Source organism: Podarcis muralis, chromosome 2, assembly GCF_964188315.1.
Source record: "Podarcis muralis chromosome 2, rPodMur119.hap1.1, whole genome shotgun sequence".
In the NCBI taxonomy this organism is placed as follows: domain Eukaryota; kingdom Metazoa; phylum Chordata; class Lepidosauria; order Squamata; family Lacertidae; genus Podarcis; species Podarcis muralis.
In genome coordinates this window covers 6,314,137-6,384,241 of record NC_135656.1, presented here as the reverse complement: position 1 = coordinate 6,384,241, position 70,105 = coordinate 6,314,137, and the positions used below count along the sequence as shown (strand labels likewise).

Below are 70,105 nucleotides of genomic sequence, written 5' to 3'. Positions count from 1 at the left end.
TGCCAGAAAAGGTTATTTGTGTATGCCACTACTGCAGCAGGAAATCGAGTGAGGTCCCAACTAAAGAAGAATGGCAACTTAAGTTGACAGAATATGCACAACTCACAGACTTCGCATATAGAATAAGAGAACAAGAAGAACATACGTTTAAAGAAGATTGGAAAATGTTTATTGAATATACGGGGGGGGGACTGTGTATGGCTGAAAACACTGGAAGCATTAAGATAAATTCAACAGTGTAAGCAAGTTTTGATGGATGCAAAAATGGAATACTGAATGGTGTAGTTTTTGTAAAATATGCAAGGATTTATGAAATGTAAAATGAACCATGGAAAGAGAAGGGAAGTCTTAAGGATGTAGAATGAGTATTTTAAATTGTAAAACAGAAAATGTAATAAAAATTATATATAGAAAAAGAAAACCAAAATCAATTACAAGGAAAATTCTGCTGCCCCCTGCCCTGCTACTATAAACACAACAGGGCTTTGGGTCTGTAGTTCCTCCACCACAGATTCTCCCAGCCCTTTTGATTGCTCTGTGCACCTCAGAAAATAATATTTGACCCTTGTTCTGAGGGCCTATCCACACTTGCGTTTTTCCTGTGTTTTCTTCCGCTTGCAGTACCACCACAAGTTTTGTCCAGGATTTTGGGTCCTCAGGCCATACCTTACTCTGAAAATGTGTGATATCCCATTCCCTGCTGTCCAGCTTTACTTCCTTCTTGCCCACCCCTTTCTCCATCCCCTTGCACATGTCCTCCTTTTCTGTGGATCTTTTTTGGGGGGTTCCCGCGGTCCATTGTGTTCCTGCACATGTGCACAGAAACACACAATAAAATCATGCTGTCGCTTCTCTGGAACCCCCAAGAAGAAGTCCAACAAGCACAAGTCAAAAATAGACTGTAATTTAATAGCCATATTCCTGCATTTCATGGGGTTGGACTAGAATCAGCCTTTCTCAACCTGTGGGTCCCCAGATGTTGTTGAACTACAACTCCCATCACCCCTAGCTAGCAAGGCCAGAGCTCAGGGATGATGGGAGTTGTAGTCCAACAACATCTGGGGACCCACAGGTTGAGAACCGCTGGAGATGATCCTCAAGTTCCCTTCCACCTCTATTATTCTAGGATTCTAAGTGGTACTAAATCAATTTTGTGAACCACCCTGAGATCTTTTGATGAAGGGCAGTACATACATTAAATAAATAAATAAATAAATAAATAAATAAATAAATAAATAAGTGCTAAGATCTTCCTATCATGGTGGCTAAAGCATTGGCCTTAGACCAGAGATGTATGTGGGTGCAAATCCCAGCCCTCAGCTATGAATCTTATTGGGTGACTTTAGACCGGTCATGTCCCCACAGTGGTGCAACGGGTCTGGCTATTAACCAGAAGGTTGGTGGTTCGAGCTCACCCAGGGTTGGCTGTGGGCAGGATTCCTGCACTGCGTGGGGTTGGACTAGATCAGTGGTTTCCAGCCAGTGTGCCGTGGCACCCTGGGGTGCCTTGAATGATGGGCAGGGGTGCCGCGGGCGACACTGGCCTCCGTCCCCCTTTCCTTCCCTCCCTCCTCTGATGCCCTCTTGTGTCTCTGCCTGCCAAAGGCTTGCATGGCTGTTTGTTGCAGCAGCCCTGGCTACAAGCTCCCCAGGCTTGTAGGAGCTGAGGTGGCCTCGGAGTAAGCAAGCAAGCGGGTGAGGGAGCCCAGTCAGCCAATCCACTAGCCCTCGCTGTTGGGAATGGACAGACTAGCCGGAGGCCAGGCAGGCAGGCACAGTGCTGACCTTTCTTTTGCTTGCTGTGTGCAAGGCCTGCCTGGGAGCTGAGTGCTCACTGCTGCCTCCTGAGGTAAGTTGCTGGTCTCCCATTCACCTATGGCCAATCTCTGTTGAGCCACCAAGGCTGGGGGTATCCTCTTCCCAGGCCCCTGTGGGGCAGTGTGAAGAGGCACCTCTTTTTGGAGTGGGAGGCGCAGCTTAAAAACCAGGGGCAGCAGCAGGGCCTGCTTTGAGGACTCCCAAGGAGAGAGGAGAGGAGGCTGAGGAAACACTCCACAAGGGAGGGTGTTCGAAAAACGACGAGAAGCAGCCAGCTCTGCAGGCAAGAGGTGACATAACTGGGCTCCTAAACCCCACAGGAGAGCCTTAGAAAGAATGTAGAAGAAGAAGAAGAAGAAGAAGAAGAAGAAGAAGAAGAAGAAGAAGAAGAAGAAGAAGAGGAGGAGGAGGAGTAGTTTGGATTTGATATCCCGCCTTTCACTCCCCTTCAGGAGTCTCAAAGCGGCTCACATTCTCCTTTCCCTTCCTCCCCCACAACAAACACTCTGTGAGGTGAGTGAGGAGGAGAGACTTCAGAGAGAAGTGTGACTAGCCCAAGGTCACCCAGCAGCTGCATGTGGAGGAGCGGAGACGCGAACCCGGTTCCCCAGATTACGAGACTACCGCTCTTAACCACTACACCACACTGGCTCAGGTAGTTGGTCAAGGGAGCCCTTCCAACTTTACAATTCAATGATTCTAAAATGGGAGGTAAAGGTAAAGGGACCCCTGACCATTAGGTCCAATCGTGACTGACTCTGAGGTTGCGGCGCTCATCTCGCTTTATTGGCCGAGGGAGCCGGCGTACAGCTTCCGGGTCATGTGGCCAGCATGACTGAGCCGCTTCTGGCGAACCAGAGCAGCACACGGAAATGCCATTTACCTTCCCCCTGGAGTGGTACCTATTTATCTACTTGCACTTTGTGCTTTCGAACTGCTAGGTTGGCAGGAGCAGGGACCAAGCAACAGGAGCTCACCCCGTCGCGGGGATTCGAACCGCCGACCTCCTGATCGGCAAGCCCTAGGCTCAGTGGTTTTTTAACCCCTAACACCGTGAGCTTCTTAAAGGAAGAGTGGGGTACAATGAAATGAACATATGGAAACGTTGAAACCAGATAAAAAAAAAATTCCTTCCAGTAGCACCTTAGAGACCAACAAAGTTTGTTATTGGTATGAGCTTTCGTGTGCATGCACACTTCTTCAGAGCACTGATATGGAAATGATGCCAATCCTAGCCATGGAAAGCAATGAGGTTTAACCTGCAAACTTCTGCATGCTACTTACCAGGGAGTTGGCACCACTGGACATACCTCTGAGTAAATATGCAACCAATTCATGGTTAGTCACGTTGCTGGTTTTCTAGGCAGCTTTTATGCTGCATCCTCCTTTCATGAGAGAGAGAATAAAAAAGAGGCAGAACATTTGCCTCTCAGTTACATCTTCCTGAGCACTTTGGTACAGATGAAATTGAAAGTGGTCATTAAAATTTTTTTTTATCATCACTGCTGACGCGTTTCATTGGCCTGGTGGAAAAAGCAAGAGGCTGATTGAAACCCAAATTACCACATTCATCCCACAGGAGAATATCAACCATCTATTTAAGCTAACCTGAGTCATGCTCAGCTTGAGGACTCCATTGCTATGCCTTCCCCTGCAGGTATGTATAATTCCTGTGAGCAAGAGGCTGAGCATTATGCCTGCCAGAGAGATGATGAAAAAGCTCATATGGGGCTGGGCAAGTGTGGGGTAGAGTGTGTCTCTAGGACTTCATGTTTGAGCCCCTCTGTTCATGCTTGGAGAATGATCTGGGCAAGGAATCGTCATGCTCCCTACCAGGTCCTTCCAGACCAGAAGATATAGATTTACTAGACTACTCAAAGACCCAGACACAGGACAGCCGACGTCAACCACACACTGCAGGGGTCAGAGGGAGCATCGGCCACTAGCCTGGATTGCTTTAAGAGAGGGTGAGATAAAGATCATGAGGGAGAAGGCTATCAAGGGCTGCTGGCCAGAATGGCTAGGTTCTGCTGCCATGGGTGATCCTGGGAATCACAGCTGGGGTCTGTTGTGTGTAGGTCCTCCTTGGGGGCTTCCTAAGGGCATCTGGTTGGCCACTGTGAGAACCGGAGGCTGGGATGGATGGGCCTGATCCAGATGGGCTCTTCTTATGCTCTTAAGGGCACCTGCAAGCTCATCAGAGTGGATGCAGCCAACAGCTGGGCTTGGCAATGCTAAGAGTTGGCACACACACCACATGCTCCATTCTACAACACTGCAGTGTGGCACCCGGGGTGACTGCACTGGTCGCCCTGCCCTAAAATCGCCTCTGCACATCATACATATGCCTTCCATAGAAATGCACACATTCTCCTTCCTGGCGCTTTCCTTTGCCTGTTGAAGCTTGTCAACAAGGTCTGCCAGTTATATAGATAAAGGACCCCTGACCATTAGGTCCAGTCGTGGCCGACTCTGGGGTTGCGGCGCTCATCTCGCTTTACTGGCTGAGGGAGCCGGTGTACAGCTTCCGGGTCATGTGGCCAGCATGACTAAGCCACTTCTGGCAAACAAGAGCAGCGCACGGAAACGCCATTTACCTTCCCGCTGCAGTGGTACCTATTTATCTACTTGCACTTTGACATGCTTTTGAACTGCTAGGTTGGCAGGAGCTGGGACCGAACAACAGGAGCTCACTCCGTCGCGGGGATTTGAACCGCCGACCTTCTGATCGGCAAGTCTATGGTTTAACCCACAGTGCCACCCGCGTCCCATACACAGAGTAATTAGGCTGAAATCAGAGATTTCCTTTAAAAAATCTGTTCCTTGCCTGCCACACCGGGGCATTTTTAACCCGGATTTCTCCCTCAGCCCAGCGGATGTAAGCCCAGATATCAATTTAGCTTGGAAATACATAACTGCTGTTAAGAGTGCATAATAACAAATTGTGGAAGAGTCGCCGATTCATTAGCACAGAGTACTTGTGAATTAGGACTTACAAATGAGAACCTGCACATGCATGAGCTGCTGCTGCCCCCTAGTGGGGAAGAGTTAAAACAGCTGGCTTCTCTCTGAGTATTCCTTCCCTGACTGAGGAAGCTTTCCAGATAGCTCAGTCTTTAACAACAAAACAACAACAACATGTGTTTATAAATAGTACAAATAGATTGTTCTTATCAATACTGGCAGGACTGACCATGCCAACCTTAACTGATAAGGATCAGGAATTCATGGACAGTCCTATCACCCCAGAGGAAATAGATATGGTCCTCAAAAACCTGGACCCACACAAAGCCCCAGGCCCAGACGGCTTTACAGCAGAATTCTATAAGAAATTCAAACAACCCCTGATGCCCTCTATGACCTGCCTATTCAATGACATCATAAAAAGGGACCCCATTCTTAAAACCTGGACCTCCTCCAATATAGTCTCTATCCCAAAATCACTCAAAGACAGCCTCAAAGAACAATCATACTGCCCGATCTCATTAATAAACCAAGACTACAAGATATTCAAGCCTTTGGCTTTCCTAGCAGACTTCTACAAAAATAACAAACCCACGTTGACATAAGAAATACAAGACAAACTAGGGGACACCCAAATGCCCTGGCTAACACACCACCAATTACATACCTTCTTAAACAATCCAGTAGTAAAATCAGCAGCAACTAGGCCCTTGACAACCGTCGAAAACCTCCTCCTAACAACAAAGGGATACGGCAAGGGGATAGTATCCATAATAATAAAAAATACTGCTCCAAAAACCCATGGACCCCCTCGACGTAATCAAAAAACGATGGGAGGACGACATAGGCTATGAGATTAACCCCACCCAGTGGACTATAATGTGGTCTAAATCCATCTCAGCTATATATAAAAAAGAACTCACTCTGAAACTCACTTACAGATGGTACCTAACACCACGGAAACTAATACGCTAATACGCCCAGGAGCCTCACCAAAATGCTGGAGAGGATGCAACTCCACAGGCACGTACCTCCACATGTGGTGGAAATGTCCCAAAATACAACTCTTCTGGACATCAGCCATAAAAGAAATATGCAAACTAAGCAAGTATTAGAAGTCATCCCAGAACAGGTCCTACTCAACATCTTCCAAGACAATAATGCCCACACAATATAAAGAACTCAGAATCCACCTGCTCTCAGCAGCCAGAAGCAGCATAGCCAGACACTGGAGAGACCTGTCAGGAGTAAACACGGACCAATGGTATCAAATTGTATGGGAAACAGCCTTACTAGAAAAGCTAACCAATAAACTGAAACTGACATGGGGACAAATAGAAGAAGACGCCTTCACCCCGGTATGGTTCCCCTTTATCACATACATAACCCAACAAGACAACAACAAGAATCCGCCAACAGCATATGAATCAATCTGGTTAACCTGACCCCAAACCCACTCCCCCCCCCACTTACACACATAAACAAAGCTCACAACAGCCAACCAAAGATAAGCAACCACACCCTAGGCCACCCCCCAACCTCTCTCACCACCCAGGAAATATAACAAGCGAATAGAATCATAGAATCATAGAATAGAATCATAGAATCATAGAGTTGGAAGAGACCACAAGGGCCATCGAGTCCAACCCCCTGCCAAGCAGGAAACACCATCAGAGCACTCCTGACATATGGTTGTCAAGCCTCTGCTTAAAGACCTCCAAAGAAGGAGACTCCACCACACTCCTTGGCAGCAAATTCCACTGTCGAACAGCTCTTACTGTCAGGAAGTTCTTCCTAATGTTTAGGTGGAATCTTCTTTCTTGTAGTTTGGATCCATTGCTCCGTGTCCGCTTCTCTGGAGCAGCAGAAAACAACCTTTCTCCCTCCTCTATGTGACATCCTTTTATATATTTGAACATGGCTATCATATCACCCCTTAACCTCCTCTTCTCCAGGCTAAACATGCCCAGCTCCCTTAGCCGTTCCTCATAAGGCATCGTTTCCAGGCCTTTGATCATTTTGGTTGCCCTCCTCTGGACACGTTCCAGTTTGTCAGTGTCCTTCTTGAATTGTGGTGCCCAGAACTGGACACAGTACTCCAGGTGAGGTCTGACCAGAGCAGAATACAGTGGCACTATTACTTCCCTTGATCTAGATGCTATACTCCTATTGATGCAGCCCAGAATTGCATTGGCTTTTTTAGCTGCCGCGTCACACTGTTGGCTCATGTCAAGTTTGTGGTCAACCAAGACTCCTAGATCCTTTTCACATGTACTGCTCTCAAGCCAGGTGTCACCCATCTTGTATTTGTGCCTCTCATTTTTTTTGCCCAAGTGCAATACTTTACATTTCTCCCTGTTAAAATTCATCTTGTTTGTTTTGGCCCAGTTCTCTAAACTGTCAAGGTCGTTTTGAAGTGTGATCCTGTCCTCTGGGGTGTTAGCCACCCCTCCCAGTTTGGTGTCATCTGCAAATTTGATCAGGATGCCCTTGAGTCCATCATCCAAGTCGTTGATAAAGATGTTGAATAAGACCGGGCCCAAGACAGAACCCTGTGGCACCCCACTAGTCACTCTTCTCCAGGATGAAGAGGAACCATTGATGAGCACCCTTTGGGTTCTGTCAGTCAGCCAGTTACAAATCCACTGAGTGGTAGCATAGTCAAGACCGCATTTTACCAGCTTCTTTACAAGAATATCATGGGGCACCTTGTCAAATGCCTTGCTGAAATCAAGGTAGGCTACATCCACTGCGTTCCCTTCATCTACCAGGCTTGTAATTCAGCCACACAAGTGACGCTGACACAAAATCCAACACACACACTAAGTAGAAGAGAAGCATAACCACCCCACCCCACTCCACTCGCCACCACCCTCTCCCCTTCCCCCCTTTTCTTCCCAACCTGATACTGCATGCAACACTAATGCCTCACAACAATGAAACTGATCTGTGGAAAACACCACTTGAAAAAAGAGACAATGCACGTCTTTTTGTAAACTAAGAAATCTTTAATAAAAATATATTGATTTAAAACAACAGTAATCATGCATATTCAATAGGTTCTTAATGTGGACATTTTACCCATTTAAAATATTTTAGGCTGTTTACTGACTAACGCAGCATACCCAAAAAAGTGTGTGTTTTCTGTTTAGCTTTTAGGAAAATGTATCATCCATTCCTGTGCTCATTCATCTGGTGTGCTGAAGGAGAGGCACTCTGAACATGTTCAGTGATACTTCACATAGAATCGGAGAATTATAGGAGTCTCAACTAGATCATATAAGGCAGATGGCCACCACACCTCTGCTTAAAAACCTCCAAGGAAGGAGAGTCCATCACCTCCCAAGGGAGACCATTCCACTGTCAAACAGCTCTTATTGTCAGAAAAGTTCTTCCTGATGACTGAAGTATTGGTTCAGGTCCAAGCCTCTAGAGCAGGAGATAACAAGCTTGTTCCATCCTCCATGTGACAGCCTTTTAGATATTTGAATACAGTGGTACCTCTGGTTACGAACTTAATTCGTTCCGGAGGTCCGTTCTTAACCTGAAATCATTCTTGAATCGAGGTACCACTTTAGCTAATGGGGCCTCCACTGCCACCCAGCGATTTCTGTTCCCATCCTGAGGTAAAGTTCTTAACCCAAGGTACTACTTCCGGAGTCTGTAACCCGAAGTGTTTGTAACCCGAGGTACCACTGTATGGCTATCATATCTCCTCTCAGTCTCCTCTTATCCAGGTTAAACATACCCAATTCCCTCAACCATTCCTCATAAGACTTGACTTCCAGACCCTTTATCACCTTGGTTGCCCTCCTCTACACACGTTTCTGCTTGTCAATGTCCTTCTTAAATAGTGGTGCCCAGGACTCCAGGTGTGGTCTGACCAAGGCAGAATAGAGCAGGAATACTACTTCTCTTGATCAGGACACTAGACTTCTGTTGATGCAGGATAGAATAATATGAGTAGAATTGACTCATATTAAGCTTGTGGTCTACCAAGAACCCTAAATCCTTTTGGCATGTCCTTCTAGCAGCCTAGGTGTCCCCCATCTTATTATGTTGGTGCATCAAATTTGCAGATGACACCAAACTGGGAGGGGTAGCATAGGACCAAAACTAACATTTGTCCCTACTGAAATTCATTTTGTTAGTCTTGGCCCTGTGCTCCAATCTCTTAAGGTCATCTTGAATGCTGTCTTCTGCGGCATTAGCTACCCATCCCAGTTTGGTGTCATCTGCAAATTTGATTAGCATCACCTCAATCCCTTCTTCCAAGTCATTTATAAAGACATTGAACAACGGGCCCAGGACAGAACCCTGTGGCACCCCACTGGTCACTTTTTTCCAGGATGATGAGGAACCATTGATGAGAACACTTTGGATTTGGTCAGTCAACCAGATACAAATCCACCTAACAGTTATCTCATCCAGCCCACATTTTACCAGCTTCTTTGCAAGAATATATACAGTATGAGATCACTTCTGTTTATTTAAAGAAAAGGCGTGGCATGGCCAAAAATGGGAGTAAAGTAGTGCTAAACCAATGTGGTTGAAGAAAAAGGGGTAGAGGCTGGGGCTACAGGTTTTTCCCCCTATTATCATTAAGGTAAAGGTAAAGGGACCCCTGACCATTAGGTCCAGTCGTGGCTGACTCTGGAGTTGTGGCGCTCATCTCGCTTTATTGGCCAAGGGAGCCGGCGTACAGCTTCCGGGCCATGTGGCCAGCATGACTAAGCTGCTTCCGGCAAACCAGAGCAGCGCACGGAAACACCGTTTACCTTCCCGCCGGAGCGGTACCTATTTATCTACTTGCACTTTGACGTGCTTTCGGTTGGCTAGGTTGGCAGGAGCAGGGACCGAACAACTGGAGCTCACCCCGTCGCGGGGATTTGAACTGCCGACCTTCTTATCGGCAAGCCCTGGGCTCTGTGGTTTATCCACAGTGCCACCCACATCCCTATTATCATTATGTGATACAGTGCATACCATATCATTCTTTCTTATAGATTCTTATAGATTCAATTCATGCTTCTGCAACCAAAACCACACCACCAATACCAGAGTGGGGTGAAGGTTATTGTGGTAACTCAGGAGCTTTCCAAGGTACCAAAAAAAAATAAAAATAGAATAGCATCCTAAGAGGGAATATCATGGAATGGATTTATCATCCATTATCTTTGTGTTAGGAATAGGTGCAAGTTCACCCCTGAACACTTCATAGCTAAGTATTTGTGATATTGTGTTTCATTAAGTTACTGTTATTTATGGTTTGTAACCCTCTTTGAGATTCTATTGAATGAAAGGAGGCACAGAAGTGCAACAAAGCAAAGCAAATCAGGTGGTGGAACCAAGGCCAGGTCTTTCCACCTCAGATCCATCCACTATTCCAGCTACTGTACCAGAAGAGCTCCCAAGCCTACAAGATGTGGTAACTCCAGAAATATATTATTATTGTGTTTTGTGTCAAGTAACAAAAGACAGACAGCACACAAGCTAGTCTACAATCCTCCTGCGCCTGCAAAAATGTAATGAGCATTCTGTTTCGGATGAGGCAAAAGTAGCTAGAAAGTGGTTTTGTCTATTTATGTGTCTGGTTTTCCTATTTTCTTTCCCTGCAATTTTATATATTTGTGCATGCTTCCATTTTCTTATGCAATGTTTTACAGTAATTTCAGATGGAAATAATAGATATGAATGCTCCAAGTCTTGCTGGATCTGGAAAGATTCATTAGAAACATAATGTGCTTCTTAAAAACTGAATGCCCGTCGACGGCAGTTCAAAATTGTGTCCCCATTTTTTTTGCGACTTTCATTCTGCTTCCAATCAGCTGATCCAGTAAGTTACATAAAGCGCTTCCATTTATTTATGTTGGCTTGGCTGTCATTGCAGCCCAAAGCTGTAATTCTCCAAAAAGTTGTAATTGCACATATTAATCCTATCAGCCACTCTTTCTAAGACTTCTTCCTGGAATGAATGGCCCAGCACTAAATGAGTCTCAGGCAAATGTTTACTGGCAGGAAGCTGGAATAACTGGTATGCTGCCAGGGTCTTGTGCAAGATGATAAATAGAATCTGCTGGTGTCTCAGCAGAGCAATCATTTCTAAAGGCCATTGTGGGGATGGGAAATTTTGGTGCCCTAGGCCTCAGCCCAGGGATGCGGGTGGCGCTGTGGGTAAAAGCCTCAGCGCCTAGGGCTTGCCGATCGAAAGGTCGGCGGTTCGAATCCCCGCGGCGGGGTGCGCTCCCGTTGCTCAGTCCCAGCGCCTGCCAACCTAGCAGTTCGAAAGCACCCCTGGGTGCAAGTAGATAAATAGGGACCGCTTACTGGCGGGAAGGTAAACAGCGTTTCCGTGTGCGGCTCTGGCTCGCCAGAGCAGCGATGTCACGCTGGCCACGTGACCCGGAAGTGTCTCCGGACAGTGCTGGCTCCCGGCCTCTTGAGTGAGATGGGCGCACAACCCTAGAGTCTGTCAAGACTGGCCCGTACGGGCAGGGGTACCTTTACCTTTTTAGGCCTCAGCCCTCCGAGTAAAGGTAAGGCGACCGGAGGCAAAGGAAAGACAGGTTTCCACACCTGTACCGGAATGTTGGTTCTACCTCAGGGGACAAGAAGCAAATGGGCCATCATGATGAAGTCTAACGAACAAAACAATTATTCTTTATCCTATAACAGCAATAATAATATTATAAACCCATTAACATACACTACACCCACAGAATACATTTAGAGCCCTCTAAATAGCCATGGCTTCTAGTGAAGAATTTCGGAAACTGGGGTTTGCTAAGAGAGCTGGCTTCACAGAGCTACAATTTCCAGCACCCTTAAACTATACTTCCCAGGCTGCCTTTCAAACACACAGTGTGGGTGTCAATTAATGGACAGCGGAATTGGTGCCCAATGGAGTGCTGAAACCATTCAGAACTGAAAGGAGTGGTGAAGATCACTGTTCTTTCTTGCTTAGTACAGATCTAGGTACGTTTCAAGGAAGGGGGAAGGATAACCAGAAGATTCATGTTGAGGGGGGAACAGCGGGGGGTGAGGGGATGTATAGGCCCCACGGAAAGACTACCAGGTTGACAAACTGATGACACCAGTGCTCATGCAACACCCATGCACTGCTCCTTCAAGTTCTATAAGCTCACATTTTGCGGCTTAGCCCTGCGGCTTTGGGTCTAAAGTTGCCTGAGTTTGTGTACTGCAGACATGTCCCGGCAATTGCTGAAACAGAGGAATGTTGGGACTGCCTGTTGGCCTCCAGGTGACCTACTTTACCTGCACAAAGTTTACACGTAGTTTAGATTATAACCAGCTTTACTTGGGCTGGTTATAATCTATAATCTATTCCAGTTGGTTTGTGGGGAGCACATCTTTCCCTCACTCCAAGGAACTACAATGGTACCTCAGGTTACATACGCTTCAGGTTAAATACGCTTCAGGTTACAGAAATAGCAACTCAGGCTAAGAACTTTGCTTCAGGATGAGAACAGAAATCGTGCTCCAGCGGCGCAGCAGCAGCGGGAGGCCCCATTAGCTAAAGTGGTGCTTCAGGTTAAAAACAGTTTCAGGTTAAGAACGGACCTCCGGAACGAATTAAGTACTTAACCCGAGGTACCACTGTATAAGGATACAATGCATGTCCACTTACAGTAAGTTGCACTGCGTTCAATGGGTCTCATTCCTAGATCAGCCAATAGTAGAGAATCAAAGAAAAATAAAACCACTTCTCTTTACAGCTACTGATTACTAAGCCTGCATCTCAATAGGATCCTAAAAGATTCAATGTTCCATCCATAGATTGTTTGGCCACCTGTCATGTTGTTCTTCACAATCATCTACACGGCTTGTGCTGGTTTGGGCCCAGAGCGGGTCAACACATAGTCTGCAATGGTGGTTGGCAAGTAAGAGACAGGAAGGTAGAAGAGCTTTGCATCCCAGCCTGGAGAGTAGCGAGTGCGAGGGGAGCAGGATGTCAGGGCATGTTCTATGCAGTCGGTGACCAGGTGAAGCTTGTCGCTGCAACCATCAAGGAGTTGTTGGAACGATTTGCAAGCTGTGTGAGAGAAACAAACAAATGAAAAGTTGAATCTGCAGCAACACAGGAGGCAAATTTAATCTTCTGAGCATTCTCTCTATGATAGCTAAATCAAAGAAGGAACATCTGGAACTATTTTGGATGTCAAAGAAAAGAACCTTCAGGTGCTTCCAGACTGCATTGCGAAATTTTGGCAGAGTGCAAATTCAGAAGGAAAGCTGTTTGTCAGTTCGCTTCTTGTTTCTTGAACTGTAAACAAGTCTGCATTAAAATGCAAATCGAACTGATTTTCTCCCCCATCTCTACTCACATTGCTCAAAGTACTGCTGCCCATAAGTGTCTCTGATGTCAGAAGGTACCCGGCTCCATACAGTCTGAAAATACTCTACTAGTTTTGTGCAAATAGGTGTTTTGAAACCACCAGGTTCAATTATGCTGACTCGGACTCCAAAAGGATGGAGCTCTCTCCTGAATTGGGGAAGAAAAGTAAAGAGTTATCATTTCTTACTGAGCCACAGTAATATTGCAGGTCATGTTTTTGGATCAGTGGAAAGCAACACCTTTCTTTTTGAAAAGAAGGGGGGAAAGGAGAGAGAAAAGAAGAGAAATGTAGTCCCCTATCTTTTGCCCTCTTGCGTGAGCCTGGCCCTGCTCTGCTCATGCAGACTTTTGATCTTAATGCCATCAATTCAGCAAGTCGACACTTTGATAATTAAGTGGTATATAAATAGTTGAAATACGCACATTTTAAACACCATAATCAACTTTTCTACAAATCACGTTGGGCTCTTCTATTCTCAAAGGCCTTTGCTGAGAATCCTCCGGAAAAACAATCTCCCAAAGGACCTGTTGATGGCACTTTACCATTGTACTGTGGAGAGTGTATTAACTTATGGTCTGTGTGTGTGGTTTGGGTGCTGCACGGCCAGGGAAAAAACAATACTGTCCAGGGTTGTAAAGATTGCAGAGATAATACTTGGGTACACTCTTCCCACCTTAGATCAAATCTATGCTGTCAGGTGCCATAAGAAAGTGGCAGAGATAGCACAGGATAGTACGAACCCCGGAAATGATCTCTTTCAGCTTCTGCCTTCTGGAAGAAGGTATAGGATTATAAAGGCCAGGACTAGCCGCCTGAGAAACAGTTTCTACCCAAATGCAATTCTGGTTTTAAACGCAGTATAAGGAGTCTTTATAGGAGTATATTGTATTTTAAAATGGGGTTTCAGAGTTTTTAGGGGGGGTTGAATGTAGATTTTATGTAGATTTTCAATTTCATTGTTCTGTATGGGGCAATGACAATAAAGGTATTGTATCGTATTCTCCTAAGTGACACCAGCAACGCGGCCAAGCAGGTTGGCCTAGGACCTAGACAAAACCATCTAGAGCAGGGGTCGGCAACCTAAGGCCCATGGGCCACAAGCGGCCCACGGGGGTCGTTTAACCAGCCCACGAGCCACCCACGAACTGAGCCGCCCGCTCGGCGAGTCCCCGTGCTCTGTGCGGCATGGGCACTCGCTCCCGCGGCGCCAGAAATCACGTCTCCGCAGATGCTGGAAATCACGGGCACGCAATCACACACTCGTGATCCAGCCCACGGAGGGCTCTCTGCTTGAGTGATCTGACCAAGGCGGGGTAAACCTTGCAGACCCCTGATCTAGAGCATGGACAGCAAGAGTGGGCTGGGAGCCACACATCCTATCTCAGGCTTGCAAATTCAAAAAAACCTATTTTTTCATAATTTTGTTTGATATGTATTTTGTTGTAATGTTCATGAAATGAAGTACTAACAAGAATTCTTTCAAAGCATTAATTCTATCATCAATAGCAAGCTATCACTCAGCTTTGTAACACACGTTTAAAAGAAAAGCCTGGTTAGCTTTTCAGACACCTTTTAATTGAATGACTTTCTAAAGAAATGCCTGATAATATAGTTTGAAATTTTGTTTATTCCATTATAATTTCCAGAATATAACAGAAGACCCATTTATCCTAATTAGAACCCAATAAGGCAGACATGTATGTACAAATATTATTTTAAAATGTGATCCCACTGAGATCCCAATAAAAAAAATTGGAAATATTTTTAAATCGTTTTTTTAAAAAATTAATTTTATAACTTAAATTTTAATGTTAAACTAAGTCCATCATATATCATATAAAATCCCATGCAGTTCTGAAGAGATTGGTGTTTTCGCTTTTGACGTATCTCAATTCTGGTCTGAGCTTTTAAGGTTTTTGTGTAGTCTGGCAAGGCCAAAATTGTCAATTTTTTCAAATTTCAAACCCTCGTAACTCAAAAATGGGATGAGATAAAAAAATTAAAAATTCAGTTATAAACTTAGTTTTGTTCAATCAACAAGTGTACAAAATATGAAGAAAGTTGGGTGACATGGGACAAAAAAGTTGGATCACTTGATATGGAATGACCCATCTGGTGGTTGCATGTTGCAGAAGAAGAAACTACAGAGCTGATGTTTTTACCTCAGGGTGTCAGAGAAGGCTTCCGCACCAAACTTGGATGGGCAGTAACCACCTCCAAAGCAGGCCAGGCGTCCCATCGTACTGCACACGTTGACCACCCTCCCTCTGGCTCTCCTCACCAGGGGCACCATGTGTAGCGTCACATCAATCATCCCCAAAAGGTTGACATTGATCACCTTTGCAAAGTCATCTTTGGTCAGCCATTCGTTGGGAGCTGCTGGGGTGCCTATGCCCGCATTGTTCACCAAGCCCCAGAGCCCTGTGTGAAGAAAGAAGGCATGATCATCCTCTGAGGCAACCTTAGCAGAGCTCAATAAAGTTGGAAATAAGCTAATCACATGCATAGATTGTTTGTGTTTACTTATGGAATTCTTCCTTTTATTATTTTTTCTGAATTGTTATGCTTATTCTTCATTTCACATGTTGTGAGCCACTTTGGGCACAATTTTGTGGGAACGTGGCCTACAAATGAATACAGAGAGGCAATTCTAATCCCTGGTCCCACCCAGGGCTGGATTTAGGTTTGATGAGGCCCTAAGCTACTGAAGGTAATGGGGCCCTTTATATGTCCAGCCTTCCTTTGTCAACAACAAATAGGTAAAGGTAAAGGTACCCCTGCCCGTACGGGCCAGTCTTGACAGACTCTAGGGTTGTGCGCCCATCTCACTCAAGAGGCCGGGGGCCAGCGCTGTCCGGAGACACTTCCGGGTCACGTGGCCAGCGTGACATCGCTGCTCTGGCGAGCCACAGCCGCACACGGAAACGCCGTTTACCTTCCCGCTAGTAAGTAGTCCCTATTTATCTACTTGCACCGGGAGTGCTTTCGAACTGCTAGGTTGGCAGGCGCTGGGACCGAACAACGGGAGCGCACCCCGCCGTGGGGATTCGAACCGCCGACCTTTCGATCGGCAAGCCCTAGGCGCTGAGGCTTTTACCCACAGCGCCACCCGCGTCCCTCTCAACAACAAATAGTAGCGGTTTTTTTTGTGCTGAATATATGCTATATGGTAATTTATGGACCTAATAGGTATCTAAAGCCATTTGCACATAACAAAATATGTATTTTATCAAAGTAATTGATATAGATATGAGCAAACCAGTGATATTTTAGAGAACAGGCTAGCAGGTGGGGCCCATTACTTACATCATAGGAGCCTACACAACCCAAAACACTGTTGCTGTATGTAGGTTTTATTTTATTTGTTTTTTATCTTATATTTTGGAAATGTGCATCCAGTTGTTGTTTTCCTTTATATTTTTTGTGGCCCCCAAGAGAGTGGGGCCCTAAGCTATAGCTTGTTTAGCCTATACGTAAATCCCGCGCTGGTCCCACCAATAGCACAGAGGCACCACAAGGAAGGTAGAGATTCACCTTTGCTTCCAATGCACCCTTTCACCCACTCCGTCGCTGCCGCCACACTCTCTGTGCTGGTGACATCCAGAATGGTGATTTTCAAGCGCTCTGAGGTGGCCTTGTCCAGCTGCTCTGCCCCCTTCTGCGTGAGACAGGCTGCCAGCACCCGCAGGCCCCGGGCATCCAGCTGCCTGGCAAGTAGGTTTCCAAAGCCAGAGTCACACCCCGTGATGAAGACATATTTCTCCGTCAGGTTCCCCACCGTCTGTCTCTCCTTGTACCATCGGCGAAGGAAGTAAAGCCCCAGCAGGGCAGCCAGGTAGACCAACATGGCTGAAACCTGCAGGGAAAAAGAATTCAAGCATTAGGATGCATACACGCCCCTGGCAGGACTTGGAGGAGGATATTTCTAATTCCTGCTCCACCAAGAAGTTCACTGGAAGACCTTTTATGTTGCCACCACTCAATTTAGCCTTCCTCGCAGTGCTGTGGAGGGGAAGGGGAATTTTTGCATGAAGCAAAGAGCTGCTTGGAGGACAATCCTATATACATAAGAAGTGGGTGGCGCTGTGGTTTAAACCACTGAGCCTCTTGGGCCTGCTGATCAAAACGTTGGAGGTTCAAATACGTGCAATGGGGTGAGCTCCCGTTGCTCTGTCCCAGTTCCTGCCAACCTGGTGGTTCGAAAGCATGTCAGCGCAAGTAGATAAATAGGTACTGCTGCGGTGAGAAGGTAAGCGGCGTTTCTGTGTGCTCTGGCACTCATCACGGTCCTCCGTGCGCCAGTAGTGGTTCAGTCATGCTGGCCACATGACCCACAAAACTGTCTGTGACAAACGCCGGCTCCCTCGGTCTGAAAACAAGATGAGCGCCGCAACCCCACAGTCGCCTTTGACTGGACTTAACCGTCCAGGGGTCCTTTACCTTTACCTTTCACCTCTATATACATAAGCAACACTGAGTTCAAATATAGTGCATTAGCTCAAATATTAGCTCAAATATTGGCATTAGCAGGCAACAGGTCATATGCCTTATTTTGTCATTAATGCGCCACATATTGTACTTGTTCAAGGTCCGATCCCCGATTTGTTTTGTGTGATCAAACTCTCCCAACTGAGTTTCACTAAGTATTTTGCAGATGATGGACACCAATGTTTTTGATGCTGGGTTTTTATTAGGTTTTCAAAGGAGATCAGAGATTTATGGTTAGGATGAGAACAAGGACCCAGAGATGAACAGAGACGAACAGAAAGTCTCTACAGAGGGTGGTGAATACAGCACATGATTTCATGGGCTGTCCCTTGAGTCCACTAGATCAGTGTTTCCCAACCGGTGTTCCGCGGCACACTAGTGTGCCGCGAGACGTTGCCTGGTGTGCCGCGAGATGTTGCCTGGAGGGAGGCGGGCGAGTCGGGCGGCGAGAGGCGGGGCGGCGGCGGCGAGGAGAGGCCGCCCAGCGCGGGGCTCTCGCCGTCTGCCTGCCTGGCTGCCTGCGTGGCGCTGACGTCACGGGGCTGTAACGTGCCCCACATAGGCACACGCGGGGCGGCGAGCGAGCTCCCTCCCACATCCCATCACCGCTCGCTTCGGCCGGCCTACTGGGCTGTCGCAGGCGGAAGGCCTGCGCATGCGCAAGGTTTTCGCGCCTTCGGGATTCCCTTCACGCCTTCCTCCTCCCGGGTCCTTGAGAGCGCGGGAAGCGGCAGCGCGAGACCGGCGTTGAGCCTGGTAGGTATTGCGCTTGCCAAGGCAGTCATTTGGGAAATGAAAACTTGCAAAGCAAGCAACCAGTTCAATCTGAAGTACGTGTATGCTTAATATCCTGTATCTGAAACCTGTTCTGCCCCCTCCCCCACACTTGGTGCCATTTTCATCTACACATGCAGCAGAGTAAGTTGACCCAGAATAGTACCAATTCAGATGGCAGATGGGAGAATGACAGTGCTGAATGCTTTCCCATGTAGAACAGTCCCTGCAAATAAAAACCTAGCATATTTGGAAGAGGGATGCTAGCCTAACCATTACCTTCTATGCTGTTACTATTTTTTTATTTTTTTTTACATAAGTAAAAAGTGACCTTTCCCCATCTGGCATGGTGGTGTGCCTCGAGATTTTTTTCATGAAACAAGTGTGCCTTTGCCCAAAAAAACTTGGGAAACACTGCACTAGATGACATCACAAGGGATCGTTCCCTTAGGAGAGCGAGAAAAATTCTCAGGGATGACTCACACCCCAGCCATCACCTCTGATTATAGAAGTACAGTGGTACCCCGCAAGACGAACGCCTCGCAAGACGGAAAACCCGCTAGACGAAAGGGATGCTAGCCTAACCATTACCTTCTATGCTGTTACTATTTTTTTATTTTTTTTTACATAAGTAAAAAGTGACCTTTCCCCATCTGGCATGGTGGTGTGCCTCGAGATTTTTTTCATGAAACAAGTGTGCCTTTGCCCAAAAAAACTTGGGAAACACTGCACTAGATGACATCACAAGGGATCGTTCCCTTAGGAGAGCGAGAAAAATTCTCAGGGATGACTCACACCCCAGCCATCACCTCTGATTATAGAAGTACAGTGGTACCCCGCAAGACGAACGCCTCGCAAGACGGAAAACCCGCTAGACGAAAGGGTTTTCCGTTTTGGAGGCGCTTCGCAAGACGAAGTTCCCTATGGGCTTCCTTCGCAAGACGAAAGCCCATAGGGAAATCTCCGGGACAGCGGGGAAGCGCCTCCGCTGTCGCCCGCCAGCATTTTTAAAAGCCCCGGGACAGCGGGGGACTTCTCCGCTGTCGGGGCGATCTTAAAATGCTGGCGTGCGGGAGCGAAGCCTCCGCTGTCGCCCGCCAGCATTTTAAAAAGCCCCGGGACAGTGGGGAACTTCTCCGCTGTCGGGGCGATCTTAAAATGCTGGCGGGCGGGAGCGAAGCCTCCGCTGTCGCCCGCCAGCATTTTAAAAAGCCCCGGGACAGCGGGGAACTTCTCCGCTGTCGGGGCGATCTTAAAATGCTGGCGGGCGGGAGCGAAGCCTCCGCTGTCGCCCGCCAGCATTTTAAAAAGCCCCGGGACAGCGGGGGACTTCTCCGCTGTCGGGGCGATCTTAAAATGCTGGCGGGCGGGAGCGAAGCCTCCGCTGTCGCCCGCCAGCATTTTAAAAAGCCCCGGGACAGCGGGGGACTTCTCCGCTGTCGGGGTGATCTTAAAATGCTGGCGGGCGGGATCGAAGCCTCCGCTGTCGCCCGCCAGCATTTTAAAAAGCCCCGGGACAGCGGGGGACTTCTCCGCTGTCCGGGGCGATCTTAAAATGCTGGCGGGCGGGAGCGAAGCCTCCGCTGTCGCCCGCCAGCATTTTAAAAAGCCCCGGGACAGCGGGGGACTTCTCCGCTGTTCCGGGGCAATTTAAAAGCCCCGGACCATGCCCCGATGCCAGGCGGCGGACGGGAATGCCTCCCCCCACCGCCCGCCATCGGGACCATGCCCTGATGCCGGTGGACGGGCGGGAACGCCTCCCCCCGCCGCCCGCCATCGGGACCATGCCCCGATGCCGGGGGCGGGGCCGCGAAGCCTGGGCGCGCTGATCTCAGCGCGCCCAGGCTTCGGCATGCCGGCAACTCTCCGCAAACTGCGGCAGCGCTGCCGCTGCTTGCGGAGAGGTCCGCGAACCCTGGGCGGACATCTTTTGAAGGCAGGGGGGGAGCAAAGACTTTTGCCCCCCGCCAGCCTTCAGAAGAGGTCCTGGACCTCTTCTGAAGGCCAGCGGGGGGCAAAAGTCTTTGCTCCCCCCTGCCTGCCTTCCCGGGAGAGCGGAGAAACGCAGCACGTTTCTCCGCTGTCCCGGAGGGCTTTTGAATGCAGGCGGGGGGAGCAAAGACTTTCGCCCCCCCCAGCCTTCAGAAGAGGTCGGGGGACAGACTGTCCCCGGACCTGGTCTGAAGGCGGTTTCCCTAGGAACGCATTAATTGATTTTCAATGCATTCCTATGGGAAACCGTGCATCGCAAGACGAAAAACTCGCAAGACGAAGAGACTTGCGGAACGAATTAATTTCGTCTTGCGAGGCACCACTGTATAATCAGTTGTACCAACAGGCTAAAACAGGGGTAGGCAACCTAAGGTACGTGGGATGGATGTGGCCCAATCGCCTTCTCAATCCAGCCCGCAGACGGTCCGGGCCTCAGAATGAGTAGAATGTATCCTTTTATTTAAAATGCATCTCTGGGTTATTTGTGGGGGCTGCCTGGTGTTTTTACATGAGTAGAATGTATGCTTTTATTTAAAATGCATCTCTGGGTTATTTTGGGGGCATAGGAATTTGTTCATTATTTTTTTTCAAAATATAGTCCGGCCCCCCACAAGGTCTGAGGGGCAGTGGACCGGCGCCTTGCTGAAAAAGTTTGATGATCCCTGGTCTAAATACTAGCTTTTATCCATGGGCTGTTAGGCTGTTGAACGGAAAATAACATAACGAAAATGACTTGCAAGGTGGTGTGTTGTTCAATAAGCACACAGAGTGCAACGAGACTGAGTGTTTGGGGGGGGTGAGGCTTGTTTAATTTCATTGTACACAGGTTGTACAATGACAATAAAGGTATTTTTATTATATAGACTAGAGTATAGAGTGCAAATGTTGCCAACACACCCTAACAAGCTGATCAGAGCTTACATCCCTAACGATTTGCATTTAGGGATGTAAGAAGGCATAACTTTATTTCCTGTTCTGTACTTTTCACATTCAGTACTGTTTCTGTTCAGGTGCAAGGTCATCTTCCATCAAATATTATGTTATTTGTCTAACCTTCTGCTGTTGCAAAATGACGTAATTAACTAACTATTATTGTTGGCATCCATCTGTGTGGAATGTGTCTCCAGGGATAAAGTCAAACTGCTGTGTTAGCAGCACTATGACCTCTCCATGTCACTAGCCCAGGCAGTGTGACTTCGCAACACAAGACAAAGCATATTTCAGAATACCAGATGCTGGAAACAAATGGGAGGGACTCCTTGCTCTGTTGACTGGCAGTGACTTATTAACTATAATAATAATAATAATTTATTATTTATACCCCGCCCATCTGGCTGAGTTTCCCCAGCCACTCTGGGCGGCTCCCAATCAGTGTTAAAAACAGTACAGCGTTGCATATTAAAAACTTCCCTGAACAGGGCTGCCTTAAGATGTCTTCTGAATGTCAGGTAATTATTTATCTTTTTGACATCTGATGGGAGGGCGTTCCACAGAGCGGGCGCCACTACCGAGAAGGCCCTCTGTCTGGTTCCCCGTAACCTCACTTCTCGCAATGAGGGAACCGCCAGAAGGCCCTCGGCACTGGATCTCAGTGTCCAGGCTGAACGATGGGGGTGGAGACGCTCCTTCAGGTATACAGGACCGAGGCCGTTTAGGGCTTTAAAGGTCAGCACCAACACTTTGAATCGTGCTTGGAAACGTACTGGGAGCCAATTCAGATCTCTCAGAACCGGTGTTATGTGGTCCTGGCAGCCACTCCCAGTCACCAGTCTAGCTGCCACATTCTGGATTAATTGCAGTTTCCGGGTCACCTTCAAAGGTAGCCCCACGTAGAGCGTGTTGCAGTAGTCCAAGCGTGAGATAACCAGAGCATGCACCACTCTGGCGAGACAGTTCGCGGGCAGGTAGGGTCTTAGCCTGCGTACCAAGTGGAGCTGGTAGACAGCTGCCCTGGACACAGAGTTAACCTGCACCTCCATGGACAGCTGTGAGTCCAAAATGACTCCCAGGCTGCGCACCTGGTCCTTCAGGGGCACAGTTACCCCATTCAAGACGAGGGAATCCCCCACACCAACCCGCTCCCTGTCCCCCCAAAACAGTACTTCTGTCTTGTCAGGATTCAACCGCAATCTGTTAGCCGCCATCCATCCTCCAACCGCCTCCAGGCAACTAGTGAACCCTGCAATCACTGGATCAACTCAGAAATAAAGAGAGCTCAGCATTAGCACCTCGCAGGTCATAACTGATTTCCTCTTCAAAAATAATAAGGAAGTTTTACTGAGTTTCAGAAAATACATCTTACAAAACCCCCTCATCAATAACAAATTACCCTGTTTTACTCAAGTAGGACACAATGGTCCATATTTTCTGTTGCAACTGATCCAATTTCTTCCAAATCCATGTTAAACACTGCAAGGCCAGCACAGGACGGAATGTGGTTAGTTTCTTAGGTTGCAAGTTCTTTCAATGTTCATGAGAAACAGAGCCAGTTGCACAACACATGAAACTGCTTTGATATGTAATGAGACTAATTTATCAAAGCAGAAACGCCTTATTTTCTCACAGGTGCACCACAGATGGAACAGGGGCCAACAACACTAAAACCCCTCCAAGTAAGTGCAGGTGAAGACAAACGAATGTGATTACATTTTTGTGGTGTTAGATGCCGTCGGTGTAAGAGCTTAAAAGTGTTTTCTCCACTCTTAATTAAAACAGAACATGGAGGCAGCCTAACTGTTCCAAGGTCTAATTCCCAGGCTTCTTTTGTAGGAACAAACTGTTCCCGTCAAATGTCACTAAATATTTTGTAGCTGAAGGACACCAATCTTTTTGATGCTGTGTTTTTACTAAGTGCTAAATTCTTATCTCCTTCTGAGTAATGAATGGGAAGAGATATGAGACTGGAGTCGATCTTGTACCTTTTAAAGTTCTGAACTTTTTCTGGAAATGTTTCTGGGCCTTTAAGGGGTGCCCAGGAAGAAGAAATTCAGGAAGTGAAGCTTTTCCCCTCCCCCAGCCTGAAGCGTGAGAAAAGTGTCACCTACTGAATATTCGCTTGAAATAAAGTTGTTATGAGCACATGTTAGTGGTGACTGGAAGTTACTAACTATCATTTATAATTGAAAAGGGAAGAGACAGACCTGCAGCTGGTTAGAGGAAAGGCTCTCAGCTTCAGTTGTGCGGCAGGTAAAGGAATGCTTCCTTCTCCGATTTACAGTTGCTCCTTATCTGCCTGCTGTTTTTCATACTCCACTAGCTGCAACAGGAGCTCCTCCCTTCTGGCAAGGATTGGTTTAACCCAATTAGGTGGTGAAATTTAACTGCCTTCTTTAAACTAACTGGGGAATTTGTTGGTGAAAGAAACACACCGAATTCCTCCCACTGCAGAGCTCCGTGCCACAGATTCAGCCCCTTTCCCCTGTGTTCTGTTCATGTATGGATAGAGCAAATAAATCATTTGTCTAGAGCAGGAAGAAAGCCTGGGGTTGAGAGTATCTTTCTTGCGGAAGCACATCCCTCCTGCTGATAGAAAGATGCGCAGAGTGCTTGCAAAATTACATTTCACCTAGAGGCTGGACCCGGCCAGCTTGCTTTGGTGCATGAATTCTAATACAGTGGTACCTCGGTTCGCAAACGAAATATCTTCCGGAAACCCGTTTGGCTTCCGAAATGTTCAAAACCCGAGGCGCAGCTGAAGGAAACACAGCCGTGGGCACCCTGAGGAACTGCCCTCCACCTTGGCCCTGTCGATAAAAAGCAAGTCCAGAATGATAGACTAGAATTATGTCCACTGAGCTACAATTCCCAGCACCCTTAAACTACACTTCCCAAGCTGTTAAAATGATATAATAGCTCAGGACTGCAATACCTAAAGGACTGCCTCTTTCCACATTGTAGATATATAATAAATGTTGATAAATGTACCAAGCAAACACGTACATAAATATATAAACCACATTGTCTGAAGCAGCACAGGAAGACAGTCCTGAAATCATTTTGACTCCCAAGTCGACCAAATGTTTCTCTGCAAGGACGGAGGAGGTGGAAAAAAAACCTTCCTTGTTACAGGAATTTAGTAATTACCATCTCAAAGGAGGGGATGACAGACTACCAGGAAAGGCAATCAGATAAGGCATTATCAGATAACCTGGCAGGCAGGAAAAACAAGAACATTCAAATTTCTTTTGTAGAACACCTTTTCTGTGATGTATGTATGATGTATGGAGGGGTGGTCTTGAGCTCCAGGGCAGGGAATTTAAAATGTCTATATAAGGCCTTGTGCACCATTGTCCTGCGGGTGAGGGGAGCACCCTGTTGCAACAGATCAATAAAGATCAGGTTGGCCTCTGTTATTTTCTCCTACCAATAGGGAACCCACATAAGGACTCTATAAGGGCTCTTGCATACCCCATAAGGGGGAAAGGGCAGATTTATTTTGTTTACAACAATATGAACCTACCCGGACCCTGAGATCACCTTCCGAGGCCCTCCTTTGTGTGCCCCTCTTCAAGAGGTTCAGAGGGTGGCAACATGAGAACAGGGCCTTCTCTGCTGTGGCTCCCCGTCTGCCGAATGCTCTCCCCAGGAAAGTTCATTCCTTCATTATACATCTTTAGGCGCCAGGCAAAAACATTCCTTTTCAACCAGGCCTTTGGCTGATCTGATTTACATCCTATGCCCTTTTAAAATGAGCTGGGGGGGGGAGGGGGCTATTGGTCTGTTGTTTTATTGTCATTGGGTCTCTTGTGGTTTTATATTATTTTATTCTGTGAACCACTCTGAGACCCCTGGGTATAGGGTGGCATATAGATAATAATAAAATAAGAATAATGTAAGAGTATAGGGGACGCGGGTGGCGCTGTGGGTAAAAGCCTCAGCACCTAGGGCTTGCCGATCGAAAGGTCGGCGGTTCGAATCCCCGCGGCGGGGTGCGCTCCCGTTGCTCGGTCCCAGCGCCTGCCAACCTAGCAGTTCAAAAGCACCCCTAGGTGCAAGTAGATAAATAGGGACCGCTTACCAGCGGGAGGGAAACGGCGTTTCCGTGTGCTGCGCTGGCTCGCCAGATGCAGCTTGTCAGACTGGCCACGTGACCCGGAAGTGTCTTCGGACAGCGCTGGCCCCCAGCCTCTTGAGTGAGATGGGCGCACAACCCCAGAGTCTGTCAAGACTGGCCCGTACGGGCAGGGGTACCTTTACCTTTACCTTTAATATAAGAGTATATTGACATAGTGTAGGTTCCAATAAATTGGAGTGCTGAAACCATTCTGAACTGAAAAGAGTGGTGAAGATCACTGTTCTTTCTTGCTTAGCACAGATCTAGGTATGCTTCAAGGATGGGGGAAGGATAACCAGAAGATTCATGGTGAAGGGAGAATTGGGGGGGGGGGCGATGTATAGGCCCTGCAGAAAGACCACCAGGTTGATAAACTGATGACACCAGTGCTTGTGCAACACCCATGCGCTGCTCCTTCAAGTTTTATAAACTCACATTTTGCTGCTTAGCCCTGCGGCTTTGGGTCTAAAGTTGCCTGAGTTTGTGTCCTGCAGACATGTCCCGGCAATTGCTGAAACAGAGGAATGTTGGGACTGCCTGTTGGCCTCCAGGTGACCTACTTTACCTGCACAAAGCTTACACGTAGTTTAGATTATAACCAGCTTTACTTGGGCATTCATTCCAGTTGGTTTGTGGGGAGCACATCTTTCCCTCACTCCAAGGAACTACAGGTTACCCCAGAATCCTTAAACTAGAGTTCCCAGGATTTTTGTGGGGAAAGGAGACTAAAGTGAAGAGTCCCTGTTTGGTTCTTTACAGCTGGTTCTAAGTCAATTCCAAACTTTGCAAGAATGATTCCAAATAAACCTCCTTAGAAACAGATAAGTGGGGAATGAAAGAAGATGTTTTATCTTTTTACACCACTTATAACTCCTTCAATTCCACTTGACTGGAGAGTAAGGTAAAGGTGTGGCAGAAAGTGTCTGGCCACTCAGTCTTACAGTAGGTGGCACTGAGTTCAATAAGGTTTATTCCTAGATAAATGGGTAGTAAAGTTTTGAGTCTAAGCTGCATCAGACAATCATCAATAATAAAAGAAAACTATCTGTAGCCTCTGGTACCTCTGTGTGGGATGCAATCCACTGAGAGCAGTCAAGTACAACATTCCTTGTTTTGCTAGAGTGGACATGCAGAGAATGTTTGGTCCAGCCAGTCAAAACTTCTTGTTCCTCCTGGCTGGCCTGGAACATCCTTCCTTGCATGTGACTAGTGGGTAGGCGTGACCTTTCAAGACCTTGCAAAGGGCCAATGCATGCTGCCATTCTCTCTTTTTTCAATCTTCTTTTCATCCTGCGAACTTCCTGGAATGAACTGGCTGCCAGCCAAGCAGTCGCCCAAGTCATCTCTCTTATAGTGCTCTGCCTGTTCTTGAGTAAAGTTTCTTTTTATTGCTTATGAATAAGACTGTGGTGTCTTTATTCTTTTAGGAGGGATTTAAAATGGGGTCTTTCCAGGAACATACAATTCAATCTCACAGAGACTGAATTGCAACCAGATTTATGCTTGCGTGAGAAAGGGAATGTAAACTCTGGTAAGTAAAGGAACTTGCTAGCACAAGTTAAAAGGTAAAGGACCCTTGACAGTTAAGTCCAGTCGCGAAGGACTCTGGGGTTGCGGCGCTCCTCTTGCTTTACTGGCTGAGGGAGCCGACATTTGTCTGCAGACAGTTTTTCCTGATCATGTGGCCAGCATGACTAAGCCGCTTCTGGCGAAACCAGAGCAGCGCACAGAAACACCGTTTACCTTCCCGTCGGAGTGGTACCTATTTATTTACCTGCACTTTGACGTGCTTTCGAACTGCTACGTTGGCAGGAGCAGGGACCGAGCAACGGGAGCTCACCCCGTCACAGGGATTCGAACCGCCGACCTTCCGATTGGCAAGTCCTAGGCTCTGTGGTTTAGACCACAGCTCCACCTGCGTCCCAATAGTGCAAGTTAGGAAGGATATTAATAAACAATATATCGTCTCCTGCCACCCTGAACATTCTCACACTCGGCCCATTCCACTTGTTGTGGGGAAAATGCAGGTCATTTTTAGGAAAGGAAAGGAACCATTTTGCTGGGCTCCAGACCCTTATTTTATATAGAAGCAGCCAAGGGGTTCTCCTTTACTAATGCTGAAATCTGAACCCCTGTTTACACTGAAGAAAGCCTTGCTGATTTCAATAGTCTTGCTGCTCCAGTCTAGATTCCCATCCCTCCAGGAAACTGAAATCCAAGCCCAATTTGAATTGAAGTGTTGTACAAAGAAATTACAATATCAAGGTTCAGAATGCAGTCGGAAAAGCCGGGAATTGGCAACCAAAGAGACAAAGCGAGGTAGTTGCAACTGGGTTCCTCCAACTGAAGAGAAAGGAAGAACCCCGCCTACAGGTGGTGACTGCCACTTGGTTGGGTTACATACAGGTTACATGGCAAAGGGGTCCAAAAGGAAGAGACACGGGTGCAAAGAAGTTTCCCTGCTCCGGTTCCTCCAGCAAGCGCGCTCCCGGGGCGCTCGGAGCCGCAGCAGGAGGGGAACTTCGGGTGCCTCGGCCGCTTTCCTCGCAAACTTTATTCCCTTGGGGAAAACACCCCAAGCCCCCCTGCCCCCAGCAGCTTGACTCCATCAGGTCAAAGGGAGCATCAGCGACGGCCTCTGGAGACCCGGCCCAGGAACTTAGCTAGGGGGGTGCTGGGCGCCTGGGCTTCGGCATCACCTGGGGCCCAGGTGTGCTGCCCATAAAGGTATATGCCGCCTGGGCTGGGCACCCCCTCCCCCCAGCTATGCTACTGGATCCCAAGGTGGTTCACAACATAAAAATGCAAGATAAAAACACAATAAGCGTAATAAAAACAAAAATTGTCCTAGGGCCTGGCTTTGGCAGCCTGACTCTCCACCAAGGTGGGTCCTCTATGTCTGTTATCAGTCAGTGGAAAATGAGTGGAGTCAGGACCCAGTGGAAGGAAAGCAAGGAAGATCTTGACTTTCCTGTTGTGCCAGAGACTCCCCACCCCGTCAAGGAGGCGAGGACTCACCACAAGGGTTCTTCTTCTTTGGTGGTCACTCGTAGCCAAGGAAGATTGTCTTTCATAAACACGGTTTTAACAATGAGTCCGTAAATGACTGCGGAGGCCAATTCTGGACTCACACATCCTTCCACAGTGGGGACATTGGTTTCCGAGCAGGAGTTGGATTTGCCAAGTGTGCCTTCCTTCCTTGGAGATTGTTAAGGAGAGGTTGGATGGACATCTGTCATGGATGCTTGAGCTGAGATTCCTGCATTGCAGGGGGTTGGACTAGATGGCCCTTGGGGTACCAGCCAACTCTACAATTCTATGATTCTATATTTTTTTCTTGTTGCACCATTTATGACCATTTCTAGGCCATGTGACTCAAAAGCTTGCCTGACACGGCATGTCCATTTAGACTGAAGTCCCACAGTTTTGTTCCTAGGTAAATGAGTAGTAAAGCATTGCAGTTTCAGCTGCATCAGATAATAATTCAGAATAATAATAATAAATCACTTCTCCTTAAGGTACTGATGACCAAATCTGCCTCTCATTAGGATCCTAAAATATGCAGTTAGACTTGTATTCCATCCACAGCTTGTTGGCTCATTTGGACAACTGTGTAATGCCCAATGGTTATGCCTCCCCAACGACCACCCAGCCCTGGTAATCCTGAGGCAGCAGCAAGTTCTTTGGATCTCAAACTTTTAGGCAGTAGAAGCAAACTTTATTAACTACTATCATAATAAGCAAAGAAACAGCAACAGGTGCTAATATACAATTTAAGTACAGTCGTACCTTGGTTGCCAAACGCTTTGGAACTTGTACATTTCGGCTCCTGAACAATCAAAAACTGTAATGATTTTAAAATGCCCAGTGCGGCTTCCGATTGGCTTCCGATTGGCTTCGGGAGCTTCATTTGGGGGAGCACTGGCAGGGGAGGAGGAACTGGTGGGGTTCACCAGACACGATGAGTTCGCTCAGACTAAAATCAGGGAACTCAGAGATGGAAAGGGGGGAAATGGGGGTTTCAAGGAAAAAGGAGGGCTCTTGTACTACAAAGGGGCACTGTATGTGCCGGGAGAGCCATTGAGGGCCAAAATCCTCAGACAGCTCCATGACAACCCCACAGCCGGGCATTTTGGGCAGCATAAGGCCATGCTACTAGTCACTAGACAGTTCTTGTGGCCCAAGGTAAGGGAGGATGTACGTGAATATGTCCGAGGGTGCGGCAGGTGTCAGAGGGCCAAAGGGGAAAGAGCAGCACCAGCGGGTTACTGGAACCCTTACTGACACCGGGGAGGCCCTGGGAGGTGGTGTCCATTGATTTTATGACAGATCTGCCCAAGTCAAGGGGAAAGACAGCGGTGATGGTGGTGGTCGATCTACTGACCAAAATGTGTCACTTCGTGGCCTGCTCCCATGCAGTGTCAGCCGAGGAGACAGCCAGGCTGTTCGTGGATCACATTTTTAGGCTGCATGGGACTCCACTGAGGGTTGTATCTGATCGCGGAAGACAGTTTACCTAGTGATTCTGGCGTAAACTCATGAGCCTGCTGCAGGTAGAGGTGAGCTTCTCAACGGCTAGGCACCCAGAAACCAACGGGCAGGCCGAGAGAGTGAACAGCATATTGCAGCAGTACCTATGTTGCTATGTCAGTGAGAGGCAGAATGATTCGGTGGAGAAATTGGCACTAGCTGAGTTTGCGTATAACAACGCTGAACATGTGTCCATGGGGATGAACCCCTTTATGGCCAACTACGAGTGTCATTCCAGGGCTTTCCCAGGGCACGGAGAGGAGGAATGGAGTGTGCCAGCTGCAGAGCAATTTGCAGAAGAGATGGAGGCTTTGCACCAACAACTACAGCTAAATTTGGAGAGGGCGAAGGAAGTCTATAAAAGGCAGGCAGACAGGCACCGCAGGCCAGGGGAGGTCATACAGGGTGTGGTTGTCATCCCAGGGGTTGCCCTTAAAAGAGGGGTGCAAAAAATTGCAGCCTAGATGGCTGGGGCCCTTTAAGGTAATCCAGCAGGTCAACCCAGTGACTTTCAGGCTGAAATTGCCGGACAGCATGAGGATACATCTGGTGTTCCATAGGTCCCTGCTTTCGCATTACAGGGAGGGGCAGGGCTTCCCAGGGAGGGAGGGAGGGTTGTCCACCCATCCACATGCAGAGGAGAGGGAACGTTGTAATGAAGCAACAGATATACTTGATTCCAGGTGGAGAGGGCACCAGGTAGAGTACTTGGTGGCCTGGGAGGGAGAACCCAGCTCAGAAAACACGTGGGTTCCCGCAGGATCCATCAGAGAGGAATATCTGGTGGAGGAGTTCCATGCTTTGTTCCCACATAAGCCTAAACCCCAAGCGAGGTTCTTGAAGGAGGTGTTCGGACCCACAGACGACGAAGGGAACTTCGTAGGTTTCCCATCCTCAGGGGAGGAGGAAGGCCGCGGGGAAGGGGTCGGGGAATTGTCTGAGGGAAAAGAATCTGACTGGGATGGCCAACCAGCTGGAAGGGACCCGAGAGGATGGGAAACAGTTTTTGAATCCACGGAGGAGGATGACTGTTCTTTCCGGGGTTTTCCTCCAACGTCTGCCAACACTCGAAAGGAGGAGACAGTTAGAGACCGCACCAACGGGGAGGGGGTCCTGAGGAGGGGGTGGATGTCAGGAAACTGCCATCAGCTCAGAGGCGAGCGGGGGAAAGGCAGATGGATTACAGAGAGCCTCCAAAAATCGTGGGAAGCAGCACTTCCTCAGCAGAGGAAGGAAGCCACGCCTCTAGTGGGGAGGAGCTGCAGGGCTCGGAGGAGGCAAGGCAGTGCCAGGACACCTTGCCTGATCAAAGAGGGGAGGAGGGAGGTCCCCCTTTACCCAAGCCTTCCTTGCGCAGTAGGCTTTTGCGCAGAGAGGGGAGGCGTCGGCTGGGGGTCAAGAAACTACTCTGCTGGGGAAAGTTTAAGGACCGCTGACTCTCAGATTCTGCTAGTGAGTGAGCAAGACATGGAATAGAGGCGTTCTGCAGTGTAAAGGTTTTAGCACTAATAATAAAGCTTTTGAAAAGACCAGTGGAGGCATCTTGCCTGATTTCTCTCGAGCAACCACCCGATAGCCATAACATACAGTATAAGCTAAACTGAAAACAGGAACACCATCTACTGGCTTTCCCTTTGGCAATATAACTAATTTTTTTCTTCTTTTTTTCTTTAGTCTGAAACAAACTGCTTGCAAAAGTTTGTTTGTTTTTTGCATTTTCTATTTTGCATAAACAAGCAAAATAAAAACGTAAACATCAAGATGCAATTAGGCTTGTGTTCCATCCACAGATTGTTGGCTCATTTGGACAACTGTAAAGGTTTTTCTTCAATGCAATCTATACTGCTTGAGCAGGTTTGGGCTGAATGCAGCTCGCCACGAAGTCAACGATGGACGTTGGAAAGTAAGAGGCAGGAATGTACAAGAGCTTTGCATCCCATCCTGCAGAGTAGCGAGTGCGAGGGTAGCAGGATGTCAGGGCATGTTCCATACAGTCTGTGACCAGGTGAAGCTTGCTGTTGGAAGTGCTAAAGACATCTTGGGCAATTTTGCAATCTGTGTGTGAGAAATATGAAGCAAAACAGAAGTTAGTGCTGTAAATGTAGGAGGTAACCTAAATCTTTTGGGAGCTGAATGGACTGGTGAGCTTCTAGATACCTCTCCCCAGAAGAACTAAATCAAAGCAGATGCATCTGGAACTATTTTGGAGGCTTCAAAGCAGAACACATTCTCAAAAGATTTAAATCTACAATGGACGAACCTGTCCATTTTGGTTTCTCTCAGTTTCAATATGCCCAAAATCTTTCAGTTTGGTTCTCCGCATTTCAGTTTATGATTTTTGAAAGTCATCAGCATTTCAGTTTTCACAATATACACATTTTCGCAAACATTATTTCCTTGCATAGTGCATTTTTGTTTATTGTGGTCAATTTGCTTAGTGCGTTTTTGTGTATACTTTTGATGCCAATTTCTCTCTAATATGCACATTTTTGTACACATTGCTGGTTTATAGAACTAGTTGCTAAATTTAGAGGAGTTTGAGTTCCTAAGCAGAGCTATGTATTGGTTAATATATTGTTTCATGAAGTGTGAATTGGGTAAGTTTGCAGTAAAATGCAAACCATGCTGAAATCCCCTCCACGTCTACTCACAGTTCTCCAAGTACTGTTTCCCATAGACTTCTTTGATGTCAGACGGCACTCGGTTCCATACTGTCTTTAAATTCTCTTTTGCTTGTGTGAAAATGGTTGTTTGGAAACCACCAGGTTCAATAATGCTGACTTGGACTCCAAAAGGATGGAGCTCTCGCCTGAAATGCAGAGGAATAAAAGAAGAAACATCATTGCCTACTGAGTCATAGGAATGCAGGTCAGGAACTTGGGTCTATGGATAGGTACATCTTTCTTTAAATAACAAAAAAAAAATCAAAATTGAGGAGAAAGAAAAGATGTGAAATGCAGCTCCCCTGCCTTCTGCCCTCTTGCAGGAGCCAGGGTACGCCCCACCCAGGAGAGGATTGTGTATGACACAACACCAGTTGTATTAAGAGACAGTCATGAGGACATGCTTCAAAGTCCACCTCAGGGGTTGTCAACCTGGTCCCTACCGCCCACTAGTGGGCGTTTCAGGATTCTAGGTGGGTGGCAGGGGGTTCTACGGCACAAGCTGAATCCTCCTTCCTTCCAGCACTGGTGGGCGGTAAGGAAATTTTACCATCAAGAAAGATGCATTGGTGGGCGGGAGGTATGAAAAGGTTGACTACCCCAGTCTAGCTGGGACTTGCTTCAAAGTCTCGCTGATACATCAAATGCCTTCCTGAAGGGAGACCTTAACCTAGTGGGGGAAAGTTGCTGCAGAGAGCAAGGAGCCTTTTCTGCCAGGGCTGCTTCCCACCCTCCTCCCTGCAGCCTCTGCCATCTCTGCCCAGTCTTCTTGTTAAGAGGAACAAGGCAGGTCACTTGTAGCAAAGGAACAAGACCCTGTTCTTTGGGTTCTGGGACCCCGTGTTCTAAAAAAGGAGCATTTAAGGGTTTTACCAAACCTCCTTTGTGCAGAAAAAAATTACAGTGCAAACAACCATGAGAGGATGTCACACAGAATTTCTCTCCGAATGCTACACATTCACAGCTTAGCTGTTGGCATCAAGAGAGAATGGAGTGTGCCTCTGCGGGTGAAGTCAAACCGCAATGTTAGCAGCCCCAAAGTGAACTCCCTGCTACGTGAGCTTGGGCATTGCATATCTGCAGATAACTGCTCAGTCCCACACTTTGATAATTAAGTGGTACATAAATAGTTGGAAGGGACATGGGTGGCACTGTGGGTTAAACCACAGAGCCTAGGACTTGCCAATCAGAAGGTCAGTGGTTCGAAGCCCCGCAACGGGGTGAGCTCCTGTTGCTCGGTCCCTGCTCCTGCCAACCTAGCAGTTCGAAAGCACATCAAAGTGCAAGTAGATAAATAGGTACTGCTCCGGCGGGAAGGTAAACGGTGTTTCCGTGCACTGCTCTGATTCGCCAGAAGCGGCTTAGTCATGCTGGCCACATGACCCAGAAGATGTACACCAGCTCCCTTGGCCAATAAAGCGAGATGAGCGCCACAACCCCAGAGTCGTCCGCGACTGGACCTAATAGTCAGGGGTCCCTTTACCTTTAAATAGTTGGGAAAAGCACACACTTTTCAACATGGTAATCAACATTTCTATAAAGTATGTTGGGCCCGAACTATTCTAAGGAAAACAGGGGGACATCCAAAGCATGTTCACCATTAATGAGAAGGTCCTAGACTGAGAGCCACACATCCAATTGCGGGATTGTGATTTGAAAAGTTTGGTTCAAGGCCAGATGTGGGCATGGCCTGTGCCTGGATACATTCATCTCAAGTTGTGCGAGTCTTGGGCAAAGCCCTGGGCAGCTGCCATATTTCTCAGCTCTTTCTCCCTGCAGCCCAATTTCCCCAGACTTAGCAACTAAAGCAGGAGGACTCACATCAGCCACTTCCAGCCTGGCAAGTGGTTAGGGAGTATGGCAGATGTTGCACTAAAGCAAGCAGAAGAGGACATTAAAGAGCTGCTCTGCTTACCTCAGGCTGTCAGAGAAGGCTTCCGCACCAAACTTGGATGGGCAGTAACCACCTCCAAAGCAGGCCAGGCGTCCCATCGTACTGCACACGTTGACCACCCTTCCTCTGGCTCTCCTCACCAGAGGCACCATGTGTAGCGTCACATCAATCATCCCAAGAAGGTTGACATTGATCACCTTTGCAAAGTCATCTTTGGTCAGCCATTCGTTGGGACCTGATGGTAGAGCTGTGCCTGCGTTGTTCACCAAGCCCCAAAGCCCTGTGAGAAAGAACAGGTGTTTTTCCTATTAGCAACCCTAACAAATAAGGCCATCACATGAATAGATTGTTTGTGCTTAGGCATCAATTTATTGAAATAACTAAAACAACAACCATTTTAAGGCTTCAATTAGCTGCGTACCTATTTGAAAGTAAATTAAACGGAACTAATTGGGACTTATTTCTATTTTCAAAGGATCAGGCTGAAAGTAAATTTAGGATTGTGACAGTTTCTTGAATTTTCGTGGGTTTTCTGGGGGTGGGGTTTTCTTTGGTACTTAAAGAATAGGTCTGAAATGTCCATCCTACCCCTCTGTAAAGGAACAGGGTCAGGGAAGCATGTAAAAGGAATGAGGACCCACATTCCATTCCATCCCCAAACACTCGCCATCCTCTGCTGCCTTCCATTGGGCCACAGCTGTGTCGCTGACTGGATTTAGTGTAACAGGAGGGGTAAGGTAGGGAAAAGGGGAGACGAAGAGAGAGAAATGGAAAGTGGACAGGCAGGAGAGAGGCAACAGCTCTGGTAGAGATGGGAGGGAGCAGCTGAGCTCAGCAGAGGAGGTTGGGGTACGGGGAGAAAGTAAGGCAGACATAAGGGTCAAACTACATCCCTTAACAGGCTAAAAAACAGTTTCTATCTGTGGACTGTTAGGCTGCTGAACGGAAAATAATATAGTGCAATTGACTTCCGGGATTGGTGTGTTCTGCGACAAGCACACAGAGTGCAATGAGATTGAGTGTTTGGGGGGAGGGGAGGCTCGGTTAATTTGATTGTACACAGGTTGTACATTGACAATAGAGGTATTATTATTATTATTATTATTATTATTATTATTATTATTATTATGCAGCATTTTCCCTCGAAATAAGGGGCAATCCCCTATTACAAGGGACAAGTGGAAACCCCACCAAGACACACAGGTCACCTGGCCAAGCTGCTGCTGAGAACCCTCCTTGTGGGTGGGCAGAGGTGAGGGCAGAGAAGAAGTGAGCGGCAATTTCTCCAGCCAAGCCAGCAATGCCTTCCTTGTAACAGCGGAGCAGACATTTGTGTATGCCTGGCAGTGGTGAAAGCAAGACTTGCAAAGGATGAGATCCGGGAAAGGACTTTGCTAATTTGCCCAGCAGCTACAGTGGTGGCAGGCTGCTGATTTGCATACAAGCCCCCCCCCCCAAAAAAAAATAATCCATTGTCAATCACAATGAAAAAGCTTGCTTGCTTTTCTCTCCGTTTCTTTCCTGCCCAGCAGCAGCATGGGGGGGGGGTCTGCCCTTGTAGGGGGGACATAGGGCTGCATGGGGGTCTAGACTGTGGCACAGTGGCTGCTGTGGGTTGTGGGTTGGGATTCTGGGGTTGCCACGCTGCTGCTGCCCAGAGTTTTGCTGCATTCAGAAACTCCTCCCGCAGCAAAACCCCAAAAGTGATACAGTATTTAAAAAGTAACCAAAAGAACAACAAAAATGCCCCTGCCCTTCTCTGTTAAATTTGCCTTTCTATTTTCACATCATTCTTCTTCTTTCCCCTTTGCAGTTAAAACAATCAATTCTCTTTCCCCACATCAAGAGTTTGACTGGGCTTGGGAACCCCAAAGACTAGAGAAAATATCTGTCAAGCTGGAGTGTTGTTTCCACTTTTCAATTCAGCATCCTTGACAAACGACAGTTCCCGGGATTCCCAGAGGGGGTGTCCCATGCTCCCAGGCACCCAAATGTCTGGAGCTGGCTCTGAGATCTATTATTGAATGCTGATAATGATTATCTCTAAGGTATTTTCTGAATTGTTATGCTTATTCTTTCTTTTACACGTTGTGAGCCACTTTGGGCACAATTATGTGGGGAAAGTGGCCTACAAATGAATACAGAGAGGCAATTCTAATCCCCCGTCCCACCAATAGCACAGAGGCACCACAAGGAAGGTAGAGATTCACCTTTGTTCCCAATGCACCCTTTCACCCACTCCGTCGCTGCCGCCACACTCTCTGTGCTGGTGACATCCAGAATGGTGGTTTTCAAGCGCTCTGAGGTGGCCTTGTCCAGCTGCTCTGCCCCCTTCTGCGTGAGACAGGCTGCCAGCACCCGCAGGCCCCGGGCATCCAGCTGCCTGGCAAGTAGGTTTCCAAAGCCAGAGTCACACCCCGTGATGAAGACATATTTCTCCGTCAGGTTCTCCACCGTCTGTCTCTCCTTGTACCATCGGCGAAGGAAGTAAAGCCCCAGCAGGGCAGCCAGGTAGAGCCACATGGCTGAAACCTGCAGGGAAAAAGAATTCAAGCATTAGGATGCATACACGCCCCTGGCAGGACTTGGAGGAGGAGATTTCTAATTCCTGCTCCACCAAGAAGTTCACTGGAAGACCTTTTATGTTTCCACCGCTTTATTTAGCATTCCTCGCAGTGTTGTTGAGGGGAAGGAGAAATTTTGCATGAAGCAAAGAGCTGCTTGGAGCAGAGCCAAGCTAAAAGACGTATAAATAATAGCTCCAGCTAGCTGCTTATTAACTAAACTAAATAAAGAGGAACAGTAGGATCCTATCTACATCTATAGACATAAGCAGCAGCTCAAATATTGTGCAAGCTCAGCATTAGCAGCCAACAGTTCATATGCCTTATTTTGTCATTATTGCACCACATGTTGCACTTGCTCAATGTCCGATCCCTGATGGACTCCAATCTTTTTGATGCTGGGTTTTTATTAAGTTTTCAAAGGAGATCTGAGATTTATGGTTAGGATGGGAACAAGGACCCAGAGATGAAATAGACTAGAGTATCGAGTGCACATGTTGCCAACACATCCTAGGAAGCTGATCGGAGCTTACATCCCTAATGACTTGCATTTAGGCATGTAAGAAGGCATAACTTTATTTCCTGTTCTGTACTTTTCACATTCAGTACTGTTTCTGTTCAGGTGCAAGGTCATCTTCCATCAAATATTATGTTATTTGTCCAACTTTCTGCTGTTGCAAAATGATGTAGTTACTTAACTATTATTGTTGGCATCCATCTGTGTGGAATGTGTCTCCAGGGATAAAGTCAAACTGCTGTGTTAGCAGCACTGTGACCTCTCCATGGCACTAGCCTAGGCAGTGTGACTTCGCAACACAAGTCCTGAAACCATTTTGTCTCTCCCAAATTGACCTCAAATGTTTCTCTGCAAGGAGGGAGGAAATGGGAAAAACCTCCCCATTGTCTCTTTGCTCACAAATCCTGCCTTAAGGGCACATTTAAGATATGAATAGGGTGAGCCTGTGACCTGCACTCCGGAATTAAGCATTTATCATCACAAAAGGATGGCCAGGTACTCCAGGTAAACAGCCAGTTAAACCCATCAACAGGTTTCCTGCCAGACAGGATTCTGTTGTAGACCGCCCCTTCTGTGATGTATGTATGATGTATTGAGGGGTGGTATTGGGCTGCAGGGTGGCAATTTTAAAAAGTCTATATAAGACCTTGTACACCATTGTTCAAGGGACGCGGGTGGTGCTGTGCGTTAAACCACAGAGCCTAGGGCTTGCCGATCAGAAGGTTGGTGGTTCGAATCCCCACAACGGGGTGAGCTCCCGTTGCTCAGTCCCTGCTCCTGCCAACCTAGCAGTTCAAAAGCACGTCCAAGTGCAAGTAGATAAATAGGTACCACTCCGGCGGGAAGGTAAACGGCGTTTCTGTGCGCTGCTCTGGTTCGCCAGAAGCTGGTTAGTCATGCTGACCACATGACCCGGAAGCTGTATGCTGGCTCCCTCGGCCAATAAAGCGAGATGAGCGCTGCAACCCCAGAGTCGGTCACGACTGGACCTATTGTTCAGGGGTCCTTTACCTTTACCTTTACACCATTGTTCTGGGTGCCTCCTACCTGCAGCATGGGGTGGGGTGGGGGTGTGAGCACCCTGTTGCAACAGATCAATAAAGATCAAGCTTACTAGCTGCATTGTTTCTCAGTATTCTCTGGCTGGCCTCTGTTATTTTCTCCTACCAATAGGGAACCTATGCAAGGACTCTGTATGGGCTCTTGGGTACCCCATAAGGGAAAGGGGGCATTTTTCTTTTCTTCTTATAATAACATCTTACAAAATTTAAAAACCTCTCATCAATAACAAATTACCCTGTTTTACTCAAGTAGGACACAATGGTCCATATTTTCTGTTGCAACTGATCCAATTTCTTCCAAATCCATGTTAAACACTGCAAGGCCAGCACAGGACGGAATGTGGTTAGTTTCTTAGGTTGCAAGTTCTTTCAATGTTCATGAGAAACAGAGCCAGTTGCACAACACATGAAACTGCTTTGATATGTAATGAGACTAATTTATCAAAGCAGAAATGCCTTATTTTCTCACAGGTGCACCACAAATGGAACAGGGGCCAACAACACTAAAACCCCCCCAAGAAAGTGCAGGTGAAGACAAATGAATGTGATTACATTTTTGTGGTGTTAGATGGCGTCGGTGTAAGAGCTTAAAAGTGTTTTCTCCACTCTTAATTAAAACAGAACATATTATCCAGAAACATATCATCCTTATTCCCCCACCCCTATTTTTCCTTCCTCCCCCCACAGAACCCACCCACCCCCACCCCCCGACTTCCCTCAGTTCCAGTCTTTGATTTCTCTAAAAATGCTGTTTTCTGCATGTTACACAGTTGTATAAATCCTCAAACTATTTAGCTGATTATTATCAATAAAAAGTTTATGTTTCTTCAAAACCAGCCAAGGAGTCCAGTTCGCTTTGTTTGTCTTCAAATACTTTGTAAAAGGTTCCCATTCATCTTTAAAGCCACAGTTATCCTTGCCCCATAGCTTGTATGTCAGTTTTGCCAATTCTGCATAGTCCATCAGTTTTTCTTGCCATGATTCTTTAGTTGGGATTTCTTCAGTCTTCCATCCTTGTGCTACCAGAACTCTCGCGGCCGTTGTCTCATACATGAAGATGTTTTTCACCTTTTTTTGGCAGGAACAAAGGAACATTCTTAACTCCCAGGTAACAATGCAAGAATTACTTGAGGCAATAAAAAGCTCTAAAAATGGCAAGTCTCCAGGCCCGGATGGCTTTACGGCAAAATATTACAAGAAACTAAATGAACAATTAGTGAACCCATTGAAAGTTGTTATGAATGAGGCGAAACATGGAAACATGGAAACAGGCCTATATAACGGTAATCCCGAAACAAGATGCAGATCTGCTGCAAATCAAAAACTATAGGCCTATCTCCTTGTTAAATAATGATTACAAATTGTTTGCAAATATTTTAGCCAACAGATTTTTAAAAAAATTAAATGAGTACATACTTCAAAATCAAGCCGGGTTTTTACCAGGAAGACAAATGAAGGAGAATATAAGGAATATTTTGAATATAATAGAATACCTGGAGGCTAAAAATGAAAAGAAAGCGGCTATGATGTTTATAGACGCTGAAAAAGCCTTTGATAATGTTTCTTGGAAGTTTATGATAAAGCTGCTAGAACAAATTAGAAGCGGCTCTAAATTTTTAAAAGGAATAGCAGCAATTTATTCAGAACAAAAAGCAAAATTAATTATAAATCAGGTAATAACGGATGATTGAAAGATCCAAAAAGGAACGAGAAAAGGATGCCCATTATCACCATTATTGTTTAACCTGGTCCTGGAAGTACTTGCCAAAAATATAAGAGCAGACAAAGAGATTACAGGTGTAAAAACTGGGAAAAGCAAACTCAAGTTAAAAGCATATGCAGATGATCTAGTGATAACAGTGGAAGAACCTAAAACTTCAGTCCCTAAAGTAATAGAAAAAAATCAGAAATCTGGGGAAGTGGCAGGATTTAAGTTAAATAGGAATAAAACTAAACTATTAGTTAAAAATTTAAAAGAAGACGGGGAAAAGAGCTAGAGCAAAGTAGAGAGCTAGAGCAAAGAGCTAGAGATTGAAGTCCATAAAAAGGTCAAATATTTAGGGATTTGGTTAACACCAAGAAATATAAACCTATTTAAAAATAATTATGAAAAAATTTGACTTGGGGTAAAAAGAAATTTAGAAATATGGAGCAGAATGAATCTCTCATTGTTAGGAAAAATATGGGTGATCAAAATGAATGTGTTGCCAAAAATGCTATTTCTTTTTCAATCAATACCAGTCATCCTGAAAGATGAATGTTTTAAAAAAATGACAGAAAGAGATTTCAAAATTTATTGGGGGGGCAAAAGGCAAAGGATAAAACATAAAATACTTACAGATATAAAAGATAGAGGTGGGTTTGCCCTCCCAGACCTTAAATTGTATTATGAATCTGCTTGCTTGGTATGGATCAGGGACTGGATGAGATTGGATAAGCAAGAGGCATTAGAATTAGAAGGACATGACAACAGATTTGGCTGGCACGCATATCTATGGTACAGGAAAGGAAAGGTGCATAGAAGTTTTTATAACCATATAATTAGAAAATCATTAATGAGAGTATGGGAGAGATACAAAGATTTATTGGGACAAAAGACCCCGTGGTGGCTTTCACCACATGAAGCATTACTGCTCAAAGGAAAGGAAGGAAAATGATTTATTAAAGGACCAACTTTCAGAGTTGGCTGCACTATCGACAATTATATGAAACATATAAAGACAGTAAGAAAGGATTTAGCTACACAAGATCTAGGTTTCAAACGGAAGTGATTGAAGGGGAAGTGAAATTACTGAAGGCTGCATACAGCATACTATTAGAATGGGAGATGAAAGATGAAGAGGTAAAATCAGTCATGATCAAATGGGCACAAGATGTAGGTCACAACATTATGATGGGAGATTGGGAAAAATTATGGGAAACTGATTTAAAATTTACAGGCTGTTCCCTGTTGAAGGAGAACTGTATGAAGATGGTGTACAGATGGTATGTGACACCAGTGCAGTTAGGGAAAATGTACAAAACTAGTTCAAATATATATTGGAAGTGTAAGGAAAAGGAGGGGACATTTTATCATATGTGGTGGGATTGTAATGTAATTTTAAAAAATTGGGAAATGATCTGTAATGAATTGAAGAAAATGTTCCATCTAATATTTGTCAAAAAACCTGAAGCATTTTTGTTAGGGATTGTAGGGAAAGACCTGCCAAAAAAGCTGAAAAACAACTTCATGTATGTGACAATGCCCGCGAGAGTCCTAATAGCACAAGGATGGAAGACTGAAGAAATCCCAACTAAGGAATCATGGCAAGAAAAACTGATGGACTATGCAGAACTGGCAAAATTAACACATAAGCTACGGGACAAGGATAACTGTGACTTTAAAGATGAATGGGAACCCTTTACAAAGTATTTGAAGAGGCAACGAAGTGAATTGGACTCCTTGACAGGTTTTGAATAAACAAACTTTTTATTGGCAATAATCAGTTAAACAATTTAAGGATCTACACAACTTTGTAACATGCAGAGAACAGCATTTACAGAGAAACCAAAGACTGGAACAGAGGGAAGTCGGAAGTCGGGGGTGGGTGGGGGTTGTGTGGGAGGGGGGAGGGAGAAAAAATGGGGGGGATTAAGGATGAAATGTTTTTGGATAATTATATATATATATATATATATATATATATATATATATATATATACACACACACACACACACACACACACACACACACACACACACATATATTTAAAGGAAGGGTGAGGCTGGACCTGGCCAACTTGCTTTGGTGCATGAATTCTAGTGCGTAAATAGAGACACACTCCACACATGACTTGTTGGAAAGATTTGCAACCTGTGTGAGAGAAACAAACAAATGAAAAGCTGGATCTGTAGCAACACAGGAGGCAAATTTAATCTTCTGAGCGTCCTCTCTATGATAGCTAAATCAAAGGAGGAACATCTGGAACTATTTTGGATGCCAAAGAAAAGAACTTTCTGGTGCTTCCAGACTGCATTGCGAAATTTGGGCGAGTTGCATATTCAGAGGGATAGCTGTGTGTCAGTTCGCTTATGGTTTACATAGTGTGGATATTATTAACTTGGAGTGCTGAAACCATTCTGAACTGAAAGGAGTGGTGAAGATCACTGTTCTTTCTTGCTTAGTACTGATCTAGGTATGTTTCAAGGATGGGGGAAGGATAACCAGAAGATTCATGGTGAAGGGAGAATTGGGGGGGGGGGGCGATGTATAGGCCCTGCAGAAAGACCACCAGGTTGATAAACTGATGACACCAGTGCTTGTGCAACACCCATGCGCTGCTCCTTCAAGTTTTATAAACTCACATTTTGCTGCTTAGCCCTGCGGCTTTGGGTCTAAAGTTGCCTGAGTTTGTGTACTGCAGACATGTCCCAGCAATTGCTGAAACAGAGGAATGTTGGGACTGTCTGTTGGCCTCCAGGTGACCTACTTTACCTGCACAAAGCTTACACATAGTTCAGATTATAACCAGCTTTACTTGAGCATTCATTCCAGTTGGTTTGTGGGGAGCACATCTTTCCCTCACTCCAAGGAACTACAGGTTACCCCAGAATCCTTATACCGCAGTTCCCAGGATTTTTGTGGGGAGAGGGGACTAAATTGGAGAGTTCCTGTTTGGTTCGTTACAGCTGGTTCTAAGTCAATTCCAAACTTTGCAAGAATGATTCCAAATAAACCTCCTTAGAACCAGATAAGTGGGGAATGAAAGAAGATGTTTTATCTTTTTACACCACTTATAACTCCTTCAAGACCACTTGGCTGGAGAGTAAGGTAAAGGTGTGGCAGAAAGTGTCTGGCCACTCAGTCTTACAGTAGGTGGCATTGAGTTCAATGGGGCTTATTCCTAGATAAATGGGTAGCAAAGTATTGAGCCTAAGTTGCATCAGCCAATCATCAGTAAAAAAATAAAAATAAAACTATTTCTCTTTACAGCTACTGATTACTAAGCCTGCATCTCAATAAGATCCTAAAAGATTCAATGTTCCATCCATAGATTGTTTGGCCACCTGTCATATTGTTCTTCACAATCATCTACACGGCTTGTGCTGGTTTGGGCCCAGAGCGGGTCAACACATAGTCTGCAATGGTGGTTGGCAAGTAAGAGACAGGAAGGTAGAAGAGCTTTGCATCCCAGCCTGGAGAGTAGCGAGTGCGAGGGGAGCAGGATGTCAGGGCATGTTCTATGCAGTCGGTGACCAGGTGAAGCTTGTCGCTGCAACCATCAATGAGTTGTTGGAACGATTTGCAACCTGTGTGAGAGAAAGAAACAAATGAACAGTTGGATCTGCAGCAACACAGGAGGCAAATTTAATCTTCTTGGGAAAGATTGCTGTCTGGGCATTTCTCCCTATGATAGCTAAATCAAAGGAGGAACATCTGGAACTATTTTGGATGCCAAAGAAAAGAATCTTCAGGTGCTTCCAGACTGCATCACCAATTTTGGTGAGTGCAAATTCAGAGGGAAAGCTGTATGTCAGTTTTCTTATGTTTCTTTCTTCTTCTTCTTTTTTATTGGTTTTTTACTATATTACATCACAATGCAAATATACCAAATCCATCACCCCATCTTCCCCATCCCCACATATATTTATCATTTAAATCATCAATCAAGCATAATATTCTCTTGTCCCTCCCCCTGCTAAATGGAAGTCACAAACTCTACTCTCAAGGGAGGAATGGATTTGTAAATTAAATCCCCCACTCAATTTCCTCTACATTCTGAGATTACATTTATCTTTGCGTTCTACAATCTGCTCAAATCTTCTATGTATTCTTATTATCCTTCTTTACTAATTTACCTCCCCTCAGATACTTTACATTTTAATCAAGGAATATTAGCATATCTTTTTTGAGCAATATTTTCCCATATATTCATCAAAACATTTCCACTCCTCTTTAAATTTTTGATTTGATTGATTTCTTATAATAGCTGTTAATTTTGCCAAAGCAATGTATTCATTTAATTTACAAATCCATTCCTCCCTTGAGAGTAGAGTTTGTGACTTCCATTTAGCAGCAATCTCTAGCAGCTGTACTTGCATATAAGAAGATTCTCCCCCCCCCCATGATATCTCTTCCCCTATCAATTCCAGGAGATACATCTCTGGTTGTTGTTATTTTATTGAGATTTTCAACATCTTCTTTAATTCTTCATGTATTACTGTCCAGAATTTCTTAATTTCCTCTCACCTCCACCACATATGTATTGTTGTTCCTATTTCTTTACCACATCTCCAACAAATGTTGGATTTCAATTTATATATCTTTGCTAACTTAGCTGGTGTTAAATACCACCTGTAGAACATCTTAACAAAATTTCCTTTGATTGTGTATGAGGCGGTAAATCGTATATCTTCTCGCCAGAGTTTCTCTCATTGCTCTAGATAAATAGTATGTCCAACATCCTGGGCCCATTTAATCATCGTTTCTTTCACTTCTTCATCCATCAATTCCCAGTCCAATAAAAGATTATATGTTTTAGATAACAATTTCTTATTGTTCTGAATTATTGTAGTATTAAATTTTGAGTCCTGTTTTGCAAAGCCTCTCTTTTGATCAGAATTAAATATACTTCTTGTATATAATGCCATCTCTCAATTTCATATTGCCGTATCTCTTCAAAGGGTTTTAATCTGGATTTCTCTTGTTCCTCTTCCAGTAGTTGTCTATATGTTGGCCAATTTGTTCTCATATTCAGTTTTTTTTACAGCATATGCCTCCAGCAGCAATATCCACCAAGGTGTCTGTGGTTCCAACTGTAGTTTATATTTGTTCCAAACCTTATATAGTGCACTTCTAAGTATATGATTTTACCTTCTCATAATTGCGATACACATGCCATCCATATCTATTGTTGAAGCTTTCAAGGTCTAATATATAATTTTTTCTAATCTAATCCAATCTCTTACCCATATTAAACATTCTGCTTCATAATATAATTTTATATTATATCCTCCCCTTTCTTTCCTTTCCGTCAATAATTTATATTTTATCTGCGGGTTTTTCCCTTGCCATACGAATCTCATTATATCTTTCCTCCATTCTTCGAAGCAATTTTCTTTGTTTATAATTGCTATCGTTTGGAACAAATATAGCATTTTTGGAAAAACATTAATCTTTATTATGGAGATTCTTCCCCATAGTGATAACTTTAGTCTGCTCTAGGTTTCAAAATCTTTTCTTATTCCTTTCCAAACTTTTTCATAGTTATTTTTAAACAGATTAATATTCTTCATAGTTAGATCTATATCCAAATATTTTGCTTTCTTGACAATCTGTAGGCCAACCTACAGTTTGTGTATTGTTTCTTGAAGTGTAAATGAGAGAAGTCTGCAATAAAATGCAAATCGAACTGACTTTCTCCCCCATCTCTACTCACATTGCTCAAAGTACTGCTGCCCATAACAGTCTCTGATGTCAGAAGGTACCCGGCTCCATACAGTCTGAAAATTTTCTAGTGCATTTGAGACAATAGGTGTTTTGAAACCACCAGGTTCAATTATGCTGACTTGGACTCCAAAAGGATGGAGCTCTCTCCTGAATTGGAGAAGAAAAGTAAAGAATTTTTTTTTTAAATGATATTTATTGAAAGTTTAAGATTACAGAAAAGAATGAGAAACAAAGAAAGAGAAAAAAGAAATTAAACAGTACAAGTCAATACATATAAAAAGAAAAAAGAAAACAAAAACACAATACATCAAAACCAAAAAACAAAAGCAAAAAAAAATTAAAAACAGATCCAATATTTCCATATCTTTATCTTTCATTAACTTGTTTCATCGACCTCCTCACACCTCCCTTTTTTGTATTCTAGTTATTAATTATTTCATTAAATCCTTTCCATCTTTCACTATTTTCTGTCATTTGATTGCCTTAATTTATTTTAACCTTATCTTACCATAAAAAACCCTAAAACTTAAAACTTATTTGTACATAACTCCTTATAACATTTCTACTAAAGCCATATAGTTTCATTCCAACATTTTTCTAACACTCATTAATTTTACAATATTTCTCTAAATAGATTTTTAAACTTTCTTCCAATCTTCATCCACCGTCTCTTTGTTACTGAGCCACAGTAATATTGCAGGTCATGCATGGAAAGGAACATCTTTCTTTTTGAAAAGGAGAGAGAGAGAGAGAGAGAGAGAGAGAGAGAGAGAGAAGAGAAATACAACTCCCTATCTTTTGCCCTCTTGCATGAGCCTGGCCCTGCAATGGGTTCTATATAACACAACATCAGTTGTATTAAGAGGCAGCCATCAGAATGCTGGTGCTTCAAACTCCTGCTGGTACTCTAAAGTTGACACTTTGATAATTAAGTGGTATATAAATAGCTGAAATACACACATTTTTAATCACCATAATCAACTTTTCTACACATCACAATGAGGTTTTCTATTCTCAAAGGCCTTTGCTATTCTCCTAAGTGACACCAGCAACACGGCCAGGCAGGATGGCCCAAGAGCTAGACAAAACCATCTAGAGCATGGACAGCAAAAGTGGCCTGAGAGCCACACATCCTATCTCAGGCTTGCAAATTCAAAAACATTTATTTTTCATAATTTTGTTTGATATGTATTTTGTTGTAATGTTCATGAGATGAAGTACTAAGAAGAATTCTTTCAATGCATTAATTCTGTCATGCAATAGCAAGCTATCACTCGGCCTTGTAACACATTTTTAAAAGAAAAGCCTGGTTAGCTTTTCAGACACTTTTTAATTGAATGACTTTCTAAAGAAATGCCTGAAGTAACTGATAATATAGTTTCAAATTTTGTTTATTCTGTTATATTTTTCAGAATATAACAGAAGACCCATTTATCCTAATTAGAGCCCAATAAGGCAGACATGTATGTACAAATATTAGTTTAAAATGTGATCCCATGGAGATCCCAAGAAAAAAAAAGGAAATATTTTAAAATCATTTTTTAAAAAAATAAATTTTATAACTTAATTTTAAATTCTAAACTAAGTCCATCATATGACATATCATATTAAATCCCATGCAGTTCTGAAGAGATTGGTGTTTTCGCCTTTGAGGTATCTCAATTCCAGTATGAGTATTTTAATATTTTGTTGGAAGCTGCCCAAAGTGGCTGGGGAATTATTATTCTTCTTATTTAGTCTGGCAAGGCCAAAATTGACAATTTTTTTTTGAAATTTCAAACCCTCATAACTCAAAGATGGGATGAGATAAAAAATTCAGATATGAAGTTAGTTTTGTTCATTCAACAAGTGTACAAAATATGAAGAAAATTGGGTGACATGGGGTAAAAAAGTTGGATCACTTGATATGGAATGACCCATCTGGAGGTTGCATGTTGCAAAAGAAGAAACTACAAAGCTGATGTTTTTACCTCAGGGTGTCAGAGAAGGCTTCCGCACCAAACTTGGATGGGCAGTAACCACCTCCAAAGCAGGCCAGGCGTCCCATCGTACTGCACACGTTGACCACCCTCCCTCTGGCTCTCCTCACCAGGGGCACCATGTGTAGCGTCACATCAATCATCCCAAGAAGGTTGACATTGATCACCTTTGCAAAGTCATCTTTGGTCAGCCATTCGTTGGGACCTGTTGGGATCCCCATACCCGCATTGTTCACCAAGCCCCAGAGCCCTGTGTGAAGAAAGAAGGCATGCTCATCCTCTGAGGCAACCTTAGCAGAGCTCAATAAAGTTGGAAATAAGCTAATCACATGCATAGATTGTTTGTGTTTACTTATGGAACCCTTATCACAATTCTTCCTAATACTGTTTTTTTCTGAATTGTTATCCCTATTCTTCATTTCACACATTGTGAGCCTTTTTGGGCACAATTACCATATTTTTCGCTCTATAAGGCGCACCAGACCATAAGACGCATCTAGTTTTTGGAGGAGGAAAACAAGGAAAAAAATATTCTGAATCTCAGAAGCCAGAACAACAAGAGGGATCGCTGAACAGTGAAAGCAGCGATCCCTCTTGCTGTTCTGGCTTCTGGGATAGCTGCGCAGCCTGCATTCGCTCCATAAGACCCACACACATTTCCCCTTACTTTTTAGGAGGGAAAAAGTGAGTCTTACAGAGCAAAAAATACGGTATGTGGAGAAAGTAGCCTACAAATTAATACAGAGAGGCAATTCTAACCCCCCGTCCCACCAATAGCACAGAGGCACCACAAGGAAGGTAGAGATTCACCTTTGTTCCCAATGCACCCTTTCACCCACTCCATCACTGCCGCCACACTCTCTGTGCTGGTGACATCCAGAATGGTGATTTTCAAGCGCTCTGAGGTGGCCTTGTCCAGCTGCTCTGCCCCCTTCTGCGTGAGACAGGCTGCCAGCACCCGCAGGCCCCGGGCATCCAGCTGCCTGGCAAGTAGGTTTCCAAAGCCAGAGTCACACCCCGTGATGAAGACATATTTCTCCGTCAGGTTCTCCACCGTCTGTCTCTCCTGGTACCATCGGCGAAGGAAGTAAAGCCCCAGCAGGGCAGCCAGGTAGAGCCACATGGCTGAAACCTGCAGGGAAAAAGAATTCAAGCATTAGGATGCATACACGCCCCTGGCAGGACTTGGAGGAGGATATTTCTAATTCCTGCTCCACCAAGAAGTTCACTGGAAGACCTTTTATGTTTCCACCACTTTATTTAGCATTCCTCGCAGTGCTGTTGAGGGGAAGGAGAATTTTTGCATGAAGCAAAGAGCTGCTTGGAGCAGAGGCAGGCTAAAAGAAGTATAAATAATAGCTCTAGCTAGCTGCTTATTAACTAAACAACTAAATAAAGTGGAACAGTAGGATCCTATTTACATCTATAGACATTAGCAGCAGCTCAAATATTGTGCAAGCTCAGCATTAGTAGCCAACACGTCATTATTTTGCCATTATTGCACCACATATTGCACTTGCTCAAAGTCCGATCCCCAATTTCTTTTGTGTGATCAAAGTCTCCCCAGGGGTGGAGGAAGGGGGGTGGGGTGGTTAACTCCGGGTGTCATCACTGAGGGGGGGGGGTGAGAAAATGGCATGTGGTTCATGCTGACTGTTAAAGTGTTGGTGCTGACCTTTAAAGCCCTAAATGGCCTTGGCCCTGTATACCTGAAGGAGCATCTCCACCCCCATCTTTCAGCCCAAACACTGAGGTCCAGCTCCAAGGGCTTTCTGGCAGTTCCCTCCCTGTGAGAAGTGAGGTTACCAGTGAGGAGTGAGGTTCTCCCTGTGAGAAGTGAGGGAACCAGGCAGAGGGCCTTCTTGGAAGTGGCACCTGCCCTGTGGAACGCCCTCCCCTCAGATGTCAAAGAAATAAACAACTATCTGACGTTTAGAAGACATCTGAAGGCAGCTGTGTTTAGGGAAGTTTGTAATGACTGATGTTCTAATGTATTTTTAATCTTTTATTGGAAGCCACCCAGAGTGGCTGGGGAAATCCAGCCAGATGGGTGGGGTATAAATAATAAATTATTATTATTATTATTATTATTATTATTATTATTATTATTATTATTATTGACTGGGGTAGATCTTGTACCTTTTAAAGTTCTGAACTTTTTCTGGAAATGTTTCTCGGCCTTTAAAGGGTGCCCAGGAAGAAGAAATTCAGGAAGTGAAGCTTTTCCCCTCCCCCAGCCTGAAGCTTGAGAAAAGTGTCACCTACTGAATATTAGCTTAAAATAAAGTTGTTATAAGCCCATGTTAGTGGGGACAGGAAGTTACTGACTATCATGTATAATTGAAAAGGGAAGATTCAGGTAGGTAGCCACGTGGGTCTGACGCTGTCAAAATAAAAAATGGTTCAGTAGCTCCTTATAGACCAGCTAAGTTTGTTCTGGTATAAACTTCCGTGTGCATGCACACTTCTTCAGATACACATCCACACGAAAGCTTATACCAAAACAAACTTAGTTGGTCTATAAGGTGCTACTGGACAATTTTGATTTGATTTGATTTGATTTTGAAAAGGGAAGAGACAGACCTGCAGTTGGTTAGAGGAAAGGCTCTCAGCTTCAGTTGTGCGGCAGGTAAAGCAATGCTTCCTTCTCCAATTTACAGTTGCTCCTTATCTGCCTGCTGCTGTTTTTCATACTCCACTGGCTGCAAAGGGAGCTCCTCCCTTCTGGCAAGGATTGTTGTTGTTGTTGTTTAGTCGTTTAGTCGTGTCCGACTCTTCGTGACCCCATGGACCAGAGCACGCCAGGCACTCCTGTCTTGATCAAGCAGTTTGAGTAATGAAGCTTCAATTGGTGATAACCACCAAGGTGTTTTTTGTTCTATTAAATCTTTGTACCTCTCCCATGCTCTCATTAATGATCTTCTGATTATATGATTGTAAAATCCTTTATGTACTTTCCCTATCCCATACCATATGTATGCACACCATCCGTATCTGTTATCATAACCTTCCAAATCTAATGCTTCTTCCTTTTCCAGTTTTATCCAGTCCCTAATCCAAACCAAACATGCAGCCTCATAATACAGTTTAAGATCTGGGAGGGTGAAGCCCCATCTTTCTTTTGTATCTGTAAGTCTCTTATGTTTTATCCTTGGCCTTTTGCCCCACCCCCACCCCGATAAACTTAGAAATATCTTTTTGCCATCTTTTGAGGCAATCATCCTCATTACTGGCGATTGTCCCATTACTGGGACTGTCTGGAAGAGAAAGAGCATTTTCGGCAGCACATTCATTTTTACCGCTGCAATTCTTCCTAGTAGGGAAAGGTTCATTCTCCTCCATATTTCTAAATTCCCTTTTATCTCAGACCATTTGTTGTTGTTGTTTAGTCGTTTAGTCGTGTCCGACTCTTCGTGACCCCATGGACCAGAGCACGCCAGGCACCTCTGTCCTCCACTACCTCCCGCAGTTTGGTCAAACTCATGCTGGTAACCTCGAAAACACTATCCAACCATCTTGTCCTCTGTCGCCCCCTTCTCCTTGTGCCCTCCATCTTTCCCAGCATCAGGGTCTTCTCCAGGGAGTCTTCTCTTCTCATGAGGTGGCCAAAGTACTGGAGCCTCAGCTTCACGATCTGTCCTTCCAGTGAGCACTCAGGGCTGATTTCCTTAAGAATGGATGCGTTTGATCTTCTTGCAGTCCATGGGACTCTCAAGAGTCTTCTCCAGCACCATAATTCAAAAGCATCAATTCTTCGGCGATCAGCCTTCTTTATGGTCCAGCTCTCACTTCCATACATCACTACTGGGAAAACCATGGCTTTAACTATACGGACCTTTGTTGGCAAGGTGACGTCTCTACTTCTCAAGATGCTGTCTAGGCCTGTCATTGCCCTTCTCCCAAGAAGCAGGCGTCTTTTAATTTCGTGGCTGCTGTCACCATCTGCAGTGATCATGGAGCCCAAGAAAGTAAAATCTCTCACTGCCTCCATTTCTTCCCCTTCTATTTGCCAGGAGGTGATGGGACCAGTGGCCATGATCTTCGTTTTTTTGATGTTGAGCTTCAGACCATATTTTGCGCTCTCCTCTTTCACCCTCATTAAAAGGTTCTTTAATTCCTCCTCACTTTCTGCCATCAAGGTTGTGTCATCTGCATATCTGAGGTTGTTGATATTTCTTCCGGCAATCTTAATTCCAGCTTGGGATTCATCCAGCCCAGCCTTTCGCATGATGTATTCTGCATACAAATTAAATAAGCAGGGAGACAAAATGCAGCCTTGCCGTACTCCTTTCCCAATTTTGAACCAATCAGTTGTTCCATATCCAGTTCTAACTGTAGCTTCTTGTCCCACATAGAGATTTCTCAGGAGACAGATGAGGTGATCAGGCACTCCCATTTCTTTAAGAACTTGCCATAGTTTGCTGTGGTCGACACAGTCAAAGGCTTTTGCATAGTCAATGAAGCAGAAGTAGATGTCTTTCTGGAACTCTCTAGCTTTCTCCATAATCCAGCGCATGTTTGCAATTTGGTCTCTGGTTCCTCTGCCTCTTCTAAATCCAGCTTGCACTTCTGGGAGTTCTCGATCCACATACTGCTTGAGCCTTCCTTGTAGAATTTTAAGCATAACCTTGCTAGCGTGTGAAATGAGTGCAATTGTGCGGTAGTTGGAGCATTCTTTGGCACTGCCCTTCTTTGGGATTGGGATGTAGACTGATCTTCTCCAATCTTCTGGCCACTGCTGAGTTTTCCAAATTTGCTGGCATATTGAGTGTAGCACCTTAACAGCATCATCTTTTAAAATTTTAAATAGTTCAGCTGGAATACCATCACTTCCACTGGCCTTGTTATTTGCAGTGCTTTCTAAGGCCCATTTGACTTCACTTTCCAGGATGTCTGGCTCAAGGTCAGCAACCACACTACCTGGGGTGTACGAGACATCCATATCCTTCTGGTATAATTCCTCTGTGTATTCTTGCCACCTCTTCTTGATGTCTTCTGCTTCTGTTAGGTCCTTACCACTTTTGTCCTTTATTATGGTAATCTTTGTACGAAATGTTCCTTTCATATCTCCAATTTTCTTGAACAGATCTCTGGTTCTTCCCATTCTGTTGTTTTCCTCTATTTGTTTGCATTGCTCGTTTAAGAAGGCCTTCTTGTCTCTCCTTGCTATTCTTTGGAAATCTGCATTCAATTTCCTGTATCTTTCACTATCTCCCTCACATTTTGCTTGCCTTCTATCCTCCGCTATTTGTAAGGCCTCGTTGGACAGCCACTTTGCTTTCTTGCAAAGTGGACCATCTCAGACCATACTTTTTCCTAATTGTCTTTATACACATTTATATTTCTTGTTGTTAACCACATCCCTAAATATTTTACTTTTTTTGGATTTCTATCTCAATGCTTTGGGCCAAATCTTTTTTCTCTTCCTCTTTTAAATTTTTAACTAATAATTTAGTTTTATTTCTATTTAATTTAAATCCTGCCACTTCCCCAAACTATTGAATTTTCTCTATTACTCTAAGGAGAGATTTTTTTTGAATCTTCTACTGTAATTACTAGATCATCAGCTATGGCTTTCAGCTTAAATTCATTTTTTCCAGTTTTTATCCCTTTAATATCTTTATCTGCTCTTATATTTCTTTCAAGTATTTCCAGGACCAATATTGGTGCTAACGGACATGCTTACCTAGTTCCTTTTTGTATTTTACATTCATTCATTATCACCTGATTTACAATTAATTTCGCAATTTGTTCCCTGTATATTGCTTGTATTCCTGTTAAAAATTTATATACACAATTAATTTCTTCAAGTAATTTTTTTCATGAAATCCCAGGAAACATTATCAAAAGCTTTTTTGGCTTTTTCTACCTGGCAGAAACCGTGCCTGATCTTGATGTATATATTCACCTTGATGTATATTTTTACCTAAGATTTTTTCATCCTATTTGCTAAAATGTTTGCAAATTAGTTCTTTGGATCTCAAACTTTTAGGCAGTAGAAGCAAGCTTTATTAACTACTATCATAATAAGCAAAGAAACAGCAACAGGTGCTAATATACAATTAAAGTACAGTTGTACCTTGGTTGCCAAACACTTTGGAACTTGTACATTTCAGCTCCTGAACAATCAAAAACTGGAATGATTTTCAAACGTCCGGTGCGGCTTCTGATTGGTTTCTGAATGTTTTGGAAGTCGAAGGGACTTCCTGAATGGATTCCGTTTGACTTCCAAGGTACAACTCTATATGAAAGAATACTCAAAGATAAAGTTGTGAAGCTGGCTCAGCTATCCGTCATTTTTGACGGAGACATTCCAGAAACCGGTGACGGCACCCCTCTTATCAGGCCAAAATATGCTTGGCACTTTACCTGGTCAGTCCAAACTGGAATCTTGTTGGATTGCTGCAGTTGGGGCCTTTTATAGCGTCCTGGAGCAGCTTTCCACCGTTTCTGTAGCAAGTGCTTTATGCTCTTGTCCTTTTTCCCATCCACTTCTAAGGGCACCTCCTTTGATTTCACACTTTGAAGTCAGAGCATGAGTTCAAGGTAGCCTTCCACTCATATTCCTCCTTATCTCTGCAGCTGGTTCAGAGCAAGGACACTTCCTTCTTTCCCATGCTGGCAGCTGCATCCCTTATCTCAGCCACCATATATAGAAATACAGTATAAGCTAAACTGAAAACAGGAACACCATCTACTGGCTTCCCCCCTGGAAATCTAACTGTAAAGCTTTTTCTTCAAAGCAATTCATACTGCTTGCAAAAGTTTGTTTGTTGCATTTTCTATTTTGCATAAACAAGCATCCACAGATTGTTGGCTCATTTGGACAACTGTAAAGGGTTTCTTCAAAGCAATCTATACTGCTTGAGCAGGTTTGGGCTGAATGCAGCTCATCACGAAGTCAACAATGGACGTTGGAAAGTAAAAGGCAGGAACATACAAGAGCTTTGCATCCCATCCTGCAGAGTAGCGAGTGCGAGGGGAGCAGGATGTCAGGGCATGTTCCATACAGTCAGTGACTAGGTGAAGCTTGCTGCTGGCAATGTTAATGGAATATTGGGCAATTTTGCAATCTGTGTGTGAGAAATATGAAACAAAACAGAAGTTAGTGCTGTAAATGTAGGGGGTAACCTAAATCTTTTGGGAGCTGAATGGACCGGTTGGCGTCTAGATACCTCTGCCTAGAAGAACTACCATATTTTTCGCTCTATAAGACGCACCAGACCACAAGACGCACCTAGTTTTTGGAGGAGGAAAACAAGAGAGAGAAAATTCTGAATCCCAGAAGCCAGAACAGCAAGAGGGGCCGCTGCGCAGTGAAAGCAGCAATCCCTCTTGCTGTTCTGGCTTCTGAGATAGCTGCGCAGCCTGCATTCGCTCCATAAGACGCACACACATTTCCCCTTTTTAGGAGGGAAAAAGTGAGTCTTGTAGAGCAAAAAATACGGTAAATCATAGCAGATGCATCTGGAACTATTTTGGAGGTTTCAAAACAGAACACATTCTCAAAAGATTTAAATCTACAATGGATGAACCTGTCCACTTTGGTTTCTCTCAGTTTCAATATCTCCAAAATCTTTGAGTTTGGTTCTCCTCATTTCAGTGTATGGTTTTTGAAAGTCATCAGCATTTCAGTTTTCACAATACAGTGGTACCTCGGTTTAAAAACTTAATCCGTTCCGGAAGCCTGTTCTTAAACCCAAACCGTTCTTAAACCGAGGCTTGCTTTCCCTAATGAGGCTTCTCACCGCCAGTGCCCTTCCACCATTCGGATTCCGTTCTTAGACCGAGGTAAAGTTCTCAAACCAAGACACAGTTTCCGGTTTTGTGGAATTTGTAAACCAAATCATTCTTAAACCGGGCTGTTCTTAAACTGAGGTACCACTTGTCAGGGAACTGACATCAGAGCGAGAAGCGGAGGCAGGGCTCCCGAGCGATGCCGGAGAGGGGACCAGCATGGGGGAAGGAATTCAAGGTAACACCAATAGAGAAGAGAGGGAGATGGAGGAATTGGAGACAGGGCTCCAAGACCCTTCACCCAAAACTAGTGGAGAGAGCGCTGGCACGCCCCAGCCTTCCCCTTACTTGCGCAGACACGTTCCACGCAGGGAACATAGGAGGAGACTCGGGGTCAAACAGCTTTTATGCTGGAAGAGGTTCAAGAAACGCCCACTGACGGATTCTGCAAGTGACTAACAGGTCACGGAGGGCAAGCTCTGACCCTAAGCATGGTTGGGCAAGCAAGCTAACTACATCTCAGGCCATTTACGCACAAGTAACCCCTCACAACCATTACACCACTGTATACACATTTTGGCAAACATTATTTCCTTGCATAGTGAATTTTTTTTATCGTGATCAATTTGCTTAGTGCATTTTGGTATATTATGTTCACTTTGTACACATAGTTAGTCTGGAGAACTTGTTGCTAAATCTAGAGGAGTTTGAATTCCTAAGCAGAGCTATGTATTGGTTAATGTATTGCTTCTTGAAGTGTGAATTGGGTATGTTTGCAGTAAAATGCAAACCATGCTGAAATCCCCTCCAAGTCTACTCACAGTTCTCCAAGTACTGTTTCCCATAGACTTCTTTGATGTCAGACGGCACTCGGTTCCATACATTCTTTAAATTCTCTAATGCTCTTGCAGCAATGGTTGTCTGGAAACCACCAGGTTCAATAATGCTGACTTGGACTCCAAAAGGATGGAGCTCTTGCCTGAAATGCAGAGGAACAAAAGAAGAAACATCATTGCCTGCTGAGTCATAGGAATGCAGGAATGCAGGTCAGGAACTTGGGTCCATGGATAGGTACATCTTTCTTTTTAAAAAAAGAAAATTGAGGAGAAAGAAAAGATGGAAATGCAGCTCCCCTGCCTTCTGCCCTCTTGCAGGAGCCAGGATACGCCCTACCCAAGAGAGGATTGTGTATGACACAGCACCAGTTGTATTAAGAGACAGTCATGAGGACATGCTTCAAAGTCTAGCTCAGGGGTTGTCAACCTGGTCCCTACCGCCCACTAGTGGGTGTTTCAGGATTCTAGGTGGGCGGAAGGGGGTTCTACGGCACAAGCTGAATCCTCCTTCCTTCCAGCACTGGTGGGGGGTAAGGAAATTTTACCATCAAGAAAGATGCATTGGTGGGCGGGAGGTATGAAAAGGTTGACTACCCCAGTCTAGCTGGGACTTGCTTCAAAGTCTCGCTGATACATCAAATGCCTTCCTGAAGGGAGACCTTAACCTAGTGGGGGAAAGTTGCTGCAGAGAGCAAGGAGCCTTTTCTGCCAGGGCTGCTTCCCACCCTCCTCCCTGCAGCCTCTGCCATCTCTGCCCAGTCTTCTTGTTAAGAGGAACAAGGCAGGTCACTTGTAGCAAAGGAACAAGACCCTGTTCTTTGGGTTCTGGGACCCCTTGTTTTAAAAAAGGAGCAATTAAGGGTTTTACCAAACCTCCTTTGTGCAGAAGAAGATTACAGTGCAAACAACCCCGAGAAGATGCCACACAGAATTTCTCTCCAAATGCTACACATTCATGGCTTAGTTGTCAGCATCCATGTATCCCTCCCTCCCTCTCTCTCTCTCTCGTTTATTAATTTTATGATAACAAAAAAACAACAACACTCATCACAATCAAAAATTTAAACCATAAAACTTGATTGACATCCCTCCACTCCCCCTCCTGGTTCCATTATTTTATACAGATTCATGCATGTCCATAAAATCTTATATTCTTAATCCCATTTTAAAACCTTATTCATCTTATTACAAGTGACTTTTAGAAGTTCAACTAATGTAGAAACCTATACACAAAGCTTACAAAGTATGCATTAAACATTACCCCTTAAAAAAAAAAATCCATGTCTTTTCTTTCTTGGGTTTCAAATTATCTAATATGTCCTGCATAGTTCATTAATTTATTTTGCCAATATTCTTTATTTTCTTTGGTGGTGGCTTCTTCCTCCTACAGTGGTACCTCGACTTACAAACGGCTCAGGTTACAAACTCCGCTAACCTGGAAGAGTTACCTTGAGTTGAGAACTTTGCCCCAGGATTAGAACGGAAATCGTGTGCTGGCGGCACAGCAGCAGCAAGAGGCCCCATTAGCGAAAGCACGCCTCTAGTTAAGAACAGTTTCAGGTTAAGAACGGACCTCTAGAACAAATTAAGTTCGTAACTAGAGGAACCACGTTATAGGGGTGGGTTGGTCTTGGCCTGGCATCCACTCTCCAGTGCAGGAACAGAGTCTTTTGCTCAATAAATCCATTAAGTCCTGTCCTTCCAAAATTATAGTGTCTGTTTTTTTAACGAAAAACATTTTCCACATTCTCTTCAAATCTTTCTATGTCACTTCCCAGGTCTTCTTAATAACTTTACATTGCCACCACATATAGTAGCCTCCCATACCTTTTGCCCTCCCTTCCTGTTTTGTCTCCATCACAGTCAAATCCTCCCAAATCAATTCACACAAGGTGCCATTTTTGTCGTGGACCACCCTTACTTTCCCTTGCATTTTCCTCCAACCTCCCACCTCAGCCTTTCCAACCTTGGTGGTTTGTACATTCACCACTTTAAATTGTCTCACAGCCTCTGAGAGTAAATTAGTATTTTCCCAAATTTGACAAGCTGCCTTATCAACGCTTTCCACTGTCCGTCTGCCATATCATGGAAACCTGGACATTGGCATGCATGTATCTCAAAAGAGAATGGAGTGTGTTGGCTATTTGCAGTTTAGTAGCGCTGCAGAGAGCTTGCTGGGGAGACCATGCAAAACAAGGAACTCAAAAATAACAAAACAAAAACTCCTTTTACACTAAAGATAACAACAACAAACATGACCCAACCACCAACCCATCCCCCAGGGTAATGGGAGACCTAGGTGCTGCTCCTTATATACTATACCCAATTGCTGACACAGCTTAATTAACATGACTTAGCAGCACCTGCTATGTTTCACAGCTGTAAAGCTGGGTCTCGTTGTTTTCCTCTGGCCCTTGATCTGGCCCCTTAAAGACATACACATCGGGTGGAACAATGATGAACCTCCACATTTAAAGAAACCATTCAACAGAGTGTGCCTCTGCGAGCGAAGTCAAACCGCAGTGTTAGCAGTGACCTCCGTGCTACGTGAGCCTGGGCAGTGCATATGTGCAGATAACTGCTCAGTCCCACATCTTGATAATTAAGTGGTACGTAAATAGTTGGAAAAAGCACACACTTTTCAACATGGTAATGAACATTTCTATAAAGCATGTTGGGCCCAAACTATTCTAAGGAAAACAGGGGGACCTCTATAGCATGTTCACCATTAATGAGAAGGTCCTGGACTGAGAGCCACACATCCAATTGTGGGCTTGTGATTTGAAAAGTTTGGTTCAAGGCCAGATGTGGGCATAGCCTGTGCCTGGATACCTTCTTTTTTTCTTTTTCTTTTTTTGAAAAGTTTTTATTATTAAAATAATTCAGCATTAATACACACATATTGCGAATATACAAGCATACTGTTATGTACTGAGTGAATAGGATCCAAACTGCAGCAGTCTGATTGGTCCTAGAACAATAGGATCCAAAAGGCAGCAGTCTGATTGGTCCTTGAACAATAGGATTCAGAATGCAGCAGTCTGATTGGTCCTAGAAGAATGCAGCAGTATGATTGGTTGGCAGGAACTACCCAATCATGCTCCAGATAGAAGTGAATCCACAACCTGATTGGCTTACAGTAGAATTCCGGAATTAGCCAATCATGTGCAGCCCATTGTGTAAATAATGTATATAAAGGAGATACTTTGAGGGGACTGGCATTCATTCCTCCTCACCACTATGAGCTGAATAAAGAGCATGAAATCACTTTGCGACTCTGAGTATATTTCACATACAAACATACATTTCATACAATCCTTAAAAATGTTCAAACATACCTACACTCAATCCCACAGATAATTCCTTTTCCCATCACCGTCCACCACCCCTCACCCCACCTTTGTGTTAGACTTCCAATCTACTCAATTGCAATTTCTATCCACTTCTGTTACTTTCTTTCACACACCTTTAACCTAATTTCATGCTTCTTTTTCTATTACACATTGTTATCCATCTTAGTATTTCAGTATTTAAAACGGAACTTGTTTATTCTAATAGGAGTTCTGATTTTGCAAGTATCCTTTAAACAACTTCCAGTCCCTGTCTATCTTCTCTTTTGAGATCCTTCCTGGATACATTCATCTCAAGTTGTGCGAGTCTTGGGCAAAGTCCTGGGCAGCTGCCATATTTCCCAGCTCTTTCTTCCCTGCAGCCCACTTTCCCCAGACTTAGCAACTAAACCAAGAGGACTCGCATCAGCCACTTCCAGCCTGGCAAGTGATTAGGGAGTATGGCAGATGTTGCACTAAAGTAAGCAAAAGAAGACATTAAAGAGCTGCTGTTTTTACCTCAGGCTGTCAGAGAAGGCTTCCACACCAAACTTGGATGGGCAGTAACCACCTCCAAAGACTGCCAGTCGTCCACTCGTACTGGAGATGTTGACCACCCTCCCTCTGGCTCTCCTCACCAGAGGCACCATGTGTAGCGTCACATCAATCATCCCAAGAAGGTTGACATTGATCACCTTTGCAAAGTCATCTTTGGTCAGCCATTCATTGGGACCTGATGGTAGAGCTGTGCCTGCATTGTTCACCAAGCCCCAAAGCCCTGTGAGAAAGAACAGGTGTTTTTTCCTATTAGCAACCGTAACCTACATGAATTTAGCTGCCTCTCTCACTGGATTTAGTGTAACTGGAGGGAGGGAGTTAGGGAAAGGGGGAGAGAAAGAGAGAGAAATGGAAAGTGGACAGGCAGGAGAGAGGCAGCAGCTCTGGTAGAGATGGGAGGGAGGAGCTGAGCTCAGCAGAAGAAGAGGAGGGGGAAAGAAAGCAAGGCAGACATAAGGGACAACTGACTTTCGGGGTTGGTGTGTTGTGCGACAAGCACACAGAGTGCAATGAGATTGAGTGTTTGGGGGGAGGGGAGGCTCGGTTAATTTGATTGTACACAGGTTGTACATTGACAATAAAGGTATTATTATTATTATTATTATTATTATTATGCAGCATTTTCCCTTAAAATAAGGGACAATCTCCTATTACAAGGGACAAGTGGAAACCCCACCAAGACACACAGGTCACCTGGCCAAGCTGCTGCTGAGAACCCTCCTTGTGGGTGGGCAGAGGTGAGGGCAGAGAAGAAGTGAGAGGCAGTTTCTCCAGCCAAGCCAGCAATGCCTTCCTTGTAACAGCGGAGCAGACATTTGTGTATGCCTGGCAGCGGTGAAAGCAAGACTTGCAAAGGATGAGATCCGGGAAAGGACTTTGCTAATTTGCCCAGCAGCTACAGTGGTGGCAGGCTGCTGATTTGCATACAAGCCCCCCCCCCCCAATTCATTGTCAATCACAATGAAAAAGCTTGCTTGCTTTTCTCTCCCTTGCTTTCCTGCCCAGCAGTAGCATGGGGGGGTCTGCCTTTATAGGGGGGGCATAGGGCAGCATGGGGGTCTATAGTGTGGCACAGTGGCTGCTGTGTGTTGTGGGTTGGGATTCTGGGGATGCCACGCTGCTGCTGCCCTGCATTCAGAAACTCCTCACGCAGCAAAACGCCAAAAGTGATACAGTACAGTGGTACCTCGGGTTACATACGCTTCAGGTTACAGACGCTTCAGGTTACAGACTCCGCTAACCCAGAAATAGTACCTCGGGTTAAGAACTTTGCTTCAGGATGAGAACAGAAATTGTGCTGGGGCAGCAAAGCAGCAGCAGAAGGCCCCATTAGCTAAAGTGGTGCTTCAGGTCAAGAACAGTTTCAGGTTAAGAACGGACATCTGGAACAAATTAAGTACGTAACCAGAGGTACCACTGTATTTAAAAAGTAACCAAAAGAACAAAAAAATGCCCATGCCCTTCTCTGTTAAATTTGCATTCTATTTTCACATCATTCTTCTTCTTTCCCCTTTGCAGTTAAAACAATCAATTCTCTTTGCCCACATCAAGAGCTTGACTGAGCTTGGGAACCCCAAAGACTAGAGAAAATATCTGTCAAGCTGGAGTGTTGTTTCCACTTTTCAATTCAGCATCCTTGACAAACGACAATTCCAGGGATTCCCAGAGGGGGTGTCCCATGTTCTCAGGCACCAAATATCTGGAGCTGGCTCTGAGATCTATTATTGAATGCTGATAATGATTATCTCTAAGGTATTTTCTGAATTGTTATGCTTATTCTTCCTATTACACGTTGTGAGCCACTTTGGGCACAATTATGTGGGGAAAGTGGCCTACAAATGAATACAGAGAGGCAATTCTAATCCCCCTCCCACCAATAGCACAGAGGCAGCACGAGGAAGATAGAGATTCACCTTTGCTTCCAATGCACCCTTTCACCCACTCCGTCGCTGCCGCCACACTCTCTGTGCTGGTGACATCCAGAATGGAGGTTTTCAAGCGCTCTGAGGTGACCTTGTCCAGCTGCTCTGCCCCCTTCTGCGTGTGACAGGCTGCCAGCACCCGCAGGCCCCGGGCATCCAGCTGCCTGGCAAGTAGGTTTCCAAAGCCAGAGTCACACCCCGTGATGAAGACAAATTTCTCCGTCAGGTTCTCCACCTTCTGTCTCTCCTGGTACCATTGGCGAAGGAAGTAAAGCCCCAGCAGGGCAGCCAGGTAGAGCCACATGGCTGAAACCTGCAGGGAAAAAGAATTCAAGCATTAGGAAGCATACACGCCCCTGGCAGGACTTGGAGGGGCAAAAGTCGAATCCCTACTCCACCACAGAGCTCAGCGGGAGACCTTCTATGTTGCCACTGCTGAATTTCGCCTCCCTTGCAGTGTTGTTGAGGGAAAGGAGAATTTTTGCATGGTGCAATGAGCTGCTTGGAGCAGAGGCAGGCTGAAAGAATAACAGGTCTAGCAAGCTGATCAGAAGTTAACATAATGACTTGCATGTACCTTTTAAAGTTCTGAACTTTTTCTGGAAATGTTTCTCGGCCTTTAAAGGGTGCCCAGGAAGAAGAAATTCAGGAAGTGAAGCTTCCTCTCTCCCCCAGCCTGAAGCTTAAGAAAAGTGTCACCTACTGAATATTAGCTTGAAATAAAGTTGTTATAAGGACATGTTAGTGGAGACAGGAAGTTACTATCATGTATAATTGAAAAGGGAAGATTCAGGTAGGTAGCTGTGTGGGTCTGACGCAGTCAAAATAATAATAAAAAAATGTTCAGTAGCTCCTTATAGACCAACTAGGTTTGTTCTGGTATAAACTTCCGTGTGTCTGCACACTTCTTACACATCCACACGAAAGCTTTTCCAAAACAAACTTAGTTGGTCTATAAGGTGCTGCTGGACAATTTTTATTTTACTTTATTTTGAAAAGGGAAGAGACAGACCTGCAGCTGGTTAGAGGAAAGGCTCTCAGCTTCAGTTGTGTGGCAGGAAAAGCCGTGCTTCCTTCTCCCGTTCGCAGTTGCTCCTTTTCTGCCTGCTGCTGTTTTTCATACTCTACTGGCTGCAAAGGGAACTCCTCCCTTCTGGCAATGATTGGTGAAACTTAACTGCCTTCTTTAAACTAATTAGGAAATCTGTTGGTGAGGGAATGTATGGATAGAGCAGATAAATCATTTGTCTAGAGCAAGAAGAAAGCCTGGGGTTGAGAGTAACTTTCTTGCGGAAGCACATCCCTCCTTCTGATAGAAAGATGGGCAGAGTGCTTGTAAAATTACATTTCAACTAGAGTAGGAAGGGTGAGGCTGGACCCGGCCAGCTTGCTTTGGTGCATGAATTCTAGTACATATATAGAGAAAGACTCCACAAATGACTTTTAAAGATTTATTTATATATATTAATACTCCACCCTCCCCGGCCAAGACCGGGCTCAAGACGGCTAACATCAGGTATAAAAGCAATTGATTAAAATACAACTTGAACAGGATTCAAGTACAACTTAAAATGCAGCCTCATTTCAGTGGAAGCCCAGATCAAAAACTCTTTGGGGGGAGGAAACATCAAATCTTCACCAAGGCCAACTATCCAGACTGGTCCTCCATGGGCCAGAAAAAAGTCAGGGAAATCCCCAAATAGGAGTTCCATCACAGAAGTAAAAGGAAAGAGGGGGAGGGGTCAGGCTGATTCCAAGCCAAAGGCCAGGCAGAACAACTCTGTCTTACAGGCCCTGCGGAAAGAAATCAGATCCCGCAGGGCCCTGGTCTCATGAGACAGAGCGTTCCACCAGGCTGGAGCCAGTGTTGAAAAGGCCCTGGCCCTGGTTGAGGCCAATCTGACTTCCTTAGGGCCCGGGATCTCGAGAGTGTTGCTATTTATGGACCTTAAGGTCCTCCGCGGGGCATACCAGGAGAGGTGGTCCCGTAGGTTTCCTTTCTGCTGCTGGTGTGCAGAAAGAGCGGTTAGAATGATTTGCAACCTGCATATTAGAAATAAACTAATGAAATATTAGACCTGTAACAACACAGGAGACAAATTTAATCTTCTGGGGAAAGATTGCCTTCTGGGCATCTCTTCCTATCAGTTGCAGAGCTTCATGCTCCAGCACCGGGGGGCAAAGAGTAGACGGGGTCCTGGGGGCGTGGTGCCCAGCTAGGGCAGGGGGGCAGCCGCAATGGCACCCCACCGGGATTGCGCTGCCAGGGGCAGCACACTCCCCCCGCACTCCTCTTCCTCCGCCAGTGCTCCCTATGATAGCTAAATCAAATGAGGAACATCTGGAACTATTTTGGATGCCAAAGAAAATAACTTTCCACATGGCTAAATTTTTGTCAGTTCGCTTATTGTTTACATAGTGTGGATGTCAATAACTTGGAGTGCTGAAACCATTGAGAACTGAAAGGCATGATAGATAGATGATAGATAGATAGATAGATAGATAGATGATAGAGATGATAGATAGATGATAGATAGATAGATAGATAGATAGATAGATAGATAGATAGATAGATAGATGATAGATGATGATAGATAGATAGATAGATAGATGATAGATAGATAGATGATAGATAGATAGATAGATGATAGATAGATAGATAGATAGATGATAGATAGATAGATGATAGATAGATTAGATTAGATAGATGATAGATAGATAGATAGATAGATAGATAGATAGATAGATAGATAGATAGATGATAGATAGATAGATAGATAGATGATAGATAGAGATGATAGATAGATGATAGATAGATAGATAGATAGATAGATGATAGATAGATAGATAGATAGATAGATAGAGATGATAGATGGATAGATGATAGATAGATAGATAGATAGATAGATAGATAGATAGATAGATGATAGATAGATAGATAGATAGATAGATAGATAGATAGATGATAGATAGATAGATAGATAGATAGATATAGATAGATGATAGATGATAGATAGATAGATAGATAGATGATAGATAGAGATAGATGATAGATGATAGATAGATAGATGATAGATAGATAGATAGATAGATAGATAGATAGATGATAGATAGATGATAGATGATTAGATAGATAGATAGATAGATGATAGATAGATAGATAGATAGATAGATAGATAGATAGATAGATGATAGATAGATAGATAGATGATAGATAGATAGATTAGATAGATAGATAGATAGATAGATAGATGATAGATAGATAGATAGATAGATAGATAGATGATAGATAGATAGATAGATAGATGATAGATAGATAGATGATAGATAGATAGATAGATAGATAGATGATAGATAGACAGACAGATAGATAGACAGATAGATAGAGATTGATAGATGATAGATAGATAGATAGATGATAGATAGATAGATAGATAGATAGATAGATAGATAGATAGATAGATGATAGATAGATAGATATAGATGATAGAGATAGATAGATAGATGATAGATAGATAGATAGATAGATAGATAGATAGATGATAGATAGATTAGATAGATAGATAGATAGATAGATAGATAGATAGATAGATAGATGATAGATAGATAGATGATAGATAGATAGATATATAGATAGATAGATGATATAGATAGATAGATCAGTGTTTCCCAACCGGTGTTCCGCGGCACACTAGTGTGCCGCGAGACGTTGCCTGGTGTGCCGCGGGAAAAATTGGCGGCGGGGGGGAATAAAGGGGAAAAAATTATTCCCCCACCGCCAGGCGTGGGGCTGGGGCTGGGGAAGCCCGAGCTTCCCCCTCCCCCAGAACGGGACCCAGAGCCATGCCGAAGCTGCGCGCAGGTTTGGCATCGCTCTGGGAGCTTGCGGGGCTGGGGGAGGAGGAAGCCCTCCGCCAGCCTCCAAACCATGTCGGGAGACAGCGGGATGGCGCGCTGCGCCTTTCCCGCTGTCCCCCGAGTTTGCAGGGCTGGCGATGGGGAGGAGCAGGCTTCTCCCCCCGCCAGCCTTCCAGCCAAGTCGGGGGGCAGCGGCAAGGGCGCGCTGCGCCTCTCCCGCTGTCCCCCGAGTTTGCAGGGCTGGCGATGGGGAGGAGCAGGCTTCTCCCCCCGCCAGCCTTCCAGCCAAGTCGGGGGGCAGCGGCAAGGGCGCGCTGCGCCTCTCCCTCTGTCCCCCGAGTTTGCGGGGCTGGCGATGGGGAGGAGCAGACTTCTCCCCCCCGCCAGCCTTCCAGCCAAGTCGGGGGGCAGCGGCAAGGGCGCGCTGCGCCTCTCCCGCTGTCCCCCGAGTTTGCGGGGCTGGCGATGGGGAGGAGCAGGCTTCTCCCCCCGCCAGCCTTCCAGCCAAGTCGGGGGGCAGCGGCAAGGGCGCGCTGCGTTTCTCCGCTGTCCCGGACGGCTTTCAAAAGCCTGCCTTCAAAAGCCGTCCGGGACAGCGGAGAAACGCGCTGCCTTTCTCCGCTCTCCCGGGAAGGCAGGCAGGGGGGAGCAAAGGCTTTCGCCCCCGCCCGCCTTCAGAAGAGGTCAAGGACCTTCAAAAGCCATCCGGGACAGCGGAGAAATGCGCTGCCTTTCTCCGCTCTCCCGGGAAGGCAGGCAGGGGGGAGCAAAGACTTTCGCCCCCGCCCACCTTCAGAAGAGGTCCAGGACCTCTTCTGAAGGCGGGCGGGGGGCGAAAATCTTTGTCCCCCCTGCCTGCCTTCCCAGGGGCTTTTAAATCGCCCCGGACAGCGGAGAAGTCCTCCGCTGTCCTGGGCGATTTTAAAATGCCGCCCGCCAGCATTTTAAGATTGCCCCGGACAGCGGAGAAGTCCTCCGCTGTCCCGGGGTTTTTTAAAATGCTGGGGGTGGGAAGAAAAGCCCTTGTCCCCCCCCCCAGCCTTCAGAAGAGGTCGGGGGACAGACTGTCCCCGGACCTGGTCTGAAGGCGGTTTCCCTAGGAACACATTAATTGATTTTCAATGCATTCCTATGGGAAACCGTGCATCGCAAGACGAAAAACTCGCAAGACGAAGAGACTTGCGGAACGAATTAATTTCGTCTTGCGAGGCACCACTGTATCCGGAGAGGCGGCCTTCAGGCGAGTTTTAATTTTAATTTTCCTTCTCCCACTTAATGCCCCACGCTCGCCCGAGCAGCTTGCAGTCCTCGGTAACCACGGCGACCCGAGGGAGGGGAGGGAACAGGGAAGTCGAGGGCGGCGGCGAGCCGCGATGACGTCAGTGGGCCGCGCCGCCTCGCCCTGGCACGGTGTGAGAGCCCCGGCTAGTGGCGCGAGCTTCAGAATAAGTGGGATCCGCGTGCGCGAGACCGAGATCGCGGGTAAGGAGCTCAGCCCTGGGCAGGAGGAAGCGGGGCCGTGCGTGCGGGCCACATCCCCACAGAGAGCGAGCCTCCCCCGGCCCACCACTCCGGGCAGGTCCACTCGCATGAGGGGGCGGCGATGGCGACGGCCGGCAGCTTGCCTGCAATGCCATCCCTTGAGCAGGCGAGGAGCCCGGAGGCTACCAGATGCGAGTCCTCTTTCCCACCCTGCTCGGGAGTCCAGAGCACTTGGTCGCATTCAGGATCTAGAGTGGGGAAGCGGGGCTTGTGTCTGGGCTGGACACATTGGGCTGCCTGTGCCGCTCGACCTGCGGGGAGAAATCAGGGTGGGAGTCACGACCGTGAGGCAGGGCTTCCAAATGTGGCAGAAGAGGACACGGCCGTCGCACCTGTCCTTAGGTAGGAGCTTCTTCCGTGTCGACCTGCTGCCCTAAAGTCTTGGCTTTTTTCTTGGCTTTTTGGCGGTTGGCACAGAAGGAAGGCAAGGGGGAGGGGAAAAAATTGAAACTTACACTTTCGTGCGTCCCTCCCGGTGTGACGCTGCGCACTGACGTCACGGGGCTGTAATGATAGTGTGCCTCGAGATTTTTTTCATGAAACAAGTGTGCCTTTGCCCAAAAAAGGTTGGGAAACACTGAGATAGATAGATAGATAGATAGATAGATAGATAGATAGATAGATGATAGATAGATAGATAGATAGATAGATAGATAGATAGATGATATAGATGATAGATAGATAGATGATAGATAGATAGATAGATAGATAGATAGATAGATAGATAGATAGATGATAGATAGATAGATGATAGATAGATGATAGATATAGATAGATAGATAGATAGATAGATAGATAGATAGATGATTGATAGATAGATAGATAGATAGATGATAGATAGATAGATAGATAGATAGATAGATAGATAGATAGATAGATAGATATAGAAAGATATAGATGATAGATAGATAAATTTTTATTTGTGTCCCACCCTCCCTGGCCAGAGCTGGGCTGAGGGCAGCTAACATCATGAAACTAAGATGGTATACGAAGAACATAAGAACATAAAAACAGGCAATCAATTAGTTAAAATACATCTTAAAATTAGTTCAGAAGCAAATTAAAATCTGGACAGATAGCATCCACGGGTAAAATTGAGAGTGTCCATTTGGTCTGAAGTCCCACAGTTTAATGTATTTTTTTCCTAAGTAAATGAGTGGTAAAGCATTGCAGTTTCAGTTGCATCAGACAATAGTTCATAATAATAATAATAATAAATTACTTCTCCTTAAGGTACTGATGACCAAATCTGCCTCTCATTAGGATCCTAAAATATGCAATTAGACTTGTTTTCCATCCACAGCTTGTTGGCTCATTTGGACAACTGTGTAATGCCCAGTGGTTATGCCTCCCCAATGACCACCCAGCCCTGGTCATCCTGAGGCAGCAGCGAGTTCTTTGGATCTCAAACTTTTAGGCAGTAGAAGCAAGTTTTATTAACTACTATCATAATAAGCAAAGAAACAACAACAGGTGCTAATGTACAATTAAAGTACAGCCGTACCTTGGTTGCCAAACGCTTTGGAGCTTGTACATTTCGGCTCCTGAACAATCGAAAACTGGAATGATTTTCAAACATCTGGTGCGGCTTCTGATTGGCTTCTGATTGGCTTCAGGAGCTTCCTGCAGCCAGTCAGAAGCCACGCTTTGTTTTCCGAACATTTTGGAAGTTGAACGGACTTCCGGAACGGAAGGCACAAACACCCCTGGCAGGACTTGGAGGAGGATATTTCTAATTCCTGCTCCACCAAGAAGTTCACTAGAAGACTCTTTATGTTGCCACTGCTCTATTTAGCCTCCCTCACAGTGTTATTGTGGGAAAGGAGAAATTTTGCATTATGCAATGAGCTGCTTGGAGCAGAGGCAAGCTAAAAGAAGTATAAAGAATAGCTCTAGCTAGCTGCTTATTGAACAGCTTAATAAAGAGGAACAGTATGATCCTATTTACATCTATAGACATAGGCAACACTGAGCTCAAATATTGTGCAAGCTCAGCATTAGCATCCAACAGCTTATACCTTATTTCACCATCACTGCACCACATATTGCACTTGCTCAAGGTCTGACCCCCAATTTGTCCGGACTGAAGCTTGACACAAAGTCCAAGCATTGGTTGTATAACACAAAGGACACCAAAGTTCAGGAACAACACCCCATCAACCACCAGCAGTTGAAAGTTCTATAGAGGAAGTAAGAAACTCATAAAAATAATTGTTCAGTCTTTGATTTTTCATTGCTA

The 70,105-nt window shown here is 45.1% G+C and overlaps 4 protein-coding genes across 7 annotated transcripts; all 4 read right to left on the bottom strand.

Moving 5' to 3' along the window:
- Positions 1-10,215: 10,215 nt before the first annotated feature.
- Positions 10,216-23,957, bottom strand: LOC114592985 (17-beta-hydroxysteroid dehydrogenase type 6-like). Its single transcript, XM_028721441.2, has 6 exons — positions 23,534-23,957; positions 16,674-16,995; positions 15,302-15,560; positions 13,128-13,285; positions 11,300-12,835; positions 10,216-10,926 (listed from the first exon to the last, which is right to left on the bottom strand). The coding sequence occupies exons 2-5, from the start codon at positions 16,984-16,986 to the stop codon at positions 12,618-12,620; spliced, it is 948 nt and encodes a 315-aa protein (XP_028577274.2). The 5' UTR covers positions 16,987-16,995; positions 23,534-23,957; the 3' UTR covers positions 10,216-10,926; positions 11,300-12,617.
- Positions 23,958-29,142: 5,185 nt separating this feature from the next.
- Positions 29,143-50,688, bottom strand: LOC114592988 (retinol dehydrogenase 7-like). Of its 2 annotated transcripts, none has more exons than XM_077923812.1 (5): positions 50,668-50,688; positions 36,744-37,065; positions 34,555-34,813; positions 32,628-32,785; positions 29,143-32,031 (listed from the first exon to the last, which is right to left on the bottom strand). In XM_077923812.1, exons 2-5 carry the CDS (start codon positions 37,054-37,056, stop codon positions 31,814-31,816), a joined length of 948 nt encoding a protein of 315 aa, XP_077779938.1. In that variant the 5' UTR covers positions 37,057-37,065; positions 50,668-50,688; the 3' UTR covers positions 29,143-31,813. The 2 variants fall into 2 exon arrangements, with proteins under 2 accessions (XP_077779938.1, XP_028577279.2); XM_028721446.2 differs by lacking the exon at positions 50,668-50,688 and adding an exon at positions 37,171-37,314.
- On the bottom strand, positions 43,172-50,789 carry LOC114592986 (retinol dehydrogenase 7-like). 2 transcript variants are annotated; one of them, XM_028721442.2, is made up of 5 exons: positions 50,668-50,789; positions 48,895-49,216; positions 48,076-48,334; positions 46,095-46,252; positions 43,172-43,965 (listed from the first exon to the last, which is right to left on the bottom strand). In XM_028721442.2, exons 2-5 carry the CDS (start codon positions 49,205-49,207, stop codon positions 43,748-43,750), a joined length of 948 nt encoding a protein of 315 aa, XP_028577275.2. In that variant the 5' UTR covers positions 49,208-49,216; positions 50,668-50,789; the 3' UTR covers positions 43,172-43,747. The 2 variants fall into 2 exon arrangements, with proteins under 2 accessions (XP_028577275.2, XP_077779939.1); XM_077923813.1 differs by lacking the exon at positions 50,668-50,789 and adding an exon at positions 49,322-49,617.
- Positions 50,790-54,070: 3,281 nt separating this feature from the next.
- On the bottom strand, positions 54,071-63,611 carry LOC114592987 (retinol dehydrogenase 7-like). Of its 2 annotated transcripts, none has more exons than XM_028721444.2 (5): positions 63,479-63,611; positions 62,458-62,779; positions 60,506-60,764; positions 56,643-56,800; positions 54,071-55,157 (listed from the first exon to the last, which is right to left on the bottom strand). In XM_028721444.2, exons 2-5 carry the CDS (start codon positions 62,768-62,770, stop codon positions 54,940-54,942), a joined length of 948 nt encoding a protein of 315 aa, XP_028577277.2. In that variant the 5' UTR covers positions 62,771-62,779; positions 63,479-63,611; the 3' UTR covers positions 54,071-54,939. The 2 variants fall into 2 exon arrangements, with proteins under 2 accessions (XP_028577277.2, XP_077779940.1); XM_077923814.1 differs by lacking the exon at positions 63,479-63,611 and adding an exon at positions 62,885-62,973.
- Positions 63,612-70,105: the final 6,494 nt, after the last annotated feature.

Bases quoted from the DNA above. Each gene is read 5' to 3' on its own strand.
- LOC114592986 (XM_028721442.2), bottom strand. From the start codon at position 49,207: ATGTGGCTCTACCTGGCTGCCCTGCTGGGGCTTTACTTCCTTCGCCGA. The intron at 48,335-48,894 runs GTGAATCTCTAC...TTCTTCACACAG, and splicing joins AGGGTGCATTGGGAACAAAG to GGCTCTGGGGCTTGGTGAAC. The intron at 43,966-46,094 runs GTGAGTAGAGAT...TCTCTCACACAG, and splicing joins GCAGCAGTACTTTGAGCAAT to GTTGCAAATCGTTCCAACAA.
- LOC114592985 (XM_028721441.2), bottom strand. From the start codon at position 16,986: ATGTTGGTCTACCTGGCTGCCCTGCTGGGGCTTTACTTCCTTCGCCGA. The intron at 15,561-16,673 runs GTGAATCTCTAC...TTCTTCACACAG, and splicing joins AGGGTGCATTGGAAGCAAAG to GGCTCTGGGGCTTGGTGAAC. The intron at 12,836-13,127 runs GTGAGTAGAGAT...TCTCTCACACAG, and splicing joins GCAGCAGTACTTTGAGCAAT to CTTGCAAATCGTTCCAACAA.
- LOC114592987 (XM_028721444.2), bottom strand. From the start codon at position 62,770: ATGTGGCTCTACCTGGCTGCCCTGCTGGGGCTTTACTTCCTTCGCCAA. The intron at 56,801-60,505 runs GTAAAAACAGCA...TCTGCATTTCAG, and splicing joins GCCTTCTCTGACAGCCTGAG to GCAAGAGCTCCATCCTTTTG. The intron at 55,158-56,642 runs GTGAGTAGACTT...TCTCACACACAG, and splicing joins GAAACAGTACTTGGAGAACT to ATTGCAAAATTGCCCAATAT.
- LOC114592988 (XM_077923812.1), bottom strand. From the start codon at position 37,056: ATGTGGCTCTACCTGGCTGCCCTGCTGGGGCTTTACTTCCTTCGCCGA. The intron at 32,786-34,554 runs GTAAGCAGAGCA...TCTGCATTTCAG, and splicing joins GCCTTCTCTGACAGCCTGAG to GCGAGAGCTCCATCCTTTTG. The intron at 32,032-32,627 runs GTGAGTAGACGT...TCTCACACACAG, and splicing joins GAAACAGTACTTGGAGAACT to ATTGCAAAATTGCCCAAGAT.